The following is a 72,089-nucleotide window of genomic DNA, read 5'->3' as shown; positions in this document are numbered from 1 at the left end:
GTATGGACATAACGGGTGTGATTGCTCGTGTTGGAATAAGATTCTCGTTGTCTGTCATTATTTCCTCTCACTACTTGTGCGTAAGTACGTGAAGAAATTTCGGATTGACGTTTCGCCCGTTCTAAAAGACGTAAATTGGCTAACAATTCGTCCAGCGTTTGTGCGTTCATAGTTACCAATTTTTCGGCGTCTTTTGCCGGTAAACCGTTACACATGAAGTTAATTTTCCCTTCGTCGTTCATATTAGGGTCGGCTTTCTTACACAGTTTCAATACGTCGTAGAAATAATTTTCTATCGATTCGTCTTGCAATTTCTTCCGCGCTGCGAGGTCAAGGTAGGCTTGGCCAACTGGTAAAACGGGTTGAAAGGCTTTGGTCAAAGCTTCTTCGACCTGCGAGAAATCTTCTAGATTTTCTAAGGTAGTTCGGTTCAAATCCCAGTATGCTAATGCGCTTTTCTTTAAGTAAGCAGGCAAAAATTTTACTTTTTGCGATCCCGTCCATCCCAATATGGAAGAAACTCTTCTATACGTATCAAAAAAATCTGTGATATTTTCACCCGTGTCAGCGGTAAATGTATCGGGTTGAATTGACGGTGTTCTGGAGGAAGTACACATCGTAGCGCCTGAAGTACTAGGATTTGACGCGGAGTCTGGCATTTCTAATGCTTCGCTATCAGCGGGTAATGGCGTGTTTATTGCTTCTCTTAAGCAACCAGGTAATGGACAAGTAACAACGTCAGTAAGGAGGGGTTTACGTTCACCAGTGGTTTGCTGACGTGTAAGAACCATTAAGAAAACATAGTGTAATGTCACAATCAGCATAAAATGGAACTTTCAACCAATCAGTTTGAATCCACAACATGAACATCATACGAAGCAGAGTTACCACAAAACGAACAATGAACAACCGACAACATTGAACGAAGGACAAAACGAGATTACCTATGCCTGTAACATTTTTAACAAGTACATAATGAAGTGGACAGGGGTCGAGCCTTTGCCGTTAGCAAAGTAACGCATCTCCACCAAACTGTAACGCTCTGGGGATACAAACGTTACTTAAAAGGAAACTTACTCGCTAGAACATAACACAACAGAGGTAGATTAAATATGGTTTATTGTATACTGCATTAAACATTGGTCATGTTGCTTCGTACAACAATCTAAGGCCTGACTCTAGCTAAATAAATGACCAGTTATATTAGAGAAAGAAAGGAACGTCGTCTTACCCACTTAAGGTAGAGAGGAGCGAGGTAGACTGGCAGCGTCTCGGTATCGATGTAGGTGAACTCCCCCTCGGCTGACTGGATTATCAAGACTGCACTCTCGACTCTCTGGACTCTCAGAATCAACCGACCCCTTCCATTCTATATCCTGCCCTTTTTATATTTGTGTATGTCCTTTGTCTCACCCTCAGTTCTCCCTTAGGGACACTTGCACTGAGTGGCTTGTGTACTTAGTTAGTCCTTTCTAGGAATTAAGGATGTGCAGGTGCCTCTGCACCTACGAAGGAAGTGATGGGTACTTTCGTACCCATCTGGTGCATCCTTCCCAGAACAGATGCACCTATGACATCCTGTTGTGTTCAAAGTTCATTCCCAGAATCGCCAGGGCCATATAGCACTCCTGGCATCGCAAAAGCCACAATGATATCCTGTTTGGTGGTTTTCCTAGTTCACTTGCACCGACCATAGGAAGTAGTAGATCCTTGACCAAGTTCCAAGAACTGAGGATGAGATAAATGTACGTATGTGTGTGTGTGCATGTGTGTGTCTTTTTCTTGTCTTTCCTTAGTTCGAGACAATGCCAGTATTATGTAACTACCAGGTTTCTGTACGTTACACTTGTTTCACATTTCCAAATCCCTTCACATCAGTGCTCAGCCAGGCTCGGGTCTGTATGCAGGAAGAGGCAAGATATTTGTTTGAAATCTGCTCTGAAGCCTGTACCTCATCACAGCACAGCTCTGTCAGAGATAGGGACATATATCTATAATCAATAATTCTCAATAATCAATTCTAACAAGTTTAATTTTCTTCTCATCAGTGTAACAAATTTCCTTCTTGTTTTACATGCAGTTCCAAATCCCTTCACATCAGTGCTCAGCCAGGCTCGGGTCTGTATGCAGGAAGAGGCAAGATATTTGTTTGAAATCTGCTCTGAAGCCTGTACCTCATCACAGCACAGCTCTGTCAGAGATAGGGACATTGAGTATAAATTTAATTATATTCAGAACAAACCTCTATAAGATATGAAAACCTGCAACAATCTGGATGTATGAGATGTTTTGTTTCTGTATTTTTCAGGCTCTCTTGTTACAATCTTGTTTCTCTCTGCAACATTGCCATCACTATAATAATATCTGCCACATGTTCTATCTAACAACTTCATAATCGATGCAAAAAAATAAACCTGAAAACATATCTGTAATCAATAATAATCTTGTCAGTAATTAATTCTAACTCATCAGTGTAACAAATTTCCTGTTTTGTTTCACATTTCCAAATCCCTGCCCATCAGTGCTGTAGAAATATCAGCCAGGCTCGGGTCTGTGTGCAGGAAGAGGCAAGATATTTGTTTGAAATCTGCTTGGGTATAATTTTCTGAAGCCTGTACCTAATAATAGCATCACAGCATAGCTCTGATAGAGAAGCAGCCATTATAAATATACATATAATGCAGATATTTGTGAAAACATTGACAGGCAAGACAGTGACCCTGGAGGTAAATCCAGAAGACACTGTTGCTGCTTTATAGCTGCTGCTGATAATCTGATTCTGATATTTTCCACCATTGTTCCTATATAAACGTTTCAACGTATGTATGTATGTTTCAACATATGTTGAAACGTTTATATAGGAACAATGGTGGAAAATATCAGAATCAGATTATCAGCAGCAGCTATAAAGCAGCAACAGTGTCTTCTGGATTTACCTCCTGGGTCACTGTCTTGCCTGTCAATGTTTTCACAAATATCTGCATTATATGTATATTTATAATGGCTGCTTCTCTACCAGAGCTATGCTGTGATGTTATTATTAGGTACAGGCTTCAGAAAATTATACCCAAGCAGATTTCAAACAAATATCTTGCCTCTTCCTGCACACAGACCCGAGCCTGGCTGATATTTCTACAGCACTGATGGGCAGGGATTTGGAAATGTGAAACAAAACAGGAAATTTGTTACACTGAAGAGTTAGAATTAATTACTGACAAGATTATTATTGATTACAGATATGTTTTCAGGTTTATTTTTTTGCATCGATTATGAAGTTGTTAGATAGAACATGTGGCAGATATTATTATAGTGATGGCAATGTTGCAGAGAGAAACAAGATTGTAACAAGAGAGCCTGAAAAATACAGAAACAAAACATCTCATACATCCAGATTGTTGCAGGTTGTCATATCTTATAGAGGTTTGTTCTGAATATAATTAAATTTATACTCAATGTCCCTATCTCTGACAGAGCTGTGCTGTGATGAGGTACAGGCTTCAGTGCAGATTTCAAACAAATACCTTGCCTCTTCCTGCATACAGACCCGAGCCTGGCTGAGCACTGATGTGAAGGGATTTGGAACTGCATGTAAAACAAGAAGGAAATTTGTTACACTGATGAGAAGAAAATTAAACTTGTTAGAATTGATTATTGAGAATTATTGATTATAGATATATGTCCCTATCTCTGACAGAGCTGTGCTGTTATGAGGTACAGGCTTCAGAGCAGATTTCAAACAAATATCTTGCCTCTTCCTGCATACAGACCCGAGCCTGGCTGAGCACTGATGTGAAGGGATTTGGAAATGTGAAACAAGACAGGAAATTTGTTACACTGATGAGAAGAAAATTAAACTTGTTAGAATTGATTACTGACTTATTGATTACAGATATGTTTTCAATTAAATTTATACTCAATATCCCTATCTCTGACAGAGTTATGCTGTGATGTTGTTATTAGGTACAGGCTTCAGAGCAGATTTCAAACAAATATCTTGCCTCTTCCTACATACAGACCCGAGCCTGGCTGAGCACTGATGGGTAGGGATTTGGAACTGCATGCAAAACAAGACAGGAAATTTGTTACACTGATGAGAAGAGCTACTGACAAGAAAAATTATTATTGATTATAGATAAGTTGTTAGAGCATATAATCATAGAACATGTGGTAGGGCAATGAGATTGTAACAAGAGAGAACCTGAAAAATACAGAAACATAAAAACAATAAAACATCTCATACATCCAGATTGTTGCAGGTTGTCATATCTTATAGAGGTTTATACTCAATGTCCCTGTCTCTGACAGAGCTGTGCTGTGATATTATTATTAGGTACAGGCTTCAGAAAATTATACCCAATCAGATTTCAACTATGCCTGTTCCTGCATACAGACCCCCCGAGCCTGGATGATATTTCTACAGCACTATGGGCAGGGATGGAACTGCATCTGAAACAACACAGAGAAGAGCCTATTAAGAATTAAACTTGTTAGTGACTTATTGATTACAGATATGTTTTCACAATAAAGTTTATACTCAATGTCCCTGTCTCTGACAGAGCTGTGCTGTGATGAGGTACAGGCTTCAGAAAATTATACCCAAGCAGATTTCAACTATGCCTGTTCCTGCATACAGACCCCCCGAGCCTGGCTGATATTTCTACAGCACTGATGGGCAGGGATGGAACTGCATGTGAAACAAGACAGGAAATTTGTTACACTGATGAAAAGGAATTGATTACTGACAAGAATAATGATTATTGATTACAGATATGTTTTCACAATAAAGTTTATACTCAATGTCCCTGTCTCTGACAGAGCTGTGCTGTGATGTTATTATTAGGTACAGGCTTCAGAAAATTATACCCAAGCAGATTTCAACTATGCCTGTTCCTGCATACAGACCCCCCGAGCCTGGCTGATATTTCTACAGCACTGATGGGCAGGGATGGAACTGCATGTGAAACAAGACAGGAAATTTGTTACACTGATGAAAAGGAATTGATTACTGACAAGAATAATGATTATTGATTACAGATATGTTTTCACAATAAAGTTTATACTCAATGTCCCTGTCTCTGACAGAGCTGTGCTGTGATGTTATTATTAGGTACAGGCTTCAGAAAATTATACCCAAGCAGATTTCAACTATGCCTGTTCCTGCATACAAACCCCCTGAGCCTGGCTGATATTTCTACAGCACTGATGGGCAGGGATGGAACTGCATGTGAAACAAGACAGGAAATTTGTTACACTGATGAAAAGGAATTGATTACTGACAAGAATAATGATTATTGATTACAGATATGTTTTCACAATAAAGTTTATACTCAGGTCATTCAGCAAACAAAATATTAATTATTTTCATTATTTATTAAGCAAAGAAACGTGGAGTGATATTCATGAGTCAAATGATACAGATGAAGCATATAAGTCATTTCTAAAAACGTTCACTTATTATTTCGAAATAGCTTTTCCCAAGAAACAAGTTAGAACTTCAGCAACCCAAAAGAACCACTGGATAACACCTGGAATTATTAAATCTAGTGAAAGAATGAGATATCTAAGCAGAATCAGAAAAGATGGAGATGCCACAGCTGATTTTGAAACATATTTCCACAAGTACAAGTCAATATATAGGAAAACAATAAAAAAGGCTAAGCAAATGCACAATGAGAATACCATCATAAATTCCAAAAATAAATCTAAAACAATGTGGCAAATTGTAAACACAGAGCTACATGGAGGCAGCAAAAGAAAAGAAAATATTACACTACAACATAATTCTGAGACTGTAAAGGAACCTCTCGAAGTTGCAACATTATTAAATGAATACTATGCAAATGTTGCGAAAATGTACTCCACCCCCAACACTAATACCAGTCACAACACAAACAACTTAAAGAAATTAGGAACGTGCACCAAAACAATGTACTTGCATCCAGCAACTACTATGGAGGTTGAAAAAATCATACAGAAACTCAGACCTACTTGGTCGAGTAGTGTAGATGAAATCCCCACTTATGTTGTCAAACAATGCAAAGAATATATTGCAATCCCACTGTGCCACATAATCAATTTGTCCTTCACCGCAGGAGTTTTTCCACAAAAGCTGAAGGAAGCAAAAGTAATTCCAATATACAAGAAAGGAGATAGAAACAACTTAACCAACTACAGACCAATATCTCTCCTCTCCCCATTCTCGAAAATTTTAGAAGCTACCATGAACAATCGAATTGTATCATTTTTAGAAAAACAACAACTTATTTCAAATACTCAGCATGGCTTCCGCAAAGGGAAATCAACTGAATCTGCTGTGTTTCAATATTTGGAATATATAAGAGAAACATTAGACAAAACGGGACAATGCACGGGACTCTTTCTAGATTTGACAAAAGCCTTCGACCTAGTACCCCATGAAAAACTATTACAAAAAATAAAACATTATGGCATAAGAGGCATCGCACATGATTGGCTCACATCCTATCTTAGCAATCGCATGCAAATAGTCGAGATTATCCACAGAAAGGATGACGGTGTGCAATCTAGCTTTGTCTCAAAACCCTGCACAATATCAAGTGGAGTTCCACAAGGTTCTATTATTGGACCATTACTCTTCTTAATATATATTAATGATTTGCCAATAAATTTAAATTCAGCAAAAACGACTCTTTATGCAGATGATACAAGTGTAGCCATCACTGGTGGTAAGGAACAAACCCTTAACTCTAATATCAAACATGTAACAATCAAACTCAGCAAATGGTTTTCTGACAATAATTTAGTATTAAACAGCAGCAAAACTGTGGCTGTCAATTTCCATCACACAAGGAATAAAATGATAAATGTACCAAATGTTACATTAGATAATATGACAGTAAATCACGCTAAAACAGTCAAATTCCTGGGAGTATGGATTCATGAAAGCTTAAAATGGGACCCACACATAGATCACCTCTCCGCAAAACTAGGTAAAATTATATTTGGCATTAATACACTGAAAACAATATCAAACTTAGAAACATTGAAAATACTATATTACACCATGTTTCAATCTTTATTAACATACGGTATAATCTTCTGGGGAAATTCCACTAATAGTAATAAAATTTTTGTGCTGCAAAAGAAAATTGTCAGAATAATAGCAGGAGCTAAGAGAAATACACCCTGCAGAAGACTGTTTAAAAATTTAGGCATATTACCCTCACCATGCTTGTATATACTCCATCTGCTGATGTATGTAAAAACTGACTTAGATTCCTTCAAATGTAACAACTCCTCACATAAATATTATACAAGGAATGGCAGCAACCTCACAATACCATCACACAACACCACATTATTTGAGAAAGGACCTAAATACATGGCTGTTCACTGTTTCAATAACCTTCCGAGTGACATAAAAATAATACAATCAGCTACCTCATATAAAAAGCATGTAAAAAAATACCTATTAGATCATTGTTTTTATTCTGTTAAAGAGTACCTGACAATAAATTGCAAATTGTCACATCCTAAATGAACTCCTAGGACATGTATATGTATGTATTGATTTTATCTATTATATGTATGTAAATTTAATGTAAACCTTGCAACTAACAGCAAGAACAAGGAGAATCAATTATAATGTAATCAATGTTGTTTTTTTTAAATGTTATGTATAATATCTTCATACTTGTACCTATTTGAAAATAATTATTAACGGTAATGTGCTGACATGTTCCATACCATGTGTGGAAAACAACCACTGTACAATGGTCAAAGGAATGAAATAAATCATATCATATCATATTATTAGGTACAGGCTTCAGAAAATTATACCCAAGCAGATTTCAACTATGCCTGTTCCTGCATACAGACCCCCCGAGCCTGGCTGATATTTCTACAGCACTGATGGGCAGGGATGGAACTGCATGTGAAACAACACAGAGAAGAGCCTATTAAAAATTAAATGTTAGAATTGATTAGATTACAGATATGTTTTCAGGTTTATTTTTTTTGCATCGATTATGAAGTTGTTAACATAGAACATGTGGCAGATATTATTATAGTGATGGCAATGTTAAAGAGAGAAACAAGATTGTAACAAGAGAGCCTGAAAAATACAGAAAATAAAACATCTCATACGTCCAGATTGTTGCAGGTTGTCATATTTTATAGAGGTTTGTTCTGAATATTTTATTGATTATGAAGAAACACAGCAATGTTAGATGGGGCAGGTTTTAAAATATAGTGCAGTAATAATTTTATACTCAATGTCCCTATCTCTGACAGAGCTATGCTGTGATGAGGTACAGGCTTCAAAAAATTATACCCAAGCAGATTCAACTACAAACTTCCTGCACACAGACCCAGAGCCTGGCTGCAGCACTGATGGGCAGGGATTTGGAACTGCATGTGAAACAAGACAGGACACTGATGAGAAGAACCTATTAAAAATTAAATATTAGAATTGATTACTGACAAGAATAATTATTAATTATTGATTACAGATATGTTTTCAGGTTTGAAGTTGTTAGCATAGAACATGTGGAATTATAGTGATGGCAATATTGGAGAGAGAAACAAGATTGTAACAAGAGAGCCTGAAAAATACAGAAAACAAAACATCTCATACATCCAGATTGTTGCAGGTTGTCATATCTTATAGAGGTTTGTTCTGAATATTTTATTGATTATGACTAATATCTTGAAGAAACACAGCAACATTTTAGATGGGGCAGGTGCAGTAATAATACATACTCAATGTCCCAATCTCTGACAGAGCTATGCTGTGATGGGTACAGGCTTCAAAAAATTATGCCCAAGCAGATATCTTGCCTGTTCCTACACACAGACCCGAGCCTGGAAGATATTTCTACAGCACTGATGGGCAGGGATTTGGAACTGCATGTGAAACAAGACAGGAAAAGAGCCTATTAAAAATTAAACTTGTTAGAATTGATTACTGACAATAAAAATTATTAATTATTGATTACAGATATTACTCAATGTCCCTATCTCTGACAGAGCTGTGCTGTGATGGGTACAGGCTTCAGAAAATTATACCCAAGCAGATTTCACAAATATCATGCCTGTTCCTGCATACAGACCCGAGCCTGGCTGCAGCACTGCTGGGCAGGGATTTGGAACTGCATGTGAAACAAGACAGGAAATTTGTTACACTCTGACAGAGCTGTGCTGTGATTAGGTACAGGCTTCAGAAAATTATACCCAAGCAGATTTCAAACAAATGTCTTGCCTCTTCCCGCATACAGACCCGAGCCTGGCTGATATTTCTACAGCACTGATGATGGGTAGGGATTTGGAACTGCATGAGATAGGAAATTTGTTACACTGATGAGAAGAACCTATTAAAAATTAAACTTGTTAGAATTGATTACTGACAAGAATAATTATTAATTATTACTCAATGTCCCTATCTCTGACAGAGCTATGCTGTGATGGGTACAGGCTTCAGAAAATTATACCCAAGCAGATTTCATACAGACCCAAGCCTGGCTGCAGCACTGATGAGCAGGGATTTGCATGTGAAACAAGACAGAAAATTTGTTACACTGATGAGAAGAGAATTAAACTTGTTAGAATTGATTACTGACAATATTGATTACAGATTTTATACTCAATGTCCCTATCTCTGACAGAGCTGTGCTGTGATTAGGTACAGGCTTCAGAAAATTATACCCAAGCAGATTTCAAACAAATGTCTTGCCTCTTCGTACATACAGACCCGAGCCTGGCTCATATTTCTACAGCACTGATGGGGCAGGGATTTGGAACTGCATGTGAAACAAGACAGGAAATTTGTTACACTGATGAGAAGATCCTATTAAAAATTAAACTTGTTAGAATTGATTACTGACTTATTGATTACAGATTTTATACTCAATATCCCTATCCTCTGACAGAGCTATGCTGTGATGAGGTACAGGCTTCAAAAAATTATACCCAAGCAGATTTCAACTATGCCTCTTCCTACATACAAACCCGAGCCTGGCTACAGCACTGCTATGCAGGGATTTGGAACTGCATAAGACAGGAAATGTGTTACACTGATGAGAAGAGCCTATTGAAAATTAAACTTGTTAGAAATGATTACTGAATTATTAATTACAGATATTACTCATTGTCCCTATCTCTGACAGAGCTGTGCTGTGATTAGGTACAGGCTTCAAAACAGATTTCAAACAAATATCTTGCCTCTTCCTGCATACAGACCCGAGCCTGGCTGATATTTCTACAGCACTGATGGGGCAGGGATTTGGAACTGCATAAGACAGGAAATGTGTTACACTGATGAGAAGAGAATTAAATTACACTTGCAGCAAATATTTATTTACCTTGATTGCTGTCTCTGCTGAAATAATCAGGGCTGCGTGCTGCGGGTTGATGCCCAACTGCCAGATTCCTGTGCCTGAAATCACACTGAGAGGCTGGACAAAACTCTCCCACAGTTGCATATGCCATGCAAATTATTCTGCCCCAGTGCCTCAACAATACAATCATAAGTGCAATCTCTAAATTTTTGCCTTATAAAATGCATGAGAAGCTCATTCAAATATATATAGTTGGAATTTGATACAAACTCTGGATTGAAATCTTCACCACTGTAAAAATTCCCATTATCAGTTGTAACAAATTCAATCTTCTTATTTTTAGATATCTTGTTAATAATTTTATTTGAATATTTATAATGTCTCCAAAAAAAAATGGCGGCCGGTACTGTTGTGCGTCGTTAGTGAGCGTGTAAAAAAATCCAAATCTTCATCGAAATACACACTAAAAGTCCGTCTGGGATACTACATACTCGTTGCGAACATATAAAGATACTACAGAGCTGAAATAACAGGTAAAATAACGTGAGAGTGAGTGAAACGTGATATAAGAAAAATGCCGGGCTGCTGTGATTGCAACAGAATGATACGAGAAATGGAAAGACTGAAACTGGAGCTGTCGTCTAAAGACGAAATCATAAAACTGCTTGAAACAGACAAACTTGAACTGCTAAAAACGAAAAAAGGACAAAAAGGGGAAAATGTGTGGACAGAAGTAGTCAAGGGTAATGTAAGCAAAAAACCACTAATGCGTACCAGCACAAACGGACAAAACTACAAGGTATCAAACCAATTTATACATCTAAATCCATATGAGGTACTATACAATGCAGAAGCTAACCCTTCAACAACAAAATCTGTCAACTTAACGGGGCCAAGCAAAAAAGAAAATGGTAACGAAACTGGTAAACTCAAAAAGCAAAACAAATTTAACCCAAATAAAGAGTTCAAATGCAAGGTCTTAATTTTAGGCGATAGCCATAGTCGTGATATTGCATCAAAAATGTCAGAAAAATGCAATAAGTACGAAATAACTGGATACACTAAACCAGGAGCTCCACTGAATGAAGTAGTGAAATCAGCGGCTTCCATGTGCAAAAACTACGGAAGCAAAGACTGTGTAATCATAATGGGTGGATCAAACGATGTCGCCAAAAACGAGGCAAAAAATGTGATACCAGTACTAAAAAAGTGCCTCGAAAGTGTACAAAACACAAACGTCATTGTTACAGGAATCCCACATAGGTATGATCTCATTCCAACCTCTTGTGTAAACATGGAAATTGAAATGGTTAACTCAAAAATCTCGAAAGTGTGCAAATTCTTCCCCACAGTAAAAATGTTGAGTGTAAACGACATTGGTAGAGATGGGCATACTACGCATGGTCAGCATCTGAACAGAAGAGGCAAAGACGTTCTGTGTAATAAACTCTGCTTACTGCTGAACAATTCATCTCCACAAAACAGCAATGTTACCATAGTCCTCCCTGCACCTCAATCTATTGGAAAGGAGAAGGAAACAATCCTAGTGCAAGTGCTGAATAGTGAAAATCATCTCGAGAAGATAACTGAAAAAGATGCAGTTGAAAGGGAAAAGGTAACAAACAACACTACCAAAAAGGTGAGTGAAGAATCTTTGTGTAATGTGCTCCACCGTAAAGATGAAGTGAGTGACAAACTACCGGAAAAAAATGAAACATCTGAAGTTGCGAATACAAGTGACGGAGCTCTAAGACTGTCAAGAAGGGAAAAACGTGTACCACAAAAATTTCATGAAGATTTTTTATTGTAGAACCTAGTGACAAGAGTGATGATAAAAAAACAAAAGAAGGGAAAGGTACTCATGATAAAAAAGTAAATGCAAAAGAAAACACATTAAATATATTTCATCAAAACATACAAGGCCTTACCACAGCAAAAAAGCTTAATTTAGAAATATTTATGCAAAATGAATTATGTAACATTGATGTAATTTGTCTGACAGAACACTGGCTGCGAAAAGATGATCTTAACTACATAAACTTTCCAAATTTTACCCTAGCAACCAGTTTCTCCAGAGAAAATAAAATCAGGGGTGGGTCATACATATTCATAAAAAATAACATTAAGGCAAAAGGGAGCAAACAATTCAACTACCTGAATGAGGAAAAAGAATTTGAAAGTTCCATAGTTGAATTTCCACCACTTAGGCTAGTATTAATTTGTGTATACAGAACACCCGACAGTAATATCAACAACTTTACTAGGAAACTAGATGTAATATTAGATGCTTATTCCAAAAGAAAAATCAAATCCATACTAATAGGAGATTTTAACATTGATTTCCTGAGTCAAAAAATAGAACATGAGGTAGAAATATTCATGAAAGCTCACAATCTGACAGCAGTTGTGAGAGTACCCACACGAATCACATCAACTTCAAAAACAGCAATTGATCAGGTTTTCTTAAACACCAACTTATTTGTATACAGTGTCAATACAATTAGTACTGGCTTTTCAGACCATAAGGCACAATGCATAAAACTTACTGCAGCACAAAACACAAACCAAACACACACACCTTATAGACACATAAATACCACAAAAAGAGAATTTAATGAAGCTAATTTTAGTTACTTTAACTACTTAATAAGTAGAGAATCGTGGGGTGGCTTATACTACCAAACTGATGTGAATGAAGCATACGAGACATTGCAGTCTGCCATTTCATACTCATTTAATTTAGCATTTCCCAAATTAACAAAAAAAATATACATTAAAACAAAATCAAATTGGATAACACCCGACATCAAAGAAAACTGGAAAGATTTCATCATAATGAATAAATGCAGACACAAATTCAAAAGTGAAACATTCAATTCATATCTAAAGGAAAAAAGAAAGGAGTTTGAAAACTCAGTCAAGGAAGCAAAAAAAGACTATAATAGCAATAAGATCCTAGACTCAAAAAACAAACAAAAAACCTTGTGGCATATTGCAAAAACCGAATTAGGTATGGTAGGGAAAGAAAAATACAAAGACAACATATCACTAAAACACGAAGGCAAAAGCGTGGTCAATCCCCAAGATGTAGCATCAACTTTCAATAAATACTTTACTGGGATAGTAGAAAAAATAACAAAAAACATCCAAAAACAAAATCATAAAACTAGTAATATAACTAAAGTAGATTCTAGTATATACTTACTCCCAGCAGACGAGAAGGAAATATTTAGCTTAATAAGTCTCTTGAAAAACAATTATTCTGCCGGCATAGATGAGATACCTGACATTGTAATAAAAAAATGTGCCGCACACCTATGTGGCCCAATACGTCATGTAGTTAATCTAAGTCTCCTTACCGGTAAATATCCAGAACAGCTAAAAACTGCCATAATAAAACCTCTGCACAAGAAAGGGTCAAAAAATGAAATGAGTAATTACAGACCAATCTCTCTTCTCCCAGTCATCTCAAAAATACTTGAAAGGGTTATGTACAATAGATTAATAACATTTTTTAACAAATTTTCCATCATTTCTGAACAACAACATGGTTTTTGCAAAAGGAAAATCTACACAATCTGCTATACACACATTCACAGAAGCAATTAGAGAAATTTTGGATAAAAAAGAACACTGTGTAGGGCTCTTTCTTGATCTAACAAAAGCATTTGACACTGTCAACCACAAACTCTTGGTAAAAAAAATGGACCAGTATGGGATCAGGGGAGTAGCAAAAGAATGGTTTAAATCATATTTAACAGACAGGAATCAGATAGTAGAAATAACTCACATCGATGATAATAACAAGGAAAATTATCGATCAAAGAAACAAAGTATTACATATGGTGTACCCCAAGGATCCATTTTAGGACCCTTACTTTTTTTAATTTACATCAATGACCTTCCACAAAACTGTAAAGATGCAAACACAACTCTCTTTGCTGATGATACAACTGTTCTTATAGCAGGAACAAACACAGAACGGTTAAAACACAACGTAAAGAATACAATCACTCACATCTCAGAGTGGATAGAAAAAAATGGTCTTGTGGTAAACACTAAAAAAACAAATGCAATTAGATTTAAAATCAACAGCTGTAGCAGTGAAACTCCAGAAATTAACTTTCAAGATCAGGACATAGAATATGTATCTAACATAAAATTTCTTGGCGTACAACTGTCTGAAAATTTAAAGTGGGATCTACACATTGAAGCTACAGCAAACAAGGTTAGTGGGTTTTGTTATGCGATAAGAACAGTAAGAAATGTAGTAAATCTAGAAGCAGCAAAAACACTATACTATGGCATCATTCACTCTGTATTACGGTACGGCATCATTTTCTGGGGGAACATGAACAAAAGCATTACATTATTCAGACTACAAAAGAGAGCTGTTAGAATTCTGGCAAATGCTCCAACAGATGCACCATGCAAACCATTATTTCAAGAATTACAGATATTGCCAGTTCCATGCATATACCTATATGAAATCCTAACAAGCATGAAAATTTGTCAAAATACACACACAGCAAATAAGGACTACCACACCTACAACACCAGGGGAAAGAATGACTTACATATGGAATTACACAATACCACATTCTACCAAAAAGGGGTAACATATAATGGAATACGCTTATTTAACATGCTACCAAATGCATTCAAAAATATAAAGTCATTGCCAGTATACAAGTTACATCTAAAAAGATTCCTAAAGGAACATTGTTTTTACACAGTGCAAGAGTACATTGATACCGTAAGTGACAGGAATAGCAACAATAATATAACAAAGTAGGACTGCCCTATCATCATCATTTTTAAATTTTTCCTTTGCTGTTCGATTTAATTTATCTAGATGTAAGTATAGGTGACTATTTAATGCTCAATTTATGTTTGTGTGTATGTATATATATATACATGTGTGTACATAATGTCATAGCAAATTAAGCAAGCATTGAATATAGAAAACATATTTTTAGGCAATATGTCTCAAGAAAATAACATTGAGCATGCATTTATTCTCTTTATACGATATCTTGTATCTCATGCTATCTATTGTATTTTATATTATATTATGCCTATAATTTTATAAATGTATTCCAAATGTACATGTACAATGTGACAATTCCAAACTTTTGTAAAGTTGAATGGATGCTAATAAATCAATCAATCAATCAATCGATGCAATCATGGGCATCCTATACTCAAAACAATGCTCATAGCAATTGTTGAACCAATAATTGTCAAACAATTTCAACCTTAAATTATAATGGCACCTGTCTGTATAAAAATTAACAAACAATCCAACAATTCTCTTGTACTTGTTGTATACAAGCCTTTCAAACTCACTGATAAAGTTGAGATACAGGCATTGGAATGGCCTGTCACTGGCAAGCACCCACTGCATTTCAGTTTCATTCTGCACAGCAAACAGGTCATACTCGGACAGGCCAAAGAATCTAAGCTTTAAATCATCAACAAGTGACTTAGATTTTATGTATTTTGAAATACATCTTCTCTCAAAAAATCCTGTGTCAAGATTATCCATGCAATTAGATATGATACACACTGCCTTCTATAAGTTATTTGCTCGCTGCTGCTGCTGCCTTGTATTCCTCAGAAACTGCTTATGTGCTCAAAACTTGTTGTACCTGTTAAACAAAAATAAATATTAGAATTTTGTTATGTTTATTATATAAAATTTCTTGGGGTTCAAATCAAAATTCTATGCTTAATAAAAAAATATCAGTTGGGTTCAGCAGTGTGTTTTGTATATTTAGTGTGTGTGTGTGTGTATGTGTGTGAATATTTTTGGCTTTGGTATTTATATAAAATTTCTTGGGGTTCAAATCAAAACTCTATACTTAATAAAAAATATCAGTTGGGTTCAACAATGTGCTTTGTGTGTGTGTGTGTGTGTGTGTATGTGGGTGGGTGTGGGTGGGTGTGGGTGTGTATGTGGGTGGGTGTGGGTGGGTGTGGGTGTGTATGTGGGTGGGTGTGGTCAAGGTCAAGGTCATCTCAAGGTCAAGGTCAAGGTCAAAATAATCGAAAAAATAATCGAAAAAATAATCGAAAAAATAATCGAACAAATGGTCAAGGTCAAGATCATTTCAAGATCAAGGTCAAGATCAGTGTGTGTGTGTTAATACGTTTGGCGTAGTTTTAGGTGTGGGCAAAAAAATATCAAGAGGGGCATATTTTTGACAGGTTTATGGACAACAATCTCACAGAAGTGCCTTTTGTAATTGTAGACAAATCAATCTGAGGGGGGTCATACTTTCTCAGGAAATTCCCGAGGGCATTTTTACAAAAATCTTGGAATAGACAGGGTTCCACACTTGAGCAAAAAGCTCATATGGGCATGTTGAGCTAGTTTTAAGTGTAGGCAAATCTGCCAGAGGGGGGCTCATACTTTCTCGGGTTTATAATAGGGCCAATTACACTACTTTCCCTGACTTTTTTTGACACCTAAATTCCCTGACTTTTCCCGGTTTTCCAGGTCTGTCGCCACCCTGATATTTCAACTTTTAGTTTCTTAGATATTAAACGAGCAGACAAAAGTTTATGAAGAGAAAAGTAACATGCATTTCCTGAATTAAACCTACTTTTTATTTCCTCTTTAATATAATTTCCATTTGTTAATATTGCTCCTAAGTATTTGAATTTGGAAACTGGTTCAAACGAGTTATCAATAATTAGATTTTGATTATTACCTAACACTTGGTTTCGGCCTGTAACCATATATTTAGTTTTCTCTTTGCTAACTTCCAAACCTATCTCTTGCAGTTTTGAAAAATATTTTAGCATTATTCTTAATTGTACGTATATCATCCCCAAATAAGTCTACATCATCTGCATATGCTAATAACTGAGTCACACCATTTAATTTTAGTCCTTTGTTATTCTTTTACATTCCTAACAGCATATTGTATGGCAAAATTAAAGAGCAATTGAGATAATTCATCTCCTTGTTTAAACCCCAAATAAACCAACCAACCAACCCTATAGAACAAATTAGAATGTATGCGTTCCTTGATCTTTAACAATCCCACAGACATAACCCAAAACGTGTCAATTGACACATATATATTTTGATTTCAATAACACGTTAACGTGCATAAACTGCAAATGATGCACCTTTTAGTGTGTCAAAATACACATAGGGATGTATTAAAGGGTATTTTCAAGAGATGAAGTTCCGTGTGATGGACTAAAATGCATCAATTTGGAAGATCAGACAAGATCATTTCAAAGATAACGAAATAACACATTTACCTGTATCAATTGATGCATTAAAAGTGAAAGTTTGTTATCTTCTAAATGATCTTGTCTGATCTTCCAAATTGATGCATTATAGTGCATCACACGGAACTTCATCTCGTAAAAATACCCTTTAATACATTCCTATGTGTATTTTGACACACTAAAAGGTGCATCATTTGCAGTTTATGCACGTTAACGTGTTATTGAAATCAAAATATATATATGTGTCAATTGACACGTTTTGGGTTATGTCTGTGGGATTGTTAAAGATCAAGGAACGCATACATTCTAATTTGTTCTATAGGGTTGGTTGGTTGGTTTATTTGGGGTTTTAAGTCCACTTTATGCACAGTAAGGCTAATCGGGACTGGGCCTACAGTTTAAAATGGGATCCGAATCACTATGTGCGTCCACCGGTTATCGAACCCGGGACCCCTTGATTACAAGGCAACGACGCTACCACTGCGCCATCGGGAAGGCCCTGTTCTATAGGATCACGTAACAGGACCGGAACCTTTTTTTCTCGCACAATTTAAATTCGTACCAAGTTGCTAATGGTTTCATTTCAATACAGAACTACGGCCCTATTTAAACTGATCCGGAAAAAAATGTTCGTTGACCGTATTTAAATTCATCAGGAAGTAAGTGTCCTGGACCGAATTTAAATTCATCTGGAAAAAATATTCCTGGACCGAATTGAAAACTTTACAGATGAAAAGGTTCCTTACAGTCCAAAACCCATTTACGCTTGATGATTTTCTCTTCTGAACGACAAATGAATTTATTTAAAATTTCTGGATCTTTAACAACCCTGGCCCAACAAATGCAGACGCTGTGGTTGCTGCGTAGGCGGGAAAGTTGACTACACATACAAATAGAATTAATCCGAAGTTACAATTCAAGGTTGACCAGGACTTTTATTTATAGACAGGAAATATACATACAAATGCATAGAGACACCAAACTATGTCAGTTTTTCAAAGTATTCCCCCAGAATACCCAGACACCGTTGCCATCGTTGTGTAAGTTCCATGATGCCTTTGGCGTAGAAAGAAGTAGGTTGGTGTCGTAACCACTGCAGGACAGCGTTCTTAGAGTTCCTCATCTGTCTGGAAGCGCGTCCCGCCCAAATGCTCTTTAAGAGCCCCAAACAAGTGGAAATCACTGGGGGCTATATCTGGGCTGTAAGGACTGTGGGGTAAAACCTTCCAGTGCAACTTGGTCAGTGTTGTTTGAGTCAAATGGGCCGTGTGTGCCCTGGCATTGTCATGGAGAAGAATGACATGTTTCGACAACATTCCAGGTGCTTTATTCCGAACGGCCCCACGTACAGCACCGTGAAGCAGTGTTGAGTAATACTGGGCAATAATTGTGGCACTCTTCTCCAAAATATCCACATGGATAACTTGCTCAACGCCGATATTCACCGGAGTGACTGCAGTTGGGCGAACGTATCCGTGCGGTTCATTTGATACCAACTCCCGACCTTCACTGAACTGTTGACACCATTCGTACACTTTTGTCCGTGACAGTGTTTGTTCACCATACTGTGCTTGCAGTCTACGCCAAATTTCAGCAGGTTTCACCTTCTACTTCACGAGAAATTTCATCATACACCGCCGTTCCACAGCAACAGATACACTATGCCGCCATCTTTGTTTACACTACTGCGCATGCGCCAAATGTGTCCCAAGGGATCATGGTTACTCGTAAGGAATCATGGTCTGTCCTGCCGAAGTAATGCAGCGCTACATTGTTTAATTAATATTTTACGCACGAAAGTCTTGCCCAACCTTGAACGACGCTTGTATATAGCGAATAATAGTTAGTTACATAATAATATCATGAAATATGGAGAGCCAAATTACTTATCAAGCATTTTCTGTTATTTGCCTATCCTAGTGAGTGGGAGGGAAAATCTTTTGCCCTTGGAGGTGAACACTGTACCTGGAAATTCGAGACGGCATTTCTAATTTTCATTTCAATTTGGGCTGACAACTCCGTGGTGGAGTGGTTAGCACGTTACGCTACGAAGCAGAGTGTCCGGGATTCGAATCCCGGCCTGTCTTCTTTCTAATGGTCCTTTCATCAATTTAATCTTAACTCATTCTCATCTTCACGATTAGCCAAAAAGTTTGAGAAAAGTGATGTAAAGTGAACCAAGTCAATAAATCATTTCTATTTCGTTATTTTACGCCGCTTTTCTACCTCTTGGGTTAAATACGACGATGAGATTGAATGATGAACCGAAGGAATAGCGATGCGAGAGACATGATGCAACCACACCTGTTAGAGGTCCGAACCTGGGACCTCTGGTTTCGTAGCGCGTTATGCTCATGCTTCGGGAGTGGAATCCTTTGAATGTATAACTATACAAGTAGGGTGAAAGAAAACAACATTGTACTGTGCAAAAAAGCAATGTTTAGTTCCTCTAAAGAAAACTACAATTATTCAGTAAAATTAATTTTGAAGGACAAAGCCTGCGAAGTGTTTTTCCATTCGGTGACGCGAGGTCATCACATCGAGTCCCATCTAGTTTTGAGAGTGGCATTCGCTTACATATTGATTTCAAGTAGCTTCCCAATTGTCCTCACGATGTTGGGACATTACAGAAATTTTGGAGTTCTTTCCAGGGATTAAACCTTGAACCTGTCGTACCAAAGACGAGAGCGCAATAGTTTTAGCGCGCGGGAATTTTGTTATTTCTATTTCCATCATATAATCAGTTTCGTACGCACAAAGATGATTACTTTTAAGAAATTATATGTGTGCATAAAATTTCATATATATCGTCATCATTCTCCAATGTGTACAGTACGATGCCACAAAAGACTCGGGCATGTCCCATGGGATAGTGATTAACGGTGGCGCCTTGCACTAAAGGGCGCCGGATTCGATTCTGATATAAACAATATACATGGGATGCCTATCTTGAACACATTACACAAACATTTAATTTTCGCACCGTTGTCATACTTGTACACCTGATTTCAACACCCTTTTATATCTAAACCCACGGAAGAGGGTTTTCTCTATTTCTCAATTTTCTTCGAGCAAATTTACAAATCTAAGGAGTAACGACTAATGAAATTGTTGTTGGTATCTCAAATCTGACATAAGAGAAAATCCATGGATTTTTAAAGACTGTCTAGATGCCATTAATTTAATGCGTTCATTGTGCATTTAGATTCCCGAATAATGGCCGGGGATTTCGCGAGTCTATATTCGAATTCGTATAGGGGGCTACAGGAGAATATAATGTTCTCTTCCAACAATATATATATATATATATATATATATATATATATATATATATATATATATATATTGTAGAGATATGGAGATTATTAAACCGAGAAAACCTCGTCATGTTAATATTCACACTTGTTTATTTCCTGGACTTGTCCGACCAGCGAGTGATCCCAAGAATGCGCTAACTTGTAACTTCCGTAAAACAAGGAACTGGAAAGGCAAACGCGTGGATCTAAACAGGATCTACCGCGTTTGAAAGGTTTAACAACCTTTCGACGCCTAGAATGATAAAAGCAAGCTCCTACCCGGAGCTCGCTCTCTTTTGGATTCTGACACTCATCGACGCTACATGGATAATTAGTCTAATTACTTTACAACACATTACACTGCTGAACTACGACGATGGAACACGAAGTTACCGCTGCCTAGCATGCTACAAGGCGCAAGGGATTGCTCGGTTTGGTGAGCTGAGGGTCGCTGGATAGAACCTTGGAACTGTCACGATTCGGTCTGCGAGAAGCATCAGGACAAGACATCACACACATCTACCAGGTATGAACAAGCGTGAATAACCTTTTACACCAACTTTCCATATCTCTACCCTCCTACGGAGCAGGTTCAGCCAACAGATAATATTTAGCTCTACCTAAATGTTTTAATGAAACTTCCCTGTGACCTCAGATCCCAAGTAAAACGGGATTACAACAAAATATATATATGTGTGTGTGTGTGTGGGGTGTGTGTGTGTGTGTGTGTGGGTGTGTGTGTGTGTGTGTGTGTGTGTGTGTGTGTGTGTGTGTGTGTGTGTGTGTGTGTGTGTGTGTGTAGGCCTATATGATATATTAATAGTTTGTTAGTTTTTAATGGTTTGATAGAAATAATCTTTAGTTTTGGGCCCACCCAAACTGATCAACCTAGCTACGTCCCTGGTCAGACACATTAATACCCACACGAATTTTACTTTCTGTTTCACTGGTGCATACTTTTATCATACTAACAAGCTTCTTAGGTATTCCAAACTTGACTAATATATTATATAATTTATCTCTCTTGACCGAATCATATGCTTTTTTGAAATCAATGAATAGCTGATGGACATTTTGATTATATTCCCACTTTTTCTCAAGTGTCTGTCTGATGTGAGAAATTTGATCTGTAGTTGATCTGTTATGTTTAAATCCACATTGATAATCACCTATAATGCACAGCCATGAAATTAGGCGAATGGCAGAAGTTCACGCTGTTGCCATGTCAGAGCACAACCCCGTGTGTTCAGAGGTTTAAGAGAATGAAAAATCTCATTGTTAAGCTGTAGTGGTTGGTCTTTGCAATCCACGTGATACAAACTGAGAGTATTTGCTCAAAACGTCAGAGATGACAACTGTATGCCCCTGAGAAGCCTGTTTGACGCTTGAACGAAGCAACACAGCAAAGTTGATGTTGCCACACAGTGCGCAGGAACCAGCAACTTTTGTCCCTCTCCCGCTTTCCTTTACCATATGTGGCACCAGCACAATTCTGCCTAGGCACCTATACTCATGGCTATATATTTAATATATTAAAGGCCAAATGCTACTTTCAATCCATGCTCCAACTTTTTGCAGTGGCTGCTAAAATATTTAAAACTTTAGAAACATTACACAAATGCACACTATACTCTGTCCCAGTAGTCTGTGGAGCAAGCAGAAAAACAAATCCTCTATGTAAGTAGTTTCACGTGAGAACATGGCCAACGAACATGTTTGAGAGACAGGGATTGCATGGAGGGGGCAGGATGACCACAATTCCCAGCCATTTACAGCAGCATGTACGTAACTCCATACACTTCTCTTTCTTCCCTTCTTTACAGTTATGCATGACTTTGCTCCACAGACTCCTGGGATATAGTATAATAACATACAGAACCCAAAAAACAAGACATAAAATATGTCCATCTGATAGACACAATAAATTGTTGTAACCTTTCTTCTTCTTCTGAGAAGACAACACTTACCTGCCATGTTTGTTTAAAGCAGAAAATCTTCCTGGGCCAAGACCCTGCATCCCACGTAAGAACCAAAGGAAAGTGTATTCATGCACAGAGTGATGAAAACAGGTAAGGAAGCCAATCACATGCTCTTATTTACAGCCTAATAGCATGCAGAAAAAACATGGTGCTACTGGGGAATTGCTAGAAAAACTTACCCACTTTCACACTCAAGTTTACAATGGCAAATGGCTAGAAAGAGGCTGAATGAGAATTGAACCTTCCACCTCATGAATACAGAGTTAACTCTTAGCAGACAGTGCCTCTCCTGTCTGTAAGCCTCTTTGGACAGAAGGTTTTCAACTCCATGCTTTTCAAATATGCTCAAAAATATTTTTAGAATCAAAGATCTTTGCTGTAGGCAGTTGGGGTTGTTTTTTCTTCTCTCACAGTATCTCACTCTTGTGGGAAGGGAAATTATATGCATGGTACGTTATTCCCAAGAAACAGAATGAGAAGAAAATTTAAATTTTACAAACAAATTCTTATTTAAATGCAGTGAGAAAGAGACAATCCTGACCATCTTCCAAACTCAACACATACACAAACATGGATGTCTGTTTCTCACCGCATCTCTTGCAAGCATTGGGCATCAAATCTGCTTCTGCTGGGTTTGCTGTCTTAAAAAACATATCATATCTTAAATTTTCTACAATATTCATGTAGAGTTCAACTTTTTACATGTAGAAGGCAAGGCATGATTCAACGCAGTGTAACGGGCAAAATTCTTTATTGTATTGGCAATAGTGACACCAGTCTCAAACAATTAGTTGCATTAAGTAAAATCCTTATTGTGCAGTTCTTCTGCCAAACAAGCCACAGAGATAGCGAGTCAGATACTTCCTCTAGGAAAAGTCAAAGGAAAGATACCATCTTTCCCTTATTCTGGTAAACAACACAATTAAATAGCAGGATGTGGCCTAGCAAACGCAAGAGTGAGATAATCTGTCATTAGAGGAGACGAGGTCAGATAGCAATCGCTAGTGCCCTCAACCAAGGTCCCCACGTGCACATGTGGTCCACCCAATCCCTCCACGTGCATGAGATAGTGATCACAATGATAGCTTGTCCTCTGAAGGGCAAGACAGTAGGAAATGGACTTATGCGAAAATGGCCACTGGAATAGAGAAGGTCTCTTGAAGGTTAGGGCAAGTATCGAGACACGCTGACTGAAATGGTATAAAAAATAACCCTTTTGGGAAAACAGCATCCTGTACCTGGGGAATTGCTGCCTGACGCTGATGGTGTCGCTTCTGCCAATCTTAGGTAAAAAGGACTTTACTATATTCTTCTATAGTATGGCACCTTAGATTATCTCTATTCAGTTACTTATAGGATTAGAAATTAGAACTTAGATTTTATAACTTAGTATTTTAGAACATAGTGTCTTAGAGGTCGGACATTATGCTACATGCGCATTACTGGTCTTATATATCTGAACTTACGGAACCTTGTGTAAATTAGAGAGAAAATAAACATTAGAAAAAATGTATTATTGAAGTATCCATGAACCACCCTGAGCATAACCCCAAGTGACGTCAAAGCTCCCTTGGCATTGCATAAGTGGTGGAGGTGCATACTGGGATTTAAACCGGACCATGCTAGAAAACTTAGCGGGATTTGCGCAGATTGAGGAAACTCTTACCAAAGCATTTCAGCCGCTATTACCTGTAGGCCAGGCATATCTTGATTTAGCAGCACGGAAAAAGAAACATACCGAGTCTATTGAAAATTACTTTTACGACATTCTCAAGTTATGTCAGAAAGCAGATCCCAACATGACGGACGAAGGTAAAATAAACTTCATGTGTAACGGGTTAGAAGCTAAGGACACAGAAAAACTCATAACTATGAAATCCAAAACGTTGACAAAATTTCCGAGCCCGCTACGACCGAAATTTTGAGAGAAATCAGAGAGAAACTCCTCAGCGCGAGCCTAGAACTCCATTTCCATATCGAGGAAACCGAAACGTGTAAGGGGAGAGCGTCTCAGGGGTCGCTTACGGCCAAGTCGAATAAAACCCCTGCATAATCAGCCTCATTGTGCATTCAATTGTTCTTCCTTCTCACAGCAAAATAAATACCAAAATGATCGTCCAACGATTAGCATAAACATTTTTCGGAAAAAAATTCCTGCCTTAGTTGACACAGGCAGCACTTGTAGTCTTTTATTCATTGGTATGCTTCCCCCAAATTTTTCTATTACAGCAAGGAAAACAGGATCTGTTACGTTATCCACTCTTTCAGGAGTAGCTAGCAAAAATACTCCTCGGGCCTCCCCGATGGCGCAGAGGTAGCGTCGCCGACTTGTAATCAAGAGGTCCCGGGTTCGATACCCGGTGGAGGCACAAGTGGTTCGGATCCCACTTTAAACTGTAGGTCCAGTCCCGATTAGCCTTACTGTGCATAAAGTAGACTTAAAACAACAATTCAATCAATCAAAAATACTCCTGTATGTGAATTTTATTTTTGGATCGGTCCTCATAGATTTACCATGCCCTTGGCGATTTGTGCCAATGCTTCATTGCGTAACAGGATTATATTAGGAGCAGATTTCTTTAATCGCTTCGTGACACACTTGACACCCTCAGGCTTGCATTTAAGTAGACGTAAACATTCATTTGTTCCGTATGTCACTGACGCAACTGTTCATACATGTTCGAACGAGATTAGGAATAGATATGAGAAGAAAAGACATAATAAATGCTCAATGATGCAAGAAACGCCAAATGACGACAATAGAAATAGGATTCAGTCAGAGAATCGAACTCTGGCCTTCAGTTTGAGAAAAGGCGATAAGGCAAACGATTTCAATAAAGTTTTGGAAGGAAATACGGTTCTGAATCATGAACTTCACGGTTCAGAGCACAGACTAAAAGAAACCATCATTATTCCATATATTTTACAAAAGCCTCGTAAATTTGTTCATTTTAATAGAACTAGCAACGAGGGACCTTTGCATCAATCTTCTTCGACAAAACATGTTGGGGAAAAACAGGAAACAGCTCGGGGCAAAACCGCAGATAAAACCTTTCCCAACAGCGAACATATTGCATCGCCTGATACCAGTGACGCAACTGATAAACCGCTCCCCAAGCAACTTCCGTCTTCACGCGGCGAGGAAGGGGAAGAAAGATCCCCAGAGGAACGTAAATTAAAGACCATCTCTTTGCATACGGTAACTTTAGAACCCCACCAGTATGCAGAATTAGAAATTTATTTTTCCAAATTTGTTCCACCTAATAGAGATTTCATTCTAGAAGCTCATGATGGTCTATATGACCAAAATCGTTGTCTTATGCCGAGACTCCTGATTAATACTACTACTACACTTTATGTTCCAGTCATAAATATGAATCACTTCCCGGTAGTCCTTCCCGCTAATTACGTTCTTGGACTTTTACATGAACCTGTCGATATTTCTTCCAATGCCGTAAATTCAAGTTTACAGGAAATAGATGCTATAAATATCGAACAGTTTAAAAGTACCTTGCAGAAAAGTGAGAAAGAGTTCGATATCAAAACAGACGTGGATATTTCACCTGAATTGTCACCTTTACAACGACAACAAGTAATAGAACTTTTGCAAAAGTATAGATCTTGTTTTGCAGCAACACCTGAGGAACTGGGAATTACAAATGTTTATGAAGTAAAGATTCCACTGAAGGATGACATACCGGTACGAAGAACCCCTTACAGAGTGTCCCCCAATCAACGGGAATTTATAAAACAAGAAATCCATAGAATGCTTGATCTTGGGATTATACGGGAAAGTGAGTCCGCTTACGGTGCCCCTATCCTGTTGGTAGGTAAGCGAGACAATTCTGTACGCATGTGTATTGACTATCGACAATTAAATGAGAAAATGATTGTCCAGGTTTGGAATCTCCCTACAATTCAAGATATTATTCATTATCTTAGTGGAGTCCAGTATATTTCTTATTTAGACCTTTTCAGTGCGTATTGGCAACTTTCAATCGCTGAAGAAGACAGACACAAAACCGCGTTCGTAACCAGTGAAGGTACGTTTGAGTTTTGTAGGTTACCTTTTGGTCTTGCAAACGCCCCTGCTGCATTTCAACGATGCGTAGATAAAGTATTTGCAGGACGCAAATGGAACAGTCTACGCGTTTTTCTGGATGATATAGTTGTTTTCAGCCCCGACTGGCCTCAACATTTAGAAAGGTTAGAGAAAACTTTTCTTCGCGCTACAGAAATCGAACCTCAAGGCGAAACCTTCAAAATGCCGGATAGGATATACAGAGGCTGAAATCCTTGGCCATATTATTGGTAGAAATCGAGTGGGAGTAAACCCTAAAAAGGTTTCTGCCATTTTAGATCTTCCACCTCCAAGTACGTTGAAAGGGATACGTAGCTTCCTTGGATGTTGCGGATTTTTCAGGCAATTCGTTCCCTCTTTCAGTTTAATAGCCAAACCCCTAACTGACCTGACTAAAAAAGGAGCCCCATTCCGCATGGGTGAAACCCAGTTGGCCGCTTTTAATAAGTTAAAGCAGTGCCTATCATCCGCCCCTGTGTTAAGTCATTTTGACCCCATACTCCCCATAGAATTGCACTGTGACGCTAGTAAAATAGGCTTTGGATCAGTCCTTTGTCATCGCATACCTGACCCTAATAACAGTAAGAAGACTATGGTACAACCAATTTCGTATTGCTCACAATTATTCACAGGTGCTCAAGTAAATTATAGTATTTACGAAAAGGAAGTGTATTGTTTAGTTTTCTCAGTTTTGCATTTTCGTCAGTATTTGACTGACACATTTTTCACCGCCGTGGTCGATAATTCAGGTGCGTGTTGGCTCCAGCGTAGCCGAGATTTGTCAGGGTGTTTATCGTGTTGGGCTCTACGACTTTCGGAGTTTAGTTTTCAAATAAAACACAAGCCAGGACGTTTACACTGCGTCCCAGATTGCCTCAGCCGGTCGCCAGTGACCGAGCTCTTTGATGAAGAAAGAGATTACGTTGATCACGGAGACATGGTAGAATTGCTGGATGATGATGAACAACCCAATTATTCCACTTTTGTTCCATCGAACTCGGAACCCAATGAGCGACAAGCAGAAATCAGGAAAAGACAATTAGCAGACCCCGAAATACGTACACTTATTTCACTCAAAGAGCGCGATCCAAACCACCTTAGCGTCAGATCAAGGAGTCCTATATAGGTTAAATAAGAATCGGAAATTGCTAGTTATTCCCACCAATATGATAGCAGATGTTTTGTCAGATATACATGACAGTCCATTCACTGGAGGTCATACAGGACAGAGCAAAAGTCTTCAAAAGGTATTTGAGCGTTATTACTGGAAAACTGCTCGTAGTACTTCATTACGTCCGATCTTGCCCAATTTGCCAAGAAAAGAATACGCCCACAGGAAAACGACAACGATTTTTACACCCTACCCTCTCTCCCTGGGCAGTGTAGGTGAGCGATGGTCTTCTGATATCTTAGGCCCGATCACTTCTTCTTGTGGGTACAAGTATATCATATTTGGTATTGATCTGTTATCTTCATGGGTCGTGGCCCAACCACTGAAAAGCATTTCTGCTAAACAAGTCGTGAAATTCTTTGTTCACAAAATCTTTACAGTTTTCGGCCCCATTCGGTCTATACTAACAGATCGAGGATCTGTATATCAAGCGGCCCTGGTCGAAAATGTGCTGGCAGAACTAAAAATTAAACATTTGAATACAAGTGGTTACCACCCTCAAACTAACGGGAATGTAGAAAAGTTAAATCATACTATGGCCACAATGATAAGTAAGTATATCTCCAAAAACCAAAAAGATTGGGTCTCATACCTCGATCTTCGTGTGTATGCTTATAATTGCAGTCCATTAGAAGGAATAGGTTTTTCGCCCTATGAAATTATGTTCGGACGAAAGCCCCAATTTCCTCTAGAAGTTGGCTTACATGCAAACCCCACAGACCCATTTTCCGATAGCTTTCGGAAACACTTACTTTCATTGCAGGAAATAACTAAAGAAAGGCAGGATAAGCGCCATCAACAAGGGAAACGACGTTTCGACGCTAATAGACAAAAACCAGCTTATGCAATCGACGATCTGGTCATGATACACATGCCAGCAAAGAAAAAAGGTCTTTCAGATAAGCTAAGACGTAAACGGTCCGTACCGCATAATTCATATTAGAGGTAGAAATGTATACGACGTAGCGAAAGTCAAAGGTAAAAAATGTCTTACGAATTAATCTAGCTCGAATGAAGAAATTTTGGTCACGAGATATAGCTTAAGGGACAAAAGGATTAAAAAGGTAACTCGATGTGTAAATACGCATCAGATTCTTAAAGCTTAAGTGGTAGATGTCATAACTTTCAAATTTCAAGCCCTATCATGAAATCTATAAATCTTGAAAATTGTTCATTTTTCGCTGAATAGCCCTGTATATGAGAAAAGAAAGAACGCTAAGCTAGCTAAAATTCCAACCCGAAACCCTTCGTTCAATCTTGAACTCATAACAGAGCCAGGCTAATTTTCCTCCTCCCTTTGATAATGCTCGGAAGACTGCAGCGACCGAGCTAATCTTAACACTTATCGGCTATTAGCAGCAGGACTTTTATTTACCTCGCTAAACTCGGCTTCTTTTTTTCTTTCAGTTGAATATCCTCCTCGTGGGATAATATCCATTTTGGCGCCTTGCTACACGATACAAGTACATAGCCTTGCATCCTACATTTCAATTTTTATCAAAACACAACTGACCGAAGTTTTTTTTTTACGACAGATGACGAAATATCGCTTTCTTTAGCCATTTTTTTTTATTTATTATTAGGAAACTCCAATCTTGCTGTATGATACTAGCTTCAAGATTATAATCGATTATTTCTTATACTCTAATTGTGTGTTAGTAAATTAGATGTAATGTATTTTGGCTTATTTTGACTCTTCTTATGTCTCACGGTAAAATTATTGTAGACGATGTTGCATTGCTAATTACTTCCGATGGACCCCAATTTCAGTCGGTTGTTGAGGAATTAGCGACCCAATTAAATGTGCCAGTTTCTAAAGTGCTCGAAACCCATAAAATTAAGAAAATCAACCAGTATTTGTTGCTTATGTACAAGACACAAACAGCGACGAAATTTTTTGACGATTGCACAGAAATTCTTCGCAACTTTGTGCGCATGCACATTAAAGCAGGCATTTACAGACAATTTCCTATTCATGCCGACTCTAAAACAAATGACGAAGTAATACAGTTCCTGAAAGACCTGGATGAATTCTTGCAGAGGGCTACTTCTTAAGTGATGTCTCCATTTCTGACAATACCTACTACCATTTTTTTGCATAGGCCTATACATTCCATAAAGTTCTTTTCATTTACCAAGCATACCTATATTTCCAGTATAGTGTTTAGTTTGTATATCGCGATTGAGTTGATAAGTAACGCCTCTGTAGCGTTAGATTCTATATTCAATAAGTAATCCTTTTAAGTGTTAGAATTTGAAACTACATTCCCCTTGTTCAGGTAATGGCCATTAATGTAGATACTTGGATAACCAGGTTGGGTTATGATGTTTTTACCTTGCCAGAAGTAGGCAATATTGCATCTTATGTATGTGAGGACGCACTTCAAAGTGAACTTTTGTTGTTCATTAAATACGTCCAAGCCTGCGACGCTACTTTGACAGAAAAAGAGGACTTTTTGTTTTCATCGTTTTTAAAGTTACGTGATTTTGTAGCTACATGTTATGAGAAATACTCATTGAACTGGAAGTTTGATTGCGACTTTCGTATCGCTGATAAGACCTTGGACTTTTTTGCTTATTAACCAAGTTAACTCCACAATGGATGTAGAGATGGATGAAGCAGATGAAGTAAGTATTTCCAGTCTCTCTACAATTCCCTTTCATTCTCCAGTAGGGAATGATTTACTTGATATTGATGTGCCTTTGGATGAGAGTATCCCATTCACATCTCCTTCCGAGTTTGATTTTGACTTACCAGATATTTTTCCATCACCGCAACCAGTACGAATGACAGATGCGGTGGATATCCAACTTTTATTTGTTCCATCCACCTACGATGGTGAAGTAGAGGCCCTCCTCTACAATTTCCTGGTCTTTGATTTTCCCATGATGTTTGTTGCACCCCGCAACCCCTACATTCACGCCGGATTTAACGTGTTAGATGTAGTCTTGCCTCGAGGAACCCCCTCCTACTTTTTTGTCATTTCTGACCTCATCATGTTTTTGAGACTTGCATTAGCATGCCTTCCCTCTCTCTCCTGGCGAGAGGACTGGCTTCGAGACTTTACACAGTCTTTCGGAGGAGGTATTCGCCGAATCATTAAGAATGCAGGTGACCTTTGGACCCTACACACACACTTCGATTTGAAGGATGGTATATTCCATTATTGGCCCTTATATCTGGAGGCCCGTCTGCCTCCATTCAAATGTAAATTCTTTAGGTTAAGTTTATTATTTCATTTACATGTGTTACTGTTTATTTGAATTCTTGTGTTATTTTATCTATATAGTTTATGTTAATCAATTTTTCTCAGAGATTTGTTTCTTCTTTGCTTCGAGACGAAGCAATACCTGTTAAGGGGAGTGATTCTTAGTGAGAATTGTGCCACTCATACTTTTTTTAGTTCCAGAAATGTCCATGATGTCACTCCTTCTGTTACTTTTTATTTTGGACTGGACGTGGTCTAGCCCGACCATAAAATTGATGCCTGGAGCATACTGGAAACAGCTCCCGCAGGTGACACTATACGAGGGGAGTGTCCCTCTGACATACACCGAAGATCTCACACCACCTATGGTAATCAACCCAGCAATACGGGACCTTACCAAAGGGGTGCAGATCAATCAGGTAGACGCATATCATGATATGCAGGTATTCAATACACTGGATAAATTGGTAAGTGATTATCAATCTTTAATGCTAACGCATCTAAATACCACAGGAATAGTATTCAACACTCCTACAGATGACTTTGAAAGAGTTAAGAGAGGCTTAGGTCTAAATTTCATTGGAAACTTTGCAAGTTGGTGTTGTGGAATTGTCAGTGAACAACAATTCCAACAACTCTTAGTAAACGAACGAACACTTAGTGCAGAACTTCATAAAATCACTTCAAGCCTAAAAGGAGAACACCAGCAACTACATGTCATAAGAACTCAGATTCGTGAGTCCATTAGTCAGACAAATGATACACTAGTAACCATGGAAAAACAAATAAATCTCCTACGAACTAGAATTATGGATGTATCTTCAGAATTAATTAAGGATGAAAATGCTACCACATATAAATTCTATCGTCTTGCCTTACAGTCAGTTATTTTACACCAAATAATTTTAAGTAACTACAGAAATTCAGAATTAAGAGAAATAAGAACCTCATGTTTTGCTAATAAAATTCCCTTAATTTTAATCACACCTCAAGTTTTGAGAAGACATTTAAAACGTTTACAATTTTCCTTAGGGGAAAAAGGGTTACCAATTAGCAGTTCCAATTTCTCAATTAATGAAGTATTACACCATGCCCTTGGCCCACTGTTTATTCACAACGCAAGTGGCAATTAATCTGAAAATCCCCATTACGAGAATTGGTGAAAATGTAATATTAGAAGAATTTCTAGCAGTCCCTTTTCGATGGGAAAATAATACTTGCAATATAATACACCCACCTCTGTTTTCAGCAACAAGTTCTCAATCTATTCGACTTTTATCAGGAACCTTTTTATCCACATGTGATCCACACAATTCACCAATGTGTTATATCCCACGTTATGGTCACGATGCAACATTAGGAAACTCTTGTGCACAAAAAATACGACAAGGTGCCACGATAAAAGAACTAGCAGGACACTGCATGTTTCAGTGCTATGACGGAAATAATGTTATCATTACTGAAATAGCTCCAGACCATTATGTCATAACAAATCCACCCTTAGTGATAACAGGCGAGTGTCATAATGAGACGTTTAATCTCCATACATATGCTAACGAACCAGGAGCACTAGAAATAACATTGCCTTGCCACTGCTCTCTCACTATAACTCAAGAAACATTCATTCCCCGAACTTTTCCTTGTTCAAGTAAAACAAGCGATGATATTAAATTCTATCACATATTACCTGCCTCATGGGGAAAAATTCCAACCATGAAGATCGATGTATTATTTGCCAGGACAAAAGCTGCTGAATTTAAACACTTTATTGATTGTTTAGATACAGCGTGGCCAGAAAAGATTCCTTTCTTAAAGATTACAACTCAAACTGAACCCATGACTAATGACATAAGTAATTTAGACAACTTAGAAGACTTGCCAAAACTTCCTTATCATGGAAACAATCATGTAAAAACCTCACTTATAATAATATGGAACATAGGTCTCACTATTTTGATTGCATGGACTATATATAAATTTTGACTGTTAACCACTCAAATGGTTGCTCTTAATCAAATTAACAATGTTGAAGCCTTAAGTTTTGGACTAGATACATTAGAAGATATTCTTACCTATATAATAGTCTCACTAATTCTTATTTTGTTTGGGATAATCCTGTATTGGGTAGGGAAACAGTACAAGAAATGTTGCTGCAATGCAACTCCAATGTTTAATCGAATCAATCACTCTCATCCTAATCCTATCTTTTTCATGAACGACGAAGCTCCTAGACTCCATATTCCAACTAGGAATAGGCCAATACCTAAACCTGCTCCACGTACACACAATCCTGGACGCGCTCCGGCACATTTAACCATGACAGCATGACTGACCGTACATTTACTCCTTATGATGTCTCTCACCACCACTATTAATGGACTAACCATGAGAACTTTTATATCTTCTAGCCTATATAAAAATCAAGTGGACTCTCCCATTCTATATGAAACTTCAGTTCCCTTGATATATCGATTGCAATATACTCCCATCACTTCAATCTATCTAGATTGGGAAAAATTACCCGCTTCACTAGGGAATACTTCCATTTTAACTGACCCAGCAGTACAAGGATGGAGTTATTTTAGAGCCACTAAAACACATATAAGGACTTTATTCTTAAAAGACACAGACATTAATGAAATTTACGACCGTATACAATGCTTTCCAGCCCAAAATTGGGTTACTATTAAGGATTTACCCCTGAACGACGTGCCCGAGTTATTTCATGTTCTTACCTCCTCTTGCCAAAGTAAAATTCCACATCCCGCATTAATTTCGTTCCAATTATTGCAAGATCACTTAAAGACTGTAGTCCGAAGAACAAGTAACTATAACTATACTCTAGCTATTCCTACGAGTAAATTAGGACAATATTATAATATCCCAATAGTAGAGTGTACTATCAGTTCCACAACTGCTTTAGTAGCTGTTAAAGTACCACTTGTGCACAAGTCTGCAAATTATATCGCATATAACTTTAGACCGTTACCTTTTCAATACTACGAAAAGACTTGCGTTACACCTCTGTCCATTTCTAACGTTGTATATGACACCAAAGGTAAAACATTATACAAACCTCTTTGTGATTTTTCTCAAAACAGCCTGTGTTTTATAACTCCCTTTAGAGATATGTACACTCCCGAAAATCGATGCATACTTTCAAATATTCAAAATGACGTACCTAATCAAGTAAATGAAATGCATTGAAAATCCATGGATTATTTCTCCAATTCTGTTTAATGTTTCCACTTACCTTTTATTAATCCCTTCTAATGTTGAAATTAATGTAAAATGTGAAAGTATTATTTTCAGTTTTCAACGAGAGTCTTCTTTTGGGACACTGGTGATCCAATTAGGATGTCAGTGCAATCTTTGCATCTTTAATGCATGTTATCAAGCTCAATTTCCACGTATACTTCCAAACCCGACGAAAGCCAAAATTTCAAGGATATTACCTATTAATTGGGTAGATTTCTCCCAGACTAATCAAACAAGCTATGAATGTACCCTAGATATACAAGATACCCCTATCTGTAAAATCTCGACTGACATAGAACTTCCAGAAGGTAACAAATCAGATTTCAAATTGTTTATATATATTTGACTCTCCTTAATAACCTGTGTCTTGTTCAGTCTTGTTTTCTGGATTATATATCGCATAAATGTCAGAAAACGTAGAAATGTTCATGTTCCAGTTGCCATGAGAGCAACCGCTATAAGACCACCCTCATATGAGGCCCAGAAAGGCCCACCTATCTACGAATGTATTTTGGAAGGCTAAGAAAATCAACTTGCTTATAGATTCTTCTCGGTTACAGATTCCATTTCCAATCCATTGTTTGAGTGGTTGATGCTGCCATATTCCAGAGTCGGACAACCAATGACCCGGCCAGAGAGAACTTACTCTACCCAGTAACATCGACGTTGGTATTACCCCCGGTGAAATGAGATTTGCCCCAAAATATTCCCAGTTGTATCCAGACAACTTCAGATTGACCCAGGCATACTTCAATCCCCAGTGACAACCCGTTGTGTGACCCCAACATATTTCAATTCCGCTGAATGCAGTCTCCAGTTGGAACTTTCCATGCAGTGACATCCAGAATTCAATTTATTGACATATAAGGAAAACGGACTTCAGGAAATAAGCGATGAGTAAAATTGTAATCAACGAAATACATAATGTATAAACATTTCTTAACTCCTATGTGCAATGAAGAAGGAGTACACACACTTAGATGTGAAACTTACGACTATCATGAAGACAAAATCAATAATTGCAACAAAATTCTTATATACAATGTTCAATATGTAAGAAGTGTACTCTAACATTACACAGACGCTGAATGTGTAATTCATAACTATCTAGGTTAAGTAACTAGGATCTTAAGATCCTCATAGATTAAATGTAATTTATGAGTATTTTGATATTTAGTTAGGATCAATGAGAACCTACATTTTAATTATAGTTAAACAGTTAGGAATTGAGGAAAATAGTTAGAATTATGTAGTGCATAAATTTAAACGATGTGCCCTTTATATGATTCAATAGTATCAATATTCATTTGTTATTATTCTGGTATTTTATTATTACATTATCAGTTTGTTTTGTTATTCAGTTTCATTATTATTTCAATTTTTTTTTCAATTCTTAATTTCTTTTTATTATTTTATTTTTTAATCTTTTGCCATATACGAGGGCAGTTGAATTTTAGAACGTAACTGACATTAGATGGAGACCATCTAAGATAAGGTGGGGAGTTATGTAACGGGCAAAATTCTTTATTGTATTGGCAATAGTGACACCAGTCTCAAACAATTAGTTGCATTAAGTAAAATCCTTATTGTGCAGTTTTTCTGCCAAACAAGCCACAGAGATAGCGAGTCAGATACTTCCTCTAGGAAAAGTCAAAGGAAAGATACCATCTTTCCCTTATTCTGGTAAACAACACAGTTAAATAACAGGATGTGGCCTAGCAAACGCAAGAGTGAGATAATCTGTCATTAGAGGAGACGAGGTCAGATAGCAATCGCTAGTGCCCTCAACCAAGGTCCCCACGTGCACATGTGGTCCACCCAATCCCTCCACGTGCATGAGATAGTGATCACCCTGATAGCTTGTCCTCTGAAGGGCAAGACAGTAGGAAATGGACTTATGCGAAAATGGCCACTGGAATAGAGAAGGTCTCTTGAAGGTTAGGACAAGTATCGAGACACGCTGACTGAAATGGTATAAAAAATAACCCTTTTGGGAAAACAGCATCCTGTACCTGGGGAATTGCTGCCTGACGCTGATGGTGTCGCTTCTGCCAATCTTAGGTAAAAAGGACTTTACTATATTCTTCTATAGTATGGCACCTTAGATTATCTCCATTCAGTTACTTATAGGATTAGAACTTAGAACTTAGATTTTATAACTTAGTATTTTAGAACATAGTGTCTTAGAGGTCGGACATTATGCTACATGCGCATTACTGGTCTTATATATCCGAACTTACGGAACCTTGTGTAAATTAGAGAGAAAATAAACATTAGAAAAAATGTATTATTGAAGTATCCATGAACCACCCTGAGCATAACCCCAAGTGACGTCAAAGCCCGTCTTCTTCAAATTTTGATACTTAATGATAGACCCTCTAAATGTATAATGCAGACAATTGTTGTGAATAATTAACAATTTATTAATGCTTTACAACACAAATGAACATAACAAACACGAAAACCAATACACAAACAACAAACACAAAAAACAATACACTATTAAGAAAATAAAGTAAAAGAAACAAGGAAACAACTGAACATAAAACATCGACTAATACAATTAACTCAATTTAAAAACATAAAATTAAATAAAATTACATCAGAGCTAAAGCACAAATTTAGGTAGACTGCCACCCTTCGAAAAGCATTACCACCAACACAGCCGCCAAAACAAAACCTGTTGCAATAATGAAGGAACACGGTACCTGAAAAAGATACAGATAGATAAAAATTGCAGAGCAAAATTAAAGAATACATGCATCAAACAAAACAGACTAGTACTAACTTAAAGAGGTGAAAAAAATACAGTAAGCAGCTGTTTCTATAGCTGATAACACAAGGTGATAGAGACAAATAAACTTACACTGAGAAAGAACTTTTTATTTGTCATTTTACAGGAAAACCTCATTAATACGATATTGGTCAATACGAAGTACCCTTTAATACGAAGTTCTTCCCATTCCCCAGCCGATAAGATAGGATTTTTAATGTATTTCAATACAGATAAATCCAAATACGGATAATTTTTAATACAAAGTTGTTTACAAGAGCCTTCTGCAAAACTGGTTTAGCTTAATACGAAGTAGGCACCCGGGAAGCCAAGAAGGAAAGGTTGAACCTGGAGAGAACTTGGATGCTATTTTTAACTTGACCTCGACTTGTTTCCTCTTCCTACAAGCTGCTTGGCAACTTGGGGAGGAGCCTACCTAGGTGGCCAGTAGTGCTTGCATTCTTTGTCAATCGCTGAAGACATTTTGTTCCTGCCTGACGAGAAATGATATAAGATAGCAGCAACCTTCATTCAGACTGGCGCCTGGAAGTCTCATCCACCAAACATAAATGTTTCCCCTCTAGCTCTGAACTCGCGGTTTCACAATGGGCATTCTCAGCATCATTCAAAACATGTTCCCCGATCTACGGATGACACAAAGCGAAGTAAAATAAAGCCAATCAATGAATCAAACCCGAAACCCCTGACATTGCAGCGCGATGAGCTAACCAGGCTGCCCCAAAAGTATATTACACCCACATCATTTTATTTTAGTCGCAATAATTTACGTCAGTTACAGAGACGAGGCATCCGGTCATCGGGAGATGCAGCGATGACCAAGAAAATTAAAAATGTATATTTTTAAAAATTTATACGGGAAGGACCAAAAAAAGGAGTCAATATTCCAAAATTTGTGCGAAATTAGTCAAATGGCAGAATAAAACGGCTAGAAATACACAAGGGATTTGCAAAGTGGCCCGCTACGGTTTCCCTTGAGTGCAATGCTGTTACCCACGACTATTCCGGTGTCCAAGGTGAAATTCACCTGAACGAAGATACAGAAGGCTTTCTTTTTCTTTCTTGCTATTGACAACCTGTCATGCAGCTGGGCATTTTTCATCCTTGCCGAACTTGCTCTATTTTAACTTCAAAATTTAACAAAATTCAAATAATATTCGGAAAGAAACATTTTTTTTTTAAAATCTGCTTACCGACTTGGAAATACAGGTTAATCCAAATGTTTTTGATTCACAAGGTGTTAGAATCAAAGGTAAAGTGCTCCCCTGTGCTTAGCACAATGCCATGAAGGCGTATAGGGGGTGTGGGGGTAATGCCCCACACTTTCTTGATCCGGTCGTGAGTGGGGGTGATGTGATCAGCATCACGCCCCTGACCGGCTTTACCCCCCAGGGTTTCCCCCAGGTACCCATGTTATTCGACACTGAGTGGGTGCTGGGGCCGCTTCCAACCTTAGAAAAGTTCCCGGATTTGAACCGGTCAGGGATTTAACCCGGGACCTTCAGCATGGTAGTCAGACGCTTTACCGACTGAGCGTCCACGGCCAAATATTGCCATGTAAATTCATAGCATTTATGATAAGCGAAAATTTAGAAAGTTTCCGTTTACCTAATTTTTTTTCACACTATACCAGCTAAAACACCACCAGTTGAGAGTTTTTCTGCTCTCAAGAGAATTCATACTTTTAAAGATCAACTGAAGCGGATGTGTAGTTTGGCCATATTATCCACTTAGAAAGACCTCTCTTGGAGTAATAAAGAGGAAATAAAGAAATGTATGAGTTGTAGATTTCACAAATTCGCCACGAAAGAAGGGAGGCTAAAGTTTCTGTTCAAATAAGATTTTAACTTAATGAGGCCTATTTTACTTCGTAATTCATTCATGTTAATTTGTTATATTCACTTACAGAAGGAATGCAAATTAATAAGATTTCATAATTATCATTGCATGGGTCAGCTTATTTTATTATTCCTTTGTTGTTTAAATGTCTCTTGTATTGAAGTGAGCTTTTAAATTTGAAAGGGCAATGACCTTGCCGTTTATCCCGCACAATTATTGTAACCCCCCCCCCCTCCTACCCAGTTAAAATATCGATCCTGACATTCGGCAAATGTTGCGATGAATACGTAAATATGTCACGCCTCGCCACTGGTCATTTATTATAAAGCTGTTGCAGAAACATGATTCTCGGGAGGCACCATTATTATTATTATTATTATTATGGGGGTAAATAAGCCTAGTTTGCCCTCGAAGTCCCATGGAAAAAGTACCTTGATTGCCCTCCATGGAAAATATACTAGGGACGCCCATGCAAGAGGAGGAAGAACAAAGGCATGGCTGTGAGGGGGAGGGGCTGCACTGGCACAAGTTGCATTTGTCACCTGAAAGGAAAAGGGAAAGAACACTTCTTGCATGCCCCGTGCCGATCCTTCTGCCTCACCAATGAAGAAGCGCACTGTTGCCAAACTGATAGTTTGTGATGCTGCTTTCCCTTGGGCTTGAACACAATCTGTGCAAGAGAGTATTTGATCTCACTCCCCTCCACAAAATGCACGGGGAAAATTGACAACAGGGCTGGATCATTCACTTCTTTTTCCACGCGTTTACAGAATCGGAAATGTGCAGAAGACCTTCCGTTTGACCTTGACAACCTGTTTCTCAAAATTCTCCCCCACTCCGTTCTCGCTGGTCTGGGAGACAGATGTAGGCGCCAGTGTTTTGTCTTATTCTGCTCCAAGCTTGCCACTTGCCGATATTCATTTGCCACAGCAGTGACAGTCAGTGACTCATCCAAGATAAAAGAGAGGAACTGCGTTGTTTTGATTCTGAAGCGTGATTACGAAATGCAAACACCAGACAAAGCTTGGAGTTAAAGGAGAAGCCAATTGCAGTTATTGTGGTGTCTTCTGATAAACAAAACCATAATTCTATCTTTCAGCTGACGCAAGGATAAACATCCTGCGCCGACCTCCGTGGTGGAATGGTTAGCTGCGATGCCAGGACTCACGGGTTCAAATTCCAGCTTGGGAATGGGTGTTCTTTGTCAGTGTCCCTTCATTACTTTCATCTTATCACCACTCATCCTTACGATTGGCCAAATATAAAATAAACATCCTGACACTCGGAGCAGTGCAGAAAAGAAATGCACCCATTGCTAGCCATACTATAATCGCTGCTTTTCTTCAGAACCATCCCTATGCTGATAATGAAGTGCACAAATGTTCAATGTAGGAATGGATGCCCGAGACTGATAAAATATATATATTTACAGTAAAAATATTGGCGGAAGTCCTCCACAAGACTCCTAAATACCACAATAAGTCATTTATTAATGTGAGAGCAAATAAAATCCCTGTTATGATTTCCAAAAAAGTGCAAGCTTGATAAAGCTTGTTTTGATTTCACTTTATGCTGATGGGCTAATCAGGACCAGAAAACCCAACACTTTAGCCCAACTTTGGTGAAACTTTGGGGTCCCTGGCACTGGCATACGCAGGATTTTGTTTCTGGGAGGGGCTTGAATTGTAAAGGTGGATAGTGCATCATAGCTGCTTTGTAGGGGGTGACATACACAATAAGTTAAAAAATGGCAATCGGGCATAATTTGAAGGCGGGTTTGCATTTACCACTCTGATTTTCCCCAAGTTCTATACTGCTTTAATTTGAAAATATAGATTTTTCTCAAAATTTTGGAGGGGACTGTAGCCCCTTCAGCCACCTTCTGCATACGCCAATGGTCCCTGGTGAGTTAAGAACGCTGGTGTGGGTTTCATCTTCCATGTATTATCAATCCATCATTCCATCTTGAGATTTAAGTCTACTTTATGCATAGAAATACTAATCGGGACTGGATCAACATTTTAAAATGGGAACCAAATCACCGTGTTTCTTCACCATGTATCGAACCTGAGACGTCTTGATTATAAGGATATGGCGTTATCACTACGTCACCAGATGTTCTAATCATTCCCTTATAATTTTGAAGCATACTGCTTGAGAGAGCGAGAGAGAGAGAGAGAGCGAGAGAGAGAGAGAGAGAGAGCGAGAGCGAGAGCGAGAGCGAGAGCGAGAGAGAGGGGGGGGGGGGACAGAAAAAGTAGTAGTATAAAAATTGAAAATAATTCATACCGTTGAAAAAAAAGAGAAAAGTAAAAGTGAAATAGCAAAGGAATTCGGAATTCCATTGTCAACACTGTCTACGTTTATGAAAAATAAGGATGCATTGGAGAAGAATGCTTTTGAAGGAAAGGAAATACTTCAGAGGAAAAGGATGCGTGGGGCAAAATATGGTGACCTAGAAGAGAAACTGTTTGAGTGGTTTTGTGAAGCGAGGAGAAACATAATTCCTTTGTCTGGGCTGATAGTAAAGGAAAAGGTGGACGAACTGGGTCTCAAGATGGGGCTGCAGGATTTCAAATGCTCACACGGATGGCTTCAGCGATTTCAGCATCGCCACGGGATCGTTTTGCTACAAATCAGTGGGGAAGCATCGTTAGTGGATGTGGCAGCTGCCAAAAACTGGCGGGAAGGTGTGAGAGATGTGCTGGATAGTTATCCCGTGAAAGATATATTCAACTGGGACGAAACAGGTCTATTTTACAATTTGCAACCTGAAAGAAATTTAGCATTAAAAGGCAAAACATGTAGAGGTGGAAAAAAGAGCAAAGAAAGAATGACCGTGTTGTTAGCATGCAATGTTTTGTGTGTCTGGACAGGTGCATGGCATGCAAAAATAGGAACATTCTGTTACTCATGGACCAATGTGTTGTGCATATCACAGGCTGTCTAAACTTTAAAAATGTGTGCATATTGTATTTACCTGCTAACACAACGATCTATATGCATCCACTGGACCAGGGTATTATTCACGTGGTTAAGGTTTGCTACAGGAAGCCACTGGTTGGTTATTATCTGCGGGAAATTAACCGGGGCATGTCAATGAAAGATATTAAAAAATGGACCGTGTTTGATGCAATAAGAAATGTTGTTGCATCCTGGGGAGAAGGTAAATCCTGTAAGTATTGCAAAGTGCTTTGCTAAAGCAGGTTTTGGCGAGAAGGCAACAGATGATGAAATTTTAGATGTGCATAGCTCTACAGATGACTGGCTGGAATTGAAATGAAATTGGATGTGCATCACGTTTTGACGACTTGGTGCAAGTAGATTACCACCTAGGAACTACCGAATCTATCACTCAAACACCAGAACCAACGCTAAATGATGAAGTAGCGATGGAAACAGAAGAGAAGGAAGAGCAGGAGACTGAAGATGAAACTTCTGAACATTCTATGTCTACAAGACAAGAAGCATTCAATGCCCTTTCTGTGATTGAATCCATTGTGAAATTGAGTGATGTGGACATTAATGTCACAAGTGCCCTCGATAAAATAAGCGAGTTTGTAGCCCAACACTACAGGAAAAACAAAAAAGCAAAATTGATAACTTTTCAAAGAAAGTTTAACATCGTGCATGCATGCATGTGGATAATATGCGACTGCAATTTTGTGTATATACATATACAAGGGTCCTCCAAGGTTGACCGGGATTTTCGTACGTAAAAAATCGATGAATAGCCGGATCATGATGAAACGTGCGGGTGAAGTAATGTATTCCTTCGCGAGTAACTAGCGCCCGGCATGACGTATTTCGCGCATGCGCAGCAGTTGCAGCGAACATGGAGGCAAGCAGTGTGTCTGTGGCTGTGGAGCAGCGGTGTGTAATCAAATTTCTCGTGAAGGAGAAAGTGAAACCAGCTGAGATTTTCAGACGATTGCAAGCACAGTATGGTGAACAAACTATGTCGCGGACAAGAGTGTACGAATGGTGTGAGCAGTTTCGCGAAGGACGGGAGCTGGTGACAAATGAAGCGCATGGACACATTCACCCGACTGCAGTCACACCAGTGAATATCGCACGTGTTGAGCAAATGATTATTGAGAACCGGCGAGTAACAGTGCGGGATATTGCTGCCGAGGTGAATATCAGTGTCGGGAGTGTTGAGACAATCATTCACGACCACTTACGCTTACGCAAAATCTGTGCAAGGTGGGTTCCCCGCCAGCTGACATTCGATCAGAAGTGGACACGCAGGACGGTCTGTGAACAGCTTCTGAATCGGTTTCGAGCAGAAGGTGATGAATTGTTGCAATCCATCATCACGTGTGATGAAACATGGTTGCACAATTCAACCCCAGAGACCAAAAGACGCAGCATGGAGTGGCGGCATAAAGGTTCCCCGCCCCCCAAAAAAAGCAAAACGCAGCTGTCCGCTGGAAAGATCATGGCAAGTGTCTTCTGGGACATGAAGGGCGTTATCCATGTGGATTTTCTGGACAAAAGGAGCACGATTAATGTCCAGTATTACTCCACATTGTTGAGTGGTGCTGTACGAAAGTCCATTCGCAAGAAAAGACCTGGGATGTTGTCTGGAAATGTCATTCTTCTCCATGACAATGCCCGCCCTCACACGGGCAATGTGACAACAACAACTCTGGCCGACATGCGCTGGGAAGTTCTGCCCATCCCCTGTACAGTTCGGATTTAGCCCCCAGTGATTATCATTTGCTTGCACCCCTTATAGACCATCTGGGAGAGAAGAAATTCACGACAGACGAAGCGCTGCGGAGCGATGTCCTCCAGTGGCTACGACAACAACCAAGTTCTTACTATGCCAAAGGAATTCGGGAGCTGCCAGAACGATGGCAACGATGCCTCGGCGCGCTAGGAGAATACTTTGAAAAACTGACATAGTTTGGTGTTTCTTCTGCTACCTATTTCCTCTGCAGAAATAAAAGTCCCGGTCAACCTTGAACGACCCTTGTATATATATCTTTAGATTGCCTAGACTGTGATTTTTGTGAATGTGTTGTTTTGTGTGCAAATACCTTATTTTGCATACTGTGAAGGTTATACACTGCTTCGTCGGCTAAGTTCTGTAAGTACAATTTTACATTAATTTGTATATATCAAAAAAAGTGTAAATATTATTCCAGTAATGATAGGTCTTGTAGTTTTCTTATACAGGGTGTCCCACGAACAGCGCAACTGGGAATAAAGAGTGGCGTTACTTTGTAACTGAAACCTGTACATATATAAGTCATACACCAAATGTTAGCCCTATCCAAGTAGATATTTTTAAACATAGAAACAACAAACGGGGTGCAGTGTTGCCAAATGTAAGTGAAAGTGTAAATTTATTTTTCCACAAAGCATGGAAAATTGCATATCAAACATTCTTACGGAAATTTGGACGTCAATTTCCACCTTGGGTAGGTGGACTATTTCGCCATCTATAGTTCAGAGAAGAAAACCGATCGCTTTCGCGTATAGCCAATCCTGAAATGCCTTGTAAAGGCGTACCGGTCCAAATGGGTGTTTTAAAAAAAATATGAGGTACAGTGGTTACACTGTTGATGTTTGAAGGCAACAAAAGGTGTGTTTAGTGATGGTCTATGACATGGAAATACTGGAAACAAGAAAAAAAGAAAATGAAAATTATGGTGAAAAAAGTGTTACTTACCTACTCCTGGCAACCATGCAATGCACGTAACAGGCAGTGTAGCTTTACAAAAGATGTTGAAAATGACAACCATTTTCCCTGAGGCATTCATTAACACGTTTTATCATGTTGGAAGCAACTTTATGCAAGGTTGATTGGTTTATATTGTTAATGGCTGTGCAAATGTTTATTTTTAGATCACCAAGTGTTCTTGGGTTATTAATGTAAACTGTTTGTTTCAAATAACCCCACAGAAAAAAATCTGGAGACATCAGATCTGGGGAGCGACTGGGCCATAAGTTTTTGCTTATAATGTGATTGCCAAAAAACTCTGCCAACATGTAAAGTTTCATTATACGTGTGACATGTTGCGGAGTCTTGTTGAAACCAACAATCACGTTCATCATGTTCCAACAGAGAAATAAACTGTGCGATAAGGTCACGATAAACTATTCCGTCAACAGTTGTGTTGAAAAAGAATGGACCGATTATTTTTCTCCGCGAAGTCGTGCACCACACAGCGATCTTTTGTGGATGAAGTGATTGTTCATGTAACAAATGGGGATTGTTACTTGACCAGTGTCGAGAATTTTGACTGTTGACATATCATTGACATAAAATTTCTACCTTATATGCACGTAGGTGCAATTGTTTTAATGCTCGGTGAGTTATTGTTTTTGATACACTTGAATGTGCAGCAAGTTTACGAACAGATTTCCTGGGAGATTGTGATATTCTCTGCTCCACATCCTGCAGCACACCTTGTGTCAAAACTGGTGGTTGTCTGTGGTAGGGTTTGTCATTAACTGATCCTGTTTCACGAAATCTGGAAACAAGTCGATACATCGTCGAATTTTCTGGAACACTGTTATTCGGTTATTTCTCGCGAAACACAGTTTTTACACTAGCGTAAGATTTTGAACAAAAATAATGTTCCACAATGAACACCCTCTCTTCCAAAGAGTACTTCATTTCACAGAACAATTCTAATCTTCCCCTACAAACAATGCGAAATGCACGGCTCAAACAGTTCTGAGTACACAACTAACTGATACTTTTGTTCTCGTTCGGTGGGCGCTCTTATCACATTGCATGGTTGCCAGGAGTAGGTAAGTAACACTTTTTTCACCATAATTTTCATTTTCATTTTTTCCTGTTTCCAGTATTTCCATGTCATAGATCATCACTAAACACAATTTTTTTTTGCCTTCAAACATCAACAGTGTTGCCACTGTACCTCATAATTTTTTTAAAACACCCATTTGGACCGGTACGCCTTTACAAGGCATTTCAGGATTGGCTATACGCGAAAACGATCGGTTTTCTTCTCTGAACTATAGATGGCAAAATAGTCCACCTACCCAAGGTGGAAATTGACATCCAAATTTCCGTACGAATGTTTGATATGCAATTTTCCATGCTTTGTGGAAAATTAAATTTACACTTTCACTTACATTTGGCAACACTGCATGAACAACACTGCACCCAGTTTGTTGTTTCTCTGTTTAAAAATATCTACTTGGACAGGGCTAACATTTGGTGTATGACTTATGTATATACAGGTTTCGGTTACAAAGTAACGCCACTCTTAATTCCCAGTTGCGCCGTTCATGGGACACCCTGTAGTATTCTTTACTTTCAATAATGCTTGTTGCATCAATAAGGGAGGAATATAATAATCTATAATGCAATATGTCTAAACTATTGTATGTCATTGAACCCTAAGGGGTAAAGGCAGCCAGAGCATGGTGCTGATCACATTACCTCCAAAATACCCCTTTACCCCCCACATACCCTAAATATGCATTCATAGCACGGTGCTATATGCACTGGTAACTTTACATTACCTTGTGTCTGGGGACAGGGTTGGGGGGGTTAGAAAATGTGACTTGTTTATGTTTTATTTACAACAGCTGAGAAATTCATGGAGATGAGAAAAATATTTTCCCATCTGGATTTGAAAGGAAAAAGGGGCAAAAATAAATGTTTCAAATCCAAGAACTTTTTGTCAATCACTTCGTCCATCAATATTTTCATTCTTTTTTTCACCACATAAAATAACACTATGTCATTCGACGCTGCTTCAGGGCATTTGAACTGGCAAAAGAGACTGTATTGATGGCATGATATTTCCCAAATTATTACAACCACTCTCAATTTTGATAACAGGTGAGCTGCTTAAATTTCCAAAGACAATGTGAAATTTACAGGCGAAAAATTGAATTTTGATTGTGGAATATTATAATTTGGCAACTGTAACATATAAATTATTGACCCTTTTATTCCTATTTTCTTAACATTTATTTAATCACCCCCTACTTAAGTATTTAAGAATATATATGTTTTTCAATGAAAAACCACAAGGCCAGTTAAGATGAAAACGGAAGCTGTACTTTAACAAGAGATTTATATTTGTTAAAACACTAAAACAACTAAAAGTGGCCACGGTGGCTCAGTCGGTAATGCATCTCACTACCATGCTAAAGGTCCCGGGTTCGATCGCCGGTCGGTTCAAATCCAACAACTTTTCTAACGTTGGAAGCAGCTCCGGCGCCCACCCAGCGTTGAATGACATGGTTACCTGGGGGAAACCCTGGGGGGTAAAGGCAGTCAGGTGCATGATGCTGATCACATCACCCCCACTCACGACCGGATCAAGAAAGTGTGGCGCATTACCCGCACACCCCCTATATGCCTTCATGGCATGGTGCTAAGCACAGGGGAGCACTTTACCTTTTACCTTTACTATAACAACACACAAACAGCACGATAAAAAAACACTTCGGAGTTCTTCCAAGCTTTTGACTCCTTCACGGAGTCATCTTCAGGGCTGGGCTGTTTTTTCTTTCGCCTGTGCGAAGGAACGGGATATTAAGGAAGGTGTACACATGATCAAAAACACAAATAAATCTTTATTCTTCTTGCTACAACACAGTAAAACTCAAAAATTCATCTCCCCCAACCAACAACCAAGACTTGCCAACACTGCAAGACCGCAACGACATCTGCCGGCGGACACATCAAGTATCGCAAGTGTAACGACAACCGCACTACCCCTTCTTTCCTCGACCACCCCTGAAGATGAGTCTGCGAAGGGGTCAAAAGCTTAGAAGAACTCCAAAGTGTTTTTTACCATGCTGTTTGTGTGTTCTTTTATGTGGTTAAAAAAAGAATGAAAGTAGTGATGGACGAAGTGTCTATTATCTACCGTGCATTCTTTCCATCTTGAGCCGAGAGATCGGGAGAAGCGTGGCAAGCGGCGCTGGCAGAGATGCCGACATTTGCGGCCTGTAATGCTCGCTTATTTTTACGGACATATCCAGACATTTATATAAATATTGCAAAACGAGCACTAATCTGTGTTATAATTCATCATCTGTAATTCATCCAAGTTCTGCCATTATATACACAAAAAAATACGCTTTAGAAGTGATGATAAGAGTCACAGATAATAAAACATTTTAATCATAGTTTTGACCAGCAACGTCCGGCTTAAGTTTATATCCTTGAAAGAGTTTTGTGTCGATGGGGATCGTTTGGAGGTTTCAAATGTGCAACACCGTATCAAGATTATGCTGCCGACGAAACCATTAAAAGTCAATGGTTTTCGTGAGCTTCCTTGCAATCCGAAATCTCCGAGCTCAAGTTTCTTGTTCCTTCGCGACAAGATGAAGACAGAGCTGTGAATATAGTGGCAAGCAATGTAAACCAAGAGCGTGTTAATTTCATACTGTGCGCAAGAGTGTTATTCTTGGTTACTTGCCGTTACTTGTTTGTGTTATTGCAGTGTGTATGTGTGTTGCGTCAGTGAGACGATTGGAATGCCAGCCGCAAGATTCACTTTAGAACAAAGAATTTTTATGTATGACACTTACGTGAAAACAGACTCGTGTCGAGACGTGTGTAGGCAATTTGTACAGAAATTCCCATGGGTTTCACCTCCACACAGAGATACAGTTAGACATCTTGTCCTTAAATTACGAGAAACTGGATCGTTAAGTTTTAAAACACCTAACCAAAAACGACGGATTCTAACCGAAGCAAAACTCGATGAAATTGGGGCAGCATTAGAAAGTTATCCAAACAAACATCTACGCCGTGTTTCACAGGAGATGGGAGTGTCAAAATCATCAGCACATACAGCCACTAAGCTACTAAAATTAAAACCGTACTCTTATAACACAGGTTAGTGCTCGTCTTGCAGTACTTATATAAATGTCTGCATATGTCCATAAAAATAAGCGGGCATTACAGGCCCCAAATGTCGGCATCTCCGTCAGCGCCGCCCGCCACGCTTCTCCCGATCTCTCGGCTCAAGATCGAAATGAACGCACGGTATTTTACCATTACCTTTGACTGCATGAACTCATATTTAATATTCCTAGACTTTCCATTACCTTCTTAGACACAGGTGAAGTTCCACAATTTCTCTCAAATTTGTGGAAACCCTGAAAAACAATGTCAATACTATGACCGCTGCTTAAATATTAAACTCTTGAATTTGACTTACAAGCTCATCATTCTGTGTGCTGCATACTTCCTCACTCTGGTGGCCAGGATCCGGAGTGCTTGCACCAGGAACACAAGCTACGTCAGGCTCAGCCTGAAAAAAAGTAGCATTCATTAATTATAAGTGTTGCTGAACTTGTGCCCTTATCATATGTGCACCTGCCAACAATGTTTCACACCAAAGTGCTCCAGGGGTTGACAGGTACAACCAAATTACAAGGAGCATCCCAATAGCATGTTTACAAGATGTTCAGTAAAAAATTGAATTTTGATTGTGGAATATTATAATTTGGCAACTGTAACAACATATTAATTATTGACCCTTTTATTCCTATTTTCTTAACATTTATTTAATCACCCCCTACTTAAGTATTTAAGAATATATATGTTTTTCAATGAAAAACCACAAGGCCAGTTAAGATGAAAACGGAAGCTGTACTTTAACAAGAGATTTATATTTGTTAAAACACTAAAACAACTAAAAGTGGCCACGGTGGCTCAGTCGGTAATGCATCTCACTACCATGCTAAAGGTCCCGGGTTCGATCGCCGGTCGGTTCAAATCCAACAACTTTTCTAACGTTGGAAGCAGCTCCGGCGCCCACCCAGCGTTGAATGACATGGTTACCTGGGGGAAACCCTGGGGGGTAAAGGCAGTCAGGTGCATGATGCTGATCACATCACCCCCACTCACGACCGGATCAAGAAAGTGTGGCGCATTACCCGCACACCCCCTATATGCCTTCATGGCATGGTGCTAAGCACAGGGGAGCACTTTACCTTTTACCTTTACTATAACAACACACAAACAGCACGATAAAAAAACACTTCGGAGTTCTTCCAAGCTTTTGACTCCTTCACGGAGTCATCTTCAGGGCTGGGCTGTTTTTTCTTTCGCCTGTGCGAAGGAACGGGATATTAAGGAAGGTGTACACATGATCAAAAACACAAATAAATCTTTATTCTTCTTGCTACAACACAGTAAAACTCAAAAATTCATCTCCCCCAACCAACAACCAAGACTTGCCAACACTGCAAGACCGCAACGACATCTGCCGGCGGACACATCAAGTATCGCAAGTGTAACGACAACCGCACTACCCCTTCTTTCCTCGACCACCCCTGAAGATGAGTCTGCGAAGGGGTCAAAAGCTTAGAAGAACTCCAAAGTGTTTTTTACCATGCTGTTTGTGTGTTCTTTTATGTGGTTAAAAAAAGAATGAAAGTAGTGATGGACGAAGTGTCTATTATCTACCGTGCATTCTTTCCATCTTGAGCCGAGAGATCGGGAGAAGCGTGGCAGGCGGCGCTGGCGGAGATGCCGACATTTGCGGCCTGTAATGCTCACTTATTTTTACGGACATATCCAGAAATTTATATAAATATTGCAAAACGAGCACTAATCTGTGTTATAATTCATCATCTGTAATTCATCCAAGTTCTGCCATTATATACACAAAAAAATACGCTTTAGAAGTGGTGATAAGAGTCGCAGATAATAAAACATTTTAATCATAGTTTTGACCAGCAACGTCCGGCTTAAGTTTATATCCTTGAAAGAGTTTTGTGTCGATGGGGATCGTTTGGAGGTTTCAAATGTGCAACACCGTATCAAGATTATGCTGCCGACGAAACCATTAAAAGTCAATGGTTTTCGTGAGCTTCCTTGCAATCCGAAATCTCCGAGCTCAAGTTTCTTGTTCCTTCGCGACAAGATGAAGACAGAGCTGTGAATATAGTGGCGAGCAATGTAAACCAAGAGCGTGTTAATTTCATACTGTGCGCAAGAGTGTTATTCTTGGTTACTTGCCGTTACTTGTTTGTGTTATTGCAGTGTGTATGTGTGTTGCGTCAGTGAGATGATTGGAATGCCAGCCGCAAGATTCACTTTAGAACAAAGAATTTTTATGTATGACACTTACGTGAAAACAGACTCGAGTCGAGACGTGTGTAGGCAATTTGTACAGAAATTCCCATGGGTTTCACCTCCACACAGAGATACAGTTAGACATCTTGTCCTTAAATTACGAGAAACTGGATCGTTAAGTTTTAAAACACCTAACCAAAAACGACGGATTCTAACCGAAGCAAAACTCGATGAAATTGGGGCAGAATTAGAAAGTTATCCAAACAAACATCTACGCCGTGTTTCACAGGAGATGGGAGTGTCAAAATCATCAGCACATACAGCCACTAAGCTACTAAAATTAAAACCGTACTCTTATAACACAGGTTAGTGCTCGTATTGCAGTACTTATATAAATGTCTGCATATGTCCATAAAAATAAGCGGGCATTACAGGCCCCAAATGTCGGCATCTCCGTCAGCGCCGCCCGCCACGCTTCTCCCGATCTCTCGGCTCAAGATCGAAATGAACGCACGGTATTTTACCATTACCTTTGACTGCATGAACTCATATTTAATATTCCTAGACTTTCCATTACCTTCTTAGACACAGGTGAAGTTCCACAATTTCTCTCAAATTTGTGGAAACCCTGAAAAACAATGTCAATACTATGACCGCTGCTTAAATATTAAACTCTTGAATTTGACTTACAAGCTCATCATTCTGTGTGCTGCATACTTCCTCACTCTGGTGGCCAGGATCCGGAGTGCTTGCACCAGGAACACAAGCTACGTCAGGCTCAGCCTGAAAAAAAGTAGCATTGATTAATTATAAGTGTTGCTGAACTTGTGCCCTTATCATATGTGCACCTGCCAACAATGTTTCACACCAAAGTGCTCCAGGGGTTGACAGGTACAACCAAATTACAAGGAGCATACCAATAGCAAGTTTACAAGATGTTCAGTAAAAAATTGAATTTTGATTGTGGAATATTATAATTTGGCAACTGTAACAACATATTAATTATTGACCCTTTTATTCCTATTTTCTTAACATTTATTTAATCACCCCCTACTTAAGTATTTAAGAATATATATGTTTTTCAATGAAAAACCACAAGGCCAGTTAAGATGAAAACGGAAGCTGTACTTTAACAAGAGATTTATATTTGTTAAAACACTAAAACAACTAAAAGTGGCCCCGGTGGCTCAGTCGGTAATGCATCTCACTACCATGCTAAAGGCCCCGGGTTCGATCGCCGGTCGGTTCAAATCCAACAACTTTTCTAACGTTGGAAGCAGCTCCGGCGCCCACCCAGCGTCGAATGACATGGTTACCTGGGGGAAACCCTGGGGGGTAAAGGCAGTCAGGTGCATGATGCTGATCACATCACCCCCACTCACGACCGGATCAAGAAAGTGTGGCGCATTACCCGCACACCCCCTATATGCCTTCATGGCATGGTGCTAAGCACAGGGGAGCACTTTACCTTTTACCTTTACTATAACAACACACAAACAGCACGATAAAAAAACACTTCGGAGTTCTTCCAAGCTTTTGACTCCTTCACGGAGTCATCTTCAGGGCTGGGCTGTTTTTTCTTTCGCCTGTGCGAAGGAACGGGATATTAAGGAAGGTGTACACATGATCAAAAACACAAATAAATCTTTATTCTTCTTGCTACAACACAGTAAAACTCAAAAATTCATCTCCCCCAACCAACAACCAAGACTTGCCAACACTGCAAGACCGCAACGACATCTGCCGGCGGACACATCAAGTATCGCAAGTGTAACGACAACCGCACTACCCCTTCTTTCCTCGACCACCCCTGAAGATGAGTCTGCGAAGGGGTCAAAAGCTTAGAAGAACTCCAAAGTGTTTTTTACCATGCTGTTTGTGTGTTCTTTTATGTGGTTAAAAAAAGAATGAAAGTAGTGATGGACGAAGTGTCTATTATCTACCGTGCATTCTTTCCATCTTGAGCCGAGAGATCGGGAGAAGCGTGGCAGGCGGCGCTGGCGGAGATGCCGACATTTGCGGCCTGTAATGCTCACTTATTTTTACGGACATATCCAGAAATTTATATAAATATTGCAAAACGAGCACTAATCTGTGTTATAATTCATCATCTGTAATTCATCCAAGTTCTGCCATTATATACACAAAAAAATACGCTTTAGAAGTGGTGATAAGAGTCACAGATAATAAAACATTTTAATCATAGTTTTGACCAGCAACGTCCGGCTTAAGTTTATATCCTTGAAAGAGTTTTGTGTCGATGGGGATCGTTTGGAGGTTTCAAATGTGCAACACCGTATCAAGATTATGCTGCCGACGAAACCATTAAAAGTCAATGGTTTTCGTGAGCTTCCTTGCAATCCGAAATCTCCGAGCTCAAGTTTCTTGTTCCTTCGCGACAAGATGAAGACAGAGCTGTGAATATAGTGGCGAGCAATGTAAACCAAGAGCGTGTTAATTTCATACTGTGCGCAAGAGTGTTATTCTTGGTTACTTGCCGTTACTTGTTTGTGTTATTGCAGTGTGTATGTGTGTTGCGTCAGTGAGATGATTGGAATGCCAGCCGCAAGATTCACTTTAGAACAAAGAATTTTTATGTATGACACTTACGTGAAAACAGACTCGTGTCGAGACGTGTGTAGGCAATTTGTACAGAAATTCCCATGGGTTTCACCTCCACACAGAGATACAGTTAGACATCTTGTCCTTAAATTACGAGAAACTGGATCGTTAAGTTTTAAAACACCTAACCAAAAACGACGGATTCTAACCGAAGCAAAACTCGATGAAATTGGGGCAGCATTAGAAAGTTATCCAAACAAACATCTACGCCGTGTTTCACAGGAGATGGGAGTGTCAAAATCATCAGCACATACAGCCACTAAGCTACTAAAATTAAAACCGTACTCTTATAACACAGGTTAGTGCTCGTATTGCAGTACTTATATAAATGTCTGCATATGTCCATAAAAATAAGCGGGCATTACAGGCCCCAAATGTCGGCATCTCCGTCAGCGCCGCCCGCCACGCTTCTCCCGATCTCTCGGCTCAAGATCGAAATGAACGCACGGTATTTTACCATTACCTTTGACTGCATGAACTCATATTTAATATTCCTAGACTTTCCATTACCTTCTTAGACACAGGTGAAGTTCCACAATTTCTCTCAAATTTGTGGAAACCCTGAAAAACAATGTCAATACTATGACCGCTGCTTAAATATTAAACTCTTGAATTTGACTTACAAGCTCATCATTCTGTGTGCTGCATACTTCCTCACTCTGGTGGCCAGGATCCGGAGTGCTTGCACCAGGAACACAAGCTACGTCAGGCTCAGCCTGAAAAAAAGTAGCATTGATTAATTATAAGTGTTGCTGAACTTGTGCCCTTATCATATGTGCACCTGCCAACAATGTTTCACACCAAAGTGCTCCAGGGGTTGACAGGTACAACCAAATTACAAGGAGCATACCAATAGCAAGTTTACAAGATGTTCAGTAAAAAATTGAATTTTGATTGTGGAATATTATAATTTGGCAACTGTAACAACATATTAATTATTGACCCTTTTATTCCTATTTTCTTAACATTTATTTAATCACCCCCTACTTAAGTATTTAAGAATATACATGTTTTTCAACGAAAAACCACAAGGCCAGTTAAGATGAAAACGGAAGCTGTACTTTAACAAGAGATTTATATTTGTTAAAACACTAAAACAACTAAAAGTGGCCACGGTGGCTCAGTCGGTAATGCATCTCACTACCATGCTAAAGGTCCCGGGTTCGATCGCCGGTCGGTTCAAATCCAACAACTTTTCTAACGTTGGAAGCAGCTCCGGCGCCCACCCAGCGTCGAATGACATGGTTACCTGGGGGAAACCCTGGGGGGTAAAGGCAGTCAGGTGCATGATGCTGATCACATCACCCCCACTCACGACCGGATCAAGAAAGTGTGGCGCATTACCCGCACACCCCCTATATGCCTTCATGGCATGGTGCTAAGCACAGGGGAGCACTTTACCTTTTACCTTTACTATAACAACACACAAACAGCACGATAAAAAAACACTTCGGAGTTCTTCCAAGCTTTTGACTCCTTCACGGAGTCATCTTCAGGGCTGGGCTGTTTTTTCTTTCGCCTGTGCGAAGGAACGGGATATTAAGGAAGGTGTACACATGATCAAAAACACAAATAAATCTTTATTCTTCTTGCTACAACACAGTAAAACTCAAAAATTCATCTCCCCCAACCAACAACCAAGACTTGCCAACACTGCAAGACCGCAACGACATCTGCCGGCGGACACATCAAGTATCGCAAGTGTAACGACAACCGCACTACCCCTTCTTTCCTCGACCACCCCTAAAGATGAGTCTGCGAAGGGGTCAAAAGCTTAGAAGAACTCCAAAGTGTTTTTTACCATGCTGTTTGTGTGTTCTTTTATGTGGTTAAAAAAAGAATGAAAGTAGTGATGGACGAAGTGTCTATTATCTACCGTGCATTCTTTCCATCTTGAGCCAAGAGATCGGGAGAAGCGTGGCAGGCGGCGCTGGCGGAGATGCCGACATTTGCGGCCTGTAATGCTCGCTTATTTTTACGGACATATCCAGAAATTTATATAAATATTGCAAAACGAGCACTAATCTGTGTTATAATTCATCATCTGTAATTCATCCAAGTTCTGCCATTATATACACAAAAAAATACGCTTTAGAAGTGGTGATAAGAGTCACAGATAATAAAACATTTTAATCATAGTTTTGACCAGCAACGTCTGGCTTAAGTTTATATCCTTGAAAGAGTTTTGTGTCGATGGGGATCGTTTGGAGGTTTCAAATGTGCAACACCGTATCAAGATTATGCTGCCGACGAAACCATTAAAAGTCAATGGTTTTCGTGAGCTTCCTTGCAATCCGAAATCTCCGAGCTCAAGTTTCTTGTTCCTTCGCGACAAGATGAAGACAGAGCTGTGAATATAGTGGCGAGCAATGTAAACCAAGAGCGTGTTAATTTCATACTGTGCGCAAGAGTGTTATTCTTGGTTACTTGCCGTTACTTGTTTGTGTTATTGCAGTGTGTATGTGTGTTGCGTCAGTGAGACGATTGGAATGCCAGCCGCAAGATTCACTTTAGAACAAAGAATTTTTATGTATGACACTTACGTGAAAACAGACTCGTGTCGAGACGTGTGTAGGCAATTTGTACAGAAATTCCCATGGGTTTCACCTCCACATAGAGATACAGTTAGACATCTTGTCCTTAAATTACGAGAAACTGGATCGTTAAGTTTTAAAACACCTAACCAAAAACGACGGATTCTAACCGAAGCAAAACTCGATGAAATTGGGGCAGCATTAGAAAGTTATCCAAACAAACATCTACGCCGTGTTTCACAGGAGATGGGAGTGTCAAAATCATCAGCACATACAGCCACTAAGCTACTAAAATTAAAACCGTACTCTTATAACACAGGTTAGTGCTCGTATTGCAGTACTTATATAAATGTCTGCATATGTCCATAAAAATAAGCGGGCATTACAGGCCCCAAATGTCGGCATCTCCGTCAGCGCCGCCCGCCACGCTTCTCCCGATCTCTCGGCTCAAGATCAAAATGAACGCACGGTACTTTACCATTACCTTTGACTGCATGAACTCATATTTAATATTCCTAGACTTTCCATTACCTTCTTAGACACAGGTGAAGTTCCACAATTTCTCTCAAATTTGTGGAAACCCTGAAAAACAATGTCAATACTATGACCGCTGCTTAAATATTAAACTCTTGAATTTGACTTACAAGCTCATCATTCTGTGTGCTGCATACTTCCTCACTCTGGTGGCCAGGATCCGGAGTGCTTGCACCAGGAACACAAGCTACGTCAGGCTCAGCCTGAAAAAAAGTAGCATTGATTAATTATAAGTGTTGCTGAACTTGTGCCCTTATCATATGTGCACCTGCCAACAATGTTTCACACCAAAGTGCTCCAGGGGTTGACAGGTACAACCAAATTACAAGGAGCATACCAATAGCAAGTTTACAAGATGTTCAGTAAAAAATTGAATTTTGATTGTGGAATATTATAATTTGGCAACTGTAACAACATATTAATTATTGACCCTTTTATTCCTATTTTCTTAACATTTATTTAATCACCCCCTACTTAAGTATTTAAGAATATATATGTTTTTCAATGAAAAACCACAAGGCCAGTTAAGATGAAAACGGAAGCTGTACTTTAACAAGAGATTTATATTTGTTAAAACACTAAAACAACTAAAAGTGGCCACGGTGGCTCAGTCGGTAATGCATCTCACTACCATGCTAAAGGTCCCGGGTTCGAACGCCGGTCGGTTCAAATCCAACAACTTTTCTAACGTTGGAAGCAGCTCCGGCGCCCACCCAGCGTCGAATGACATGGTTACCTGGGGGAAACCCTGGGGGGTAAAGGCAGTCAGGCGCATGATGCTGATCACATCACCCCCACTCACGACCGGATCAAGAAAGTGTGGCGCATTACCCGCACACCCCCTATATGCCTTCATGGCATGGTGCTAAGCACAGGGGAGCACTTTACCTTTTACCTTTACTATAACAACACACAAACAGCACGATAAAGTAATGTGGCCATTCGGTATCCAGAATGATATTGGAAGCATTAATTTCTATATGCATTAATAATTAAAGCAAGTGTAAAACTCTTTTATGACTGTAGAAAATTTCTTGCATCACGTGCAGGCAACATATTTGTTAAAACACTAAAATAACACACAAACAGCATGATAAAAAACACTTTGGAGCTCTTCCAAGCTTTTGACTCCTTCACGGAGTCATCTTCAGGGCTGGTCTGTTTTTTCTTTCGCCTGTGCGAAGGAACGGGATATTAAGGAAGGTGTACAAATGATCAAAAACACAAATAAACTCAATGACAATTTATGTGGAAATCTTTATTCTTCTTGCTACAACACAGTAAAACTCAAAAATTCATCTCCCCCAACCAACAACCAAGACTTGCCAACACTGCAAGACCGCAACGACATCTGCCGGCGGACACATCAAGTATCGCAAGTGTAACGACAACCGCATCTACCCCTTCTTTCCTCGACCAGCCCTGAAGATGACTCCGTGAAGGAGTCAAAAGCTTAGAAGAGCTCCAAAGTGTTTTTTATCATGCTGTTTGTGTGTTATTTTAGTGTTTTAACAAATATGTTGCCTGCACGTGATGCAAGAAATTTTCTACAGTCATAAAAGAGTTTTACACTTGCTTTAATTATTAATGCATATAGAAATTAATGCTTCCAATATCATTCTGGATACCGAATGGCCACATTACTTTAATATTTATACAAAAAAAAGTTCATGCATACAAAAATGTAATTCTTAATTAACAAAGTGAGCAAATCTTAACCACATCTCAATACAATTTTATCAAATATCAGTGCAGGTATATAACAATGTAAATTCACTATACTGTAACAAAATAGCAAGAATTGTTGACCACAACATGAGTTCTTGACTTTTTCCTCTCCCACCAGTTGATTACTTTCTCTTGACATTCTTTACTGGTAGAGACCCTAGATATGTTAATTGCTGGTGTGGTAAGCATGTACAGAGATATTCCCAAGCTTAACAAAGTTTTTCCCTTGTGAAACTTCAAATGCAAGTAAAAACAGCCGAGGAATTAAAAGCAATGTAGAGATCTAAAAGTAAAGTAAAGTATTCCCCTGTGCTATGCACCATGCCATGAATATAGGGGGTGTGGGGTTAGGGCCCCACACTTTCTTGATTATGGCCAAAGTTGGGGGTGATGTGTACAGCACCATGCCCCTGGCCACCTTTACCCCCCAGAGTTTCCTCCAGGTACCCACTTTATACGATGCTGGGTGGGTGGTGGAGCCGCTTGAACAGGTGGAAAAAATCCCGGTTCTACCCCACTGGGGATCAAATCCGGGTCTCACATGGTATTCATATGCCCTAACGACTGAGCTACCACAGCTGTAGAGAACTAAGTATTTAAATGTTTGGGTCTCCCTCAAACATTATATTACAATACATGGTTATGCAAGCAAAAAAAATGTCATTATGCATACCAAAGCACTTGAAACAAAGCAAATGTGAACTCTGGATCATGAAATGAGATAGATAATGGTCTCACAGTCATCTATTACATTTTGTCAACTCCCAGGACAGTATGATCCCAGTGGAGTCACATAGTGCTTTGAATGCCACTATAAACTGTAGGCCCAGTCCCAAATAGGTTGTTTGTGTGCATAAAGTAGACTCAAAAACATAAAACAGCTCAATTTTCCAGCTTGGCCATTGAGGTGTTAAGGTGTTTGAACTTATGAACTATGAAAAACACCAGGGCTCCAGTAGCATAAGGGTTAACCCTCCAATATCTGCATCCTCATAGTAGCACAAATGTCCAATGCATGGCACTCAGTGCTGCCCTATCAATACCAACTGCATGAATTATTGATGCAAATCGATGTTGAATTACACTAGCTCTTACTGGAAATCAGGCGAAATATATATATGAACACAAATATGTCAATTTCGGACCATTATTTAGATATTAAAGGAAACAAACTTTAAAAAATGAGATAAAGTGTGTCATAGAATTACAAGCTTAGACTCTTGAAGTGAATGCACCAAAATATTATTCTAAGAATAATTAAAACTTTTCCACATAATGAAGGAACTAAACAATTAACTCACAATTCACATTTTCAACATATTTTTTAAAAAAATTTTAATGTATTTATCAAAATGAATTGATACAGTACAACTTGTATGGGGTTAGAGATGAACTATCTGTTCGAAAATTATCAGTCAAAATCTTACTGACTCGCAGAAAAATCAATCAAATGTATGAAACACAGCTGGAAGAAAGTTACAAAATAATTTTAAAATGTTCAAATCTCAAAATGTTTCTCCTGCTTATATGAGACATACATAAAAAAAGGACATATTGACTCAAATTAAAGGAACCGAATGTTGTCACTTTTCAAAATAATTATTTTGACAAGTCTGGCATTTCATATAGGTACTGCAATAGTTTCTGAATACAAATAATTTGCATTCCGAACAATGTACCGTCATTCCATTCTCATTATTTCCGTAAAATTCATGGTTGACATGCTATGAATTAAGGTAGGAAGCGCTGCCTTGCATGGTACTGAGTGCCACCAAACAAGGGCCGGTTAATTCAGAAGAATGTAAGCAACTGAAAGAATGCCAGAAAAAATGAGAACTCCTCTATATCTTCATGGGAATAGTGTAGATAGTGTAGTGCTCTCCTGAACATTAAGGAAAAAAAAATCAAAACTCAAGTGCTGCCGTGCGGGTTACGAAGGGTTAAAGAAACATTGGAATTTTGCACACAATTACATTTCTTATGAAACCATTGTCCGTCTGACAAGATTTCCCTCTTTCCTGTAACATGTACAGGGATAGTTGATTTGTTTCCATACCATTAAATAACAGAAGATTTACGTAACTATACTCCCATTCCCCACAATATGTGGATGTCATAAAATTTGCCAGAGGGCTGCACACTGTCCATTCTCCCACTCAATTTTCAAGGAGTTTCTTTCACTGGGCAATTTTGAACTTCTGGTGTATGGAGTACAATGGATAGTTTTCAACAGGGACTGACTGAATTACTTATATTACTCAAGATTTCACCACATTATGTGGCTTCTTCAGGAGAAAAGACAAGAACAGTCAATGATTAAAATGGGAAGGTAAGTTGGAAAAAAAAAAGTGTGAAAACTGAAGGTAAAAGGCAATTCCGAGTGCCTTGTCAATGCCTCATGCTACATGCCTGGCTGGCAAAACTGACCAGATGTGACTCTCACTCTGTGTGTGCATGCATGTACATGTTTGTAATAGTGGTAGAAGACACAGAAACACTTACCCGATAAAAAATGTAGGCATTTCTCTGCATCAGTCGCATTGGCATCATCATATCCAAAGAGCAGGCGATGGAGAGTACATAATGAAGTGACTACCAGCCAGAAGATTCCATGTAATGAGCTGGTGTGCAAGGGGAGAGTGGAAGGGAGAATGGGTGCTGTTAGGAGTGGATATGGGAGACAAAAGGGAATGGATGATGAGTGGTAGCTTTCAGACCACTCGTGGCCATTGTGTAGGCTCTTTTCCAGTGCTATGTGCTCCCTCACAGTTGGTAGGACTGGATAAATATCTGGAAGCAGACATGTTTATTGTTGTTGTGCACAATATGGGTAGGGACCTTGATTTTAAAGTGTTGCAGTTTTCCAAAATAATTCATATTTTCTATCCTTTTTGGTGTTATGTTTCCTAAAATTCATATTTTTATTTTACCATGCTTTTACGCCAAATATATGGGAATTATATTTGGTCTAGAAATTAATTTGTGCACCTGGACAAGAGATGGTGTAACGAGCGTATCGTCCCACAGTTCCGTGTATACACACATGCGTTGAAAACTCATGTCAGCGTGCATCGTTCGTAGTATAAAGCAGTTGATTGATGCGTCAACAACAGCATTTTGTAGTCAACTGAAGATGGCGCAGTTCGTGCCAGATAAAGTGTTTTTGCGGGGTGTTCTGCTTCATTACTTTAACATGCAGAAAAGTGCTACTGAAAGTCATCGTATTTTGGTGGAAGTGTATGGTGACCATGCACTAGCTGAGCGAACGTGTCAGAAGTGGTTTGCATGGTTTAGAAGTGGTGATTTCGGCCTGGAAGACCAAGAGCAACCTGGACAGCCAAAAAATTTGAAGACGAAGAATTGAGAGCATTGCTCGATCAGGATTCGTGTCAAATGCAGGAAGAACTTGCAGAAGCATTAGGCGTTGATCAAACAACAGTTTCCAAACACCTCAAAGCCATGGGAATGATTCAAAAGTTGTCACATTGGGTTCCACATGAATTGAAAGACAGAGACGTTGAAAGACGAAAAACCATTTGCGAATTGCTGCTTCAAAGAGAGAAAAGAAAGGGGTTTTTGCATCACATTGTTACTGGCGATGAGAAGTGAATCCATTACGAGAACCTGAAATGAAAAAAGGCCTGGGTGAAGCCAGGTGAACCAGGTCCATCACAACTGAAACGAGATATTCACTGCGCAAAGGTTATGCTGTGCATATGGTGGGATATGAAAGGTGTGGTGTACTATGAGCTGCTGCAACCGGGTGAAACTATTAATGGAGAACGTTATCGACGACAATTAATGCGTTTGAAGCAAGCTCTGGCCAGGAAACGACCAGAATGGGAGAACAGACATGATAACTTATTTTTCAACATGATAACGCTCGCCCACATGTCGCAAAACTGGTCAAAGCCTAGAACACAAGGGCCTCCCTGATGGTGCAATGGTAGTATCATTGCCTTGTAATCAAGGGGTTCAGGTTCAATACCCAATGGAGGCACATACTGGTTCGGATCCCACTTTAAACTGTAGGTCCAGTCCCAATTAGCCTTTCTGTGCATAAAGTGGAGTTAAAGCAACAATTTGATCAATCTAAAACACAAGTATTATTGGTTTTCATTATTTATTTTTCTTTAAGCACAACATGTATTGATATTCTCAGAGGCCACCATTTGAATTTTATGATAAATTCACGTTATTTCCTGGTTTCAAATGGATGATAAACATGTTTAGAACATATCTCTGCACAAACATCTTCTTGCAGCAATTAACATTTTTCACTGTTATCGCATTTGAGAAAAATCAAGGTCTCTAAGTATAGGTTTGGGTGGAAGAGCAGTAGATAATGATTTGAGGTTGAAGGCTGTGCATATTTCATGAAGGAAAATATATTGTAGGTGAGGATGTAAATGATGCTCAATATGCAGAGTAGAGTTTGGGGTAGCTGTGTGAATCTGAAGGGTTGAGAGGGTAGTAGGAATGAGGCACCTTCGGTTGTTCCATAAAGTGGTGTTTGGCTAGAAGACTAAAATTGATTTCATCACTATTGCACAATAAATTATGAAAACTAATGCTCAGAATTTAAGAAAAACAATCAAATATAGTTTGAACACTATCAATGATTATAAAAAAAAAGTGAAATAATTGTACCAAAGACACTACATACTTCATGAGAGATTTTATCTTCCAAGTTATCGCTGCAAAATATTTCTTCATAGGAAGACTGTGAGGTTCCTGCACTCTCAACGATAACTACTTCTTCAGCTTCCACCACGTCTTCAGATTGATATGTCACTACTTTCACAAGATCTGTAGCGAAGGTCACACTCTTCTTCCTTTTTCCTGAAATGTACATTTGAAATGTATTAAAACTGCATCTTGTATCATCTTACACCATATAGTACAGTGCCTTTCATGGTGAAGTTGGCCGTGTAGTGGCAGCTAACACAAAGGCAGCGAGAGTGCATCTGCCAGCAAACTGGATGCAACATCCGCATAACCAGTAGCTATGTAATGAAATAAGCTCATACAATTACATTGACAGTTACAATTAAAATGAGCACGTGACTTGTTACAAGAGGTGTTGGAAATGTTGTCCAACAACAAATTTTAACTATGTTTGCTAACCTAACTGAAACTAACCTAACCACACGTCAATGGTTTGTGGGGCTAGCGCCAATGGTTCGTGGAACTAGCGTCAATGTTTCACAATAATTTTGCAATTTCTAGACGTTTCCGACAAATTTTAACTTTAGATTCGTCATTAGCAGGCCTCAATTATGCCAAGTATGAAGAAAATCGGAGAGGGGTCCGGTCATCTTAAATCATACCGAAAATGATATCAATAATAGCCCCATGAACCATACACGGATAGCCCCATGAACCATTCACGATAGCCCCAAAAACTATTTATAAATAGCCCCACGAACCATTCATAAATAGCCCAACAAACCATTCATGGCAAGGTTGGGTTAGGTCCGGTTAGGCAAACATAGTAATATCGTGAAAAACACATGATTTACCGCTCCAGCAGATTCTACGATGACAGAAAACATGTCCACAAAGTATCCAAATGCTACAAAAACTCATTCCAGTAAGTACTTTCTTGTGTAAAAATGAAGAAATCCGTTCAGCCGATAGACAACTTCTACATTTTTTTTGATTAGGTTAGGAAGACCAGGTTCAGTTCTCTTAGCAGGGTCGGATTAACCTATGGGCAACTGGGGCAATTGCCCCGGAGCCCCCACCAAAAGGAAGTTGTGAAGTGCCTCCACAAAAAAAAATATTTTAACCAGCTGGCTATGCTTGTGAAAAATTATTTTAAAAATCAAAAAAACTGTACTACAGGGTGTCCCATGAACGGCGCAACTGGGAATTAAGAGTGGCGTAACTTTGTAACCGAAACCTGTATATACATAAGTCATACACCAAATGTTAGCCCTGTCCAAGTAGATATTTTTAAACATAGAAACAACAAACGGGGTGCAGTGTTGTTCATGCAGTGTTGCCAAATGTAAGTGAAAGTGTAAATTTATTTTTCCACAAAGCATGGAAAATTGCATGTCAAACATTCGTACGGAAATTTGGACGTCAATTTCCACCTTGGGTAGGTGGACTATTTCGCAGTAGATGCATGAGACCAATGGCGTTGTGTTTCTCTGCATGTGCTCTTTTATATTATGCATGTTATTGTATATCGTACCATTTAAAAAAAATATGACTTTCCTCCAGATGCCCCATTTGTCGATATTTTTCGACCCACCCCATACCTCCGATTTATGAGCCCCATTTGATATTATTGTTTCCCGCAAACCTCACATCGCTACTGTTTCTGGTTTCTTCGCTATTTCAGGTGATACTTTTAGGTGCCTCACGCGGTATATATATGGCGAAATAGTCCACCTACCCAAGGTGGAAATTGACTTCCAAATGTCCGTACAAATGTTTGATATGCAATTTTCCATGCTTTGTGGAAAAATAAATTTACACTTTCACTTACATTTGGCAACACTGCATGAACAACACTGCACCCAGTTTGTTGTTTCTATGTTTAAAAATATCTACTTGGACAGGGGTAACATTTGGTGTATGACTTATGTATGTACAGGTTTTGGTTACAGAGTAACGCCACTCTTAATTCCCAGTTGCGCCGTTCGTGGGACACCCTATAGTTTACTATCCTTCGGACACATTTATTTATTTTTACAGAAGAAACTATTTACCGTGATAAGTTCCTGTAGCATTGTCGAACATTGGGAAAGTGTTTTGTGTGATGTGGGAATGTTTCATAGCTGAAATTCATGTTGTTCGTTGAAAATTAATTCTCCGACGGAGAATAGCTAGCCCCACAAACCATTGGCGCATGGATAGGTTAGTTCTGTTAGGTTAGGAAACACAGTTAAAATTTGGTGTTGTACTAGTATCAGGATCTAGAAATTGGAAATAATTGCGAACCATTGGCGCTAGCCCCACGAACCATTGGTGCGTGGTTAGGTTAGTTCTGTTAGGTTAGGAAACATAGTTCAAATTTCATCAAAACTACGTTGATACACCTTCAGGAATGTTCCGCGAAGCAGATACGTAAGTACGGATGTCAAAAATTGACGAAACGAAAAAATTAGAGGTGTCCGAAGGATAGTAAATTTTTACCCAAAAAAACTTCAATATTGTCGTAAGTCTGCACTCTTCTGGATCCAAATGTAGCACAGCTCTCAATCTGTTTGTAGATATCTGAAGCATTTTATACCATGGATTGAATTTGGCTGTGGTGTGGAAATAAGACACACTTATGTATTCCAACAATCAATTCTCAGATACGATTAAGGTAATAAATAATGCTACGAAGTACATAACTTTCTTTCATTAATAACATCGTATTAGAACTATGAGTTCTAGGCAGTCAGTAGCAATGTAAAACATCAGAAAGACATCCCAATGGAACTGTCTATGTATAATATTGTATGTAAGGACCCGCTCCGAAGTACATTTGTTTGTTTATTAAGCATTGAAAATGAAGTTATTCGTGAATTGGACTTCGATGATATAGTAGATGAATTTTCGGTGAAAAAGGCAAGAAAAGTGTGTGTACTATAAGTGTTCAGCCTTTGGGAATTTTATTGAAGAAAGTGTAGTTACTACAATTTCCACAATAAACCTCACGGTAATTGTCCAGTAGATGGACCGTCCATATGTAGTGACATATTTACTCTTAATTGTAAATAGTATCATTTATAATAAATTATGTATGTAAGTACAGTCTACTACTCAGTCCTCTGTTTCCATCTGAACCACCTTAGTATTTACTATATATTGTATTTACGGTGTTCACTCTTCATAATATACTGTGGACATTTAGACGCAGAATTTTACTGCTGCTACAGTGCTACAATTTTCATCTTGTAACTTTATTTTATTGCGCTATTCCCCCTACAAACCTATCTGCTGAAAATTGGTGGATAACATATTGAGCTAATAAAGCTTCTAGTAAAAAATAATAAAAAAAATGGGGGCCCCACAAAACATTTTGCCCAGGGGCCTCCACAAACCTTGATACGGCCCTGTCTCTTAGCATTAAAATAACATCCCTAAATGTTTTCGTGGTTGAAAATAAAAACTGGGGCCGTTTATCCCCCAGAATTGCGTCGATTTTTGTTAATCGATGAATTTCAATGTTTTACGTAACATAAAAGTGGTTCCAGCATTAGGAAAGCTCAAATAAGGGAAAGGTTTGATCCCAATGTATGGCCAACGTAAGTAAAAACCTGCAATTTCAGAGTAGTTTCGCCACATTTTGTTAGTTAATGGTAAAAATCTGATATTCCCCGGACACCTATAACTTCTTCGTTTTGTCAATTTTTGACATTTGTACATACCTGTCTGCTACGCGGAACATTCTTTAATGTGAATTCATGTTTTTTTGATCAAAGTAATTGCAATTTTTTTTTTAAAAAAAAAGTGTTTTTGTAACTGAAGAACGTACGTTTCTGCAAATGGTTTGTGGGGTGTCAATGGTTGGTGGGGCTATGCGAGAATGGTGTGTGTGACTACGCATATTTTTTTCGAAACCAATTTTTAACTATTGTAACCTATACAAGACCCTACCTAACCTAACCTTACCAGAAATGGTTCTTGGGGCTATGCGTCAATGGTTGAATTTCCGCTATGAAACAGGGAGCGAATGTAGAATATAGAGAATGTCTCCAATTTCGTTAATATTTGGTATAGTAACTAAATTTGGCCTTCTAATCACGAATCTGTTGTTAAAATGTGGGGGAAAAATCGGAAAAAAAGGCCGATATAAGTGGATTTTTTGAAAGGCATATTGCATTGTTTTATGAACAAAATTTTAACTAAGCTTGCCTAACCTAACCTTACCGGAAATGGTTCGTGGGGCTATCCGTGCATGGTTTGTGGGGCTACCTGTGCGTTGTTAGTGGGGCTACCCATGCGTGGTTCGTGGGGTAGCATAATGTACAATTTGCACATGTGGCCCCTGCATTTTAACAACAGATTCGTGATTAGAAGGCCAAAATTAGTTACTATACCAAATATTAGCAAAAATGGAGAAATTCTCTATATTCTACATTCTTACCCAAAACATTCCCACATAACACAAAACACCTTCCAGGTGTTAGACAATGCTACAGGAACTTATTACCGTAAGTAGTTTCTTCTGTAAAAATGAAGAAATCTGTCCGGGGAATATCAGATTAGTACCGTTAAATCTGTATGTACATTAAAATAGCGAAAGAACACGACAAAAATAACTATCAGTACCAAACATAACAATCCTAACTTAACTATTTAAAATTATAGCTGCTGTTGTGTAGTGTTTTGGGTGCCATATTTTCACATGCGCGTATGACTTCGGGCTCTTCTGCTACACGGTAATGTAACAGACTTACTTTACTTCAAAATAACACTTTTCCGAGAGCTAAAAGCAACTGAAAACCATCATAAACAACAAAATCTTTATAAACCATGCAAGATATTTCACATTCTCTAGGATTAGTTTCAGGAAGGTTCCAATTTACTTCTACATTCATTCCCCCTAGTCTACGATACTTACTGTCGCTTCTATCAACGGAGAATGCCTTTAAATAAACAACAATTATCAACAATATGTCGTCAAAACATTAAAAAAAAAGTCTAGCGGTACCTTCCATGGAAGTACGGCGTTGGACTTCTCTCAGTTTCTGCTTCATCTTCACATTCTCCTTACTCGACTTCCCTCGAATTAGCCTGATCCAGCTTTTATTTCGATTGGGCCGAGATTCTTGGGTTGACACCACATTATACGCCTTCAGCTTAAGGAACTTCATATCGTGGCGTAACTAAAATGCTTGCAACTAAGGACGAAGAGGATGAGTAGATCACGCTCTAAGTGTTGCCAGCCTCACGATAAGGAAAATTCAAAGTTATGTATTATGTAGTGTGTTGATATATGTAATTGTAAATGAATTGACCTGTTCAACATCATGTACATTATGATCTAATGAACAGAAAATAAATAAATAAATAAACTTAGACTGTGATATGCCAGAAGTACATGGGATGACATAGGGTTCGGATTATGATACGTTTAGCATAATTTGCCTTAGGTTGGTATCTTTGATAGGACGGAGACGTTACCATAGCAACGAATGACTCGTCAATCAATAAACTCTAGGATGAGTTTCACTTAATGCTATTGGCCGACGTCTCGAATTTCTTATTAACAATTTAGTTTTAGTCTTTATTAAGCAATAATAATAAACTGAACGTGAATTTATAATTTTTCTCTACTGTTCCACTCTTATACGTATGTAGAAAATATGTTTAACAGTCACAGTTCATTATGAGTGACGCAACTTCCTTACGTCCGATTGTGTTGTGTATTAACATATTAAGTTCCACCGGAGTATAATTAACTCGTTGATCCTAAGGTTGAAGTTAAGAAAAGCATATATTTTCGTGTTAGTGGATGCAGCAAGTGCAAATTTATGGGTAATGAGGTCTTGAAAACTACATACGTGCAAGTACTTAAAAAAGCATTAATTGATTGCGTAAGACTACGGAATATCAGCTTCTTAGGAGGAACGCGGTTTATAATTTTTTGGTAATGTTTTGTAGTTAGGGTAATTGTTTACTATCCTTCGGACACCTATAACTACTTACTTTCTTCAATTTTTGACATTCGTACTTACGTATCTGCTTCGCGGAACATTCCTGAAGGTGTATCAACGTTGTTTTGATGAAATCAATTGCAATTTTTCACATTACCAGTAAGTCTTTCTGATAGGCCTTTTCGCTTGCCTGAGACAAACTAACCTAACCATGCGCCAATGGTTCACTATTATTTCCAATTTCTAGATCCTGATACTAACACGACACCAAATTTTAACTATGTTTCCTAACCTAACAGAACTAACCTAACCACGTGCCAATGGTTCGTGGGGCTAGCGCCAATGGTTCGCAATTATTTCCAATTTCTAGATCCTGATACTAACATGACACCAAATTTTAACTATGTTTCCTAACCTAACAGAACTAACCTATCCACGTGCCAATGGTTCGTGGGGCTACCTATTCTCCGTCGGAGAATTAATTTTCAACAAACAACATGAATTTTAGCTATGAAACATTCCCACATCACACAAAACACCTTCCCGATGTTCGACAATGCTACAGGAACTTATTACGGTTAAGTAGTTTCTTCTGTAAAAATAAATAAATGTGTCCGAAGGATAGAAAACAAGTACCACCTAACCTAACAGGCCTAACTTGTAGGCATTCCTCGTCTAACGTCGGAACACAAGGTAGCAAAGCTCTTGTGCAGAGAGGAAGACCCCGAAACAAATGACAGCAACTGTGCATAAACATATATATATATATATATATATATATAGGGGATATAAATTTTGTTCGTCTGTTTAGAGGAAAAAAGCAGTTTATTTTACTTCGCATTTCTACTACTTTCGGCTAATCGCGGAGATAAGGATGAGTGAACGCTCACAAAGAACACTGATGCCCAGGCTGAGATTTGAACCCGCAATCCCTGGCTTTGTAGTATGCTGTGCAGAGGTCAGCCAGAGTTTCTAGGAAATAAATGCGACTATTAAAATTTCGACGCCTGTCACCTTTACCATTTTTTTGATATTTTTAAATAGAATTTATGTTTAACCCTAGAACACTACCGTACGTAAAATTTACGTGTGCTTCGTGCTCATTACCCTCCCCTACCTCCCACATCGCATACACCTACCCCTCCGCCTATGGTATTCCTCTATCATTCTCTCAGGCGCCTTGCAGCACTGTGGTAATGAGGGCGGAAGCAGTGAATGTCTTTAGTTTGTGCATTATGTGGGACTCTGTACGTCAATAATACGTAGCAATAGTAACAGAAGAAAAATCTTGCACGTAATTTTGACGTGCATGTAGTAATAACAACATTTGTATTCACGTAAGTTTTGCATGAATTTTTCTATAATATCTCATTTTTCTATAATATGATCAACATAGCAGCGATCAATGGATACATTATTCACACTCACAACTTCTACAACAATCAGGGCAACTCAGAAAAGAGACTATTCTCACGAATTCAGTTCATGCTTTTTGAAGGTACTGGGGAAGGAAGAGACAAGTACAGTAGCAGCCACGTCACAAGGGAACAGAAAGTATTGCAGTTTCTGCAACTACAAGGAAAGGAGGATGACAACTATAACTTGACTAGTTTAAAAACAAGATGCTGCAATCCATTGTTTGCGCACCTCACATCACATTTCCCCACTCCATTGTCTGCGGCGACGTTCATTCGCAGTGTTGCAAACTGGAGGGAGCTGAATCCTCTGAGAATTTTCAACGAAATTTGAATGTGCAAGGCATGAATTAGTATCCCGTCACCTACACTAAGTATTGATTGCGCTAAATTCTAAATACATTTTGATATTTTCCCTTTAAACCTTAAATGAATTAAGTTATATTAGGGATATTTCTTACCAGCATAAGAAATGTATGAAATAAAACTATAGAAAAATGAAAAATATATAAACGATAGAACTGAGCTCACCTTCTAAATGTTTTCCAGTTCTCCTTCATCAGTTTCACTCTCCCACTCATCCGAGTCTGTGTCTACCGATGAATCTGTGTCCGTGTCTGAATCGGCTTCACCAAGTCTATTATCAGTTCATCTACACGCTCGTCCATAAGTCCATCTCTTTCAAAGTAAGAATCTTGCAGCCAAGAGTAAAGAGCATGAACATTTCAATGCTTTAGCAAAGAACACAGACAAGCGTGTTATCAGATTGCCTTCTCGTGGTGATTGTTGTACGATAAACAAACGAACCACCACCCCACTCGGTTTAAAAAATAAAATAAAATTTAAAAAAAAAAAAAAAAACTGGACACTGCTCGATGTAAAAAAGGTAAAGTGTTCCCCCGTGCTTAGCACTATGCCATGAAGGCGTATAGGGGGTGTGGGGGTAACGCCCCACACTTTCTTGATCCGGTCGTGAGTGTCGCATTCAGAAAATGAATTCATTCGCCCTGTAGTTTCTCTTCGTTATAAACCTTAACGCACGTGCGTAATACTACAGTTTACTATCAGCGCACCGCACGTATTTTCAAAGGCCGGATTAAATAAAATGAACCACTGATATAATAGGAGCCTGCATGCACCGTCACGCTAAACAGTGAAAATTGTTTGTCATATTTGTTTTAACTTAATTTTGCTGAGTTGGCACCACTGGTACTCTCAACGCCAGACCAGTGAGTAGAAGAGTGGTGGGGAGGAAGACGTAATACGAAGTGCTCCGCAGCGATCTGCGCATATCGGGACTTAACTTGTCAGGCTATACGTACTGCTCCTGTGGGAAGCCAATTTGTGGAACACTATCGTTACGTAAAATTTACGTATGCTTTGCGCTCAAATTCCTCCCCTACCTCCCACCTCGCACCCACTCACCCTTCTGC

General features: G+C 38.8%; 1 protein-coding gene across 3 annotated transcripts; it reads right to left on the bottom strand.

Annotated features, from left to right (window-relative positions):
• Nucleotides 1-15,911: 15,911 nt before the first annotated feature.
• LOC145981187 (uncharacterized) lies at nt 15,912-68,375 on the bottom strand. 3 transcript variants are annotated; one of them, XM_083114319.1, is made up of 8 exons: nt 68,296-68,375; nt 63,304-63,479; nt 61,140-61,427; nt 57,020-57,112; nt 54,465-54,557; nt 51,910-52,002; nt 49,355-49,447; nt 15,912-15,964 (listed from the first exon to the last, which is right to left on the bottom strand). In XM_083114319.1, the coding sequence occupies exons 3-8, from the start codon at nt 61,188-61,190 to the stop codon at nt 15,941-15,943; spliced, it is 447 nt and encodes a 148-aa protein (XP_082970445.1). In that variant the 5' UTR covers nt 61,191-61,427; nt 63,304-63,479; nt 68,296-68,375; the 3' UTR covers nt 15,912-15,940. The 3 variants fall into 3 exon arrangements, with proteins under 3 accessions (XP_082970445.1, XP_082970436.1, XP_082970440.1); XM_083114310.1 differs by lacking the exon at nt 15,912-15,964 and adding an exon at nt 36,972-37,263; XM_083114314.1 differs by lacking the exons at nt 15,912-15,964; nt 63,304-63,479; nt 68,296-68,375 and adding an exon at nt 36,972-37,263 and having other exon boundaries at nt 61,140-62,415.
• Between the last annotated feature and the right edge of the window lie 3,714 nt (nt 68,376-72,089).

The sequence above is a fragment of the Lepisma saccharinum genome, chromosome 2, assembly GCF_977018435.1.
Source record: "Lepisma saccharinum chromosome 2, izLepSacc3.1, whole genome shotgun sequence".
NCBI lineage: Eukaryota > Metazoa > Arthropoda > Insecta > Zygentoma > Lepismatidae > Lepisma > Lepisma saccharinum.
This window is presented reverse-complemented; position numbering and strand designations above follow the sequence as displayed.

What these genes read in the sequence shown, in the direction of transcription:
- LOC145981187 (XM_083114310.1), bottom strand. Translation starts at nt 61,190, where the DNA reads ATGATGATGCCAATGCGACTGATGCAGAGAAATGCCTACATTTTTTAT. An exon ending in GCACACAGAATGATGAGCTT is followed by an intron (nt 54,558 to 57,019) that starts GTAAGTCAAATT and finishes ACTTTTTTTCAG; the next exon opens with GCTGAGCCTGACGTAGCTTG. An exon ending in GCACACAGAATGATGAGCTT is followed by an intron (nt 37,264 to 49,354) that starts GTAAGTCAAATT and finishes TATCTTTTTCAG; the next exon opens with GTACCGTGTTCCTTCATTAT.